Source organism: Anser cygnoides, chromosome 14 (genome assembly GCF_040182565.1).
Source record: "Anser cygnoides isolate HZ-2024a breed goose chromosome 14, Taihu_goose_T2T_genome, whole genome shotgun sequence".
NCBI lineage: Eukaryota > Metazoa > Chordata > Aves > Anseriformes > Anatidae > Anser > Anser cygnoides.
The window spans coordinates 21,197,006-21,265,917 of NC_089886.1; the positions used below are offsets into that span (position 1 = coordinate 21,197,006).

Genomic DNA, 68,912 nt, shown 5'->3' on the forward strand with positions numbered 1-68,912 from the left:
CTGCTGTGCTTTGCCTTGCCTCAAACTGCTTTCTTTACTTTGCTCTACGTTTCCTGGCACTGCTGGGACTTTCCTTGTACGAGTTTGCACTGCTTTGCTTTGCCTTGCTCTGCTTTGCCTCCACTGGCCATGTTTTCTTTTGCTTTTTCAGGCCACGCTTTCCTTTGTCTTGCTTCGCTTCGCTTTGTATTCCTGGCACCTCTAGGTTTTACTTTCTCTGCTCTGCTTTGCCTTGCCTCCAACTGCTTTCGTTACTTTGCTCTACCTTTCCTGGCCCTGCTGGGACTTTCCTTGTACGAGTTTGCACTGCTTTGCTTTGCCTTGCTCTGCTTTGCCTTTCCTGGCCGTGCTTTTTCCGGCCACGCTTTCCTTTGTTTTGCTTTGCTTTTTATTCCAGGCACCTCTTGGTTTTACTTTCTCTGCTCTGCTCTGTTTTTCCTACCCCTGCTGTGCTTTGCTTTGCCTCCTCAAACTGCTTTCTTTCTTTTGCTCTACATTTCCTGGCCCTGCTTTGCTTTTCCTTGTGCTACTTTCCTTTGCTTTGCTCTGCCTTGCACCGCTTTGCCTTTCCTGGACACGCTTTTCTTTGCTTTTCCTGGCCCTGCTTTGCTTGGTCTTTTTTTTTGCGTTTTTTTGTTTTGTTTGTTTGTTTGTTTGTTTGTTTTATTTTAATATAGATACATTTTCATTGCATTGCTTTGTTTTATTTTTGGACCTTTTTGCTTTGGTCTTCCTGGCCGCGCTTTGCTTTTCCTGGCCATGCTTTTTCAGGCCATGCTTTCCTTTGTCTTGCTTCGCTTCGCTTTGTATTCCTGGCACCTCTTGGTTCTACTTTCTCTGCTCTGCTTTGCCTCGCCTCAAACTGCTTTCGTTACTTTGCTCTACGTTTCCTGGCCCTGCTGGGACTTTCCTTGTACGAGTTTGCACTGCTTTGCTTTGCCTTGCTCTGCTTTGCCTTTCCTGGCCATGCTTTTTCAGGCCATGCTTTCCTTTGTTTTCCTTTGCTTCGTATTCCTGCCACGGCTTTGCTTTACCTTCTCTGCTCTGCTTTGCTTTTCCTACCCCTGCTGTGCTTTGTCTCACCTCAAACTGCTTTCTTTACTTTGCTCTACGTTTCCTGGCCCTGCTGGGACTTTCCTTGTACGAGTTTGCACTGCTTCGCTTTGCCTTGCTCTGCGTTGCCTTTCCGGGCCATGCTTTTTCAGGCCATGCTTTCCTTTGTTTTGCTTTGCTTTGTATTCCTGGCACTGCTTTGCTTTTCCTTCTCTACGTTGCTTTCTTTTCCTACCCCTGCTGTGCTTTGCCTTGCCTCCTCAAACTGCTTTCTTTTGCTTTGCTCTGCCTTGCACTGCTTTGCCTTTCCTGGACACGCTTTACTTTGCTTTTCCTGGCCCTGCTTTGCTTGGTCTTTTTTTTGCTTCGTATTCTTGGCACCTCTTGGTTTTACCTTCTCTGCTCTGCTTTGCTTTTCCTGCCCCTGCTGTGCTTTGCCTTGCCTCAAACTGCTTTCTTTACTTTGCTCTACGTTTCCTGGCACTGCTGGGACTTTCCTTGTACGAGTTTGCACTGCTTTGCTTTGCCTTGCTCTGCTTTGCCTCCACTGGCCATGTTTTCTTTTGCTTTTTCAGGCCACGCTTTCCTTTGTCTTGCTTCGCTTCGCTTTGTATTCCTGGCACCTCTTGGTTTTACCTTCTCTGCTCTGCTTTGCCTTGCCTCCAACTGCTTTCGTTACTTTGCTCTACCTTTCCTGGCCCTGCTGGGACTTTCCTTGTACGAGTTTGCACTGCTTTGCTTTGCCTTGCTCTGCTTTGCCTTTCCTGGCCGTGCTTTTTCCGGCCACGCTTTCCTTTGTTTTGCTTTGCTTTTTATTCCAGGCACCTCTTGGTTTTACTTTCTCTGCTCTGCTCTGTTTTTCCTACCCCTGCTGTGCTTTGCTTTGCCTCCTCAAACTGCTTTCTTTCTTTTGCTCTACATTTCCTGGCCCTGCTTTGCTTTTCCTTGTGCTACTTTCCTTTGCTTTGCTCTGCCTTGCACCGCTTTGCCTTTCCTGGACACGCTTTTCTTTGCTTTTCCTGGCCCTGCTTTGCTTGGTCTTTTTTTTTGCGTTTTTTTGTTTTGTTTGTTTGTTTGTTTGTTTGTTTTATTTTAATATAGATACATTTTCATTGCATTGCTTTGTTTTATTTTTGGACCTTTTTGCTTTGGTCTTCCTGGCCGCGCTTTGCTTTTCCTGGCCATGCTTTTTCAGGCCATGCTTTCCTTTGTCTTGCTTCGCTTCGCTTTGTATTCCTGGCACCTCTTGGTTCTACTTTCTCTGCTCTGCTTTGCCTCGCCTCAAACTGCTTTCGTTACTTTGCTCTACGTTTCCTGGCCCTGCTGGGACTTTCCTTGTACGAGTTTGCACTGCTTTGCTTTGCCTTGCTCTGCTTTGCCTTTCCTGGCCATGCTTTTTCAGGCCATGCTTTCCTTTGTTTTCCTTTGCTTCGTATTCCTGCCACGGCTTTGCTTTACCTTCTCTGCTCTGCTTTGCTTTTCCTACCCCTGCTGTGCTTTGTCTCACCTCAAACTGCTTTCTTTACTTTGCTCTACGTTTCCTGGCCCTGCTGGGACTTTCCTTGTACGAGTTTGCACTGCTTCGCTTTGCCTTGCTCTGCGTTGCCTTTCCGGGCCATGCTTTTTCAGGCCATGCTTTCCTTTGTTTTGCTTTGCTTTGTATTCCTGGCACTGCTTTGCTTTTCCTTCTCTACGTTGCTTTCTTTTCCTACCCCTGCTGTGCTTTGCCTTGCCTCCTCAAACTGCTTTCTTTTGCTTTGCTCTGCCTTGCACTGCTTTGCCTTTCCTGGACACGCTTTACTTTGCTTTTCCTGGCCATGCTTTGCTTGGTCTTTTTTTTGCTTCGTATTCTTGGCACCTCTTGGTTTTACCTTCTCTGCTCTGCTTTGCTTTTCCTGCCCCTGCTGTGCTTTGCCTTGCCTCAAACTGCTTTCTTTACTTTGCTCTACGTTTCCTGGCACTGCTGGGACTTTCCTTGTACGAGTTTGCACTGCTTTGCTTTGCCTTGCTCTGCTTTGCCTCCACTGGCCATGTTTTCTTTTGCTTTTTCAGGCCACGCTTTCCTTTGTCTTGCTTCGCTTCGCTTTGTATTCCTGGCACCTCTAGGTTTTACTTTCTCTGTTCTGCTTTGCCTTGCCTCCAACTGCTTTCGTTACTTTGCTCTACCTTTCCTGGCCCTGCTGGGACTTTCCTTGTACGAGTTTGCACTGCTTTGCTTTGCCTTGCTCTGCTTTGCCTTTCCTGGCCATGCTTTTTCAGGCCATGCTTTCCTTTGTCTTGCTTCGCTTTGTATTCCTGGCGCCTCTTGGTTTTACTTTCTCTGCTCTGCTTTTCCTACCCCTGCTGTGCTTTGCCTCGCCTCAAACTGCTTTCTTTACTTTGCTCTACGTTTCCTGGCACTGCTGAGACTTTCCTTGTACCAGTTTGCACTGCTTTGCTTTGCCTTGCTCTGGGTTGCCTTTCCGGGCCATGCTTTTTCAGGCCACGCTTTCCTTTGTTTTGCTTCGCTTTGTATTCCTGCCACGGCTTTGCTTTACCTTCTCTGCTCTGCTTTGCTTTTCCTACGCCTGCTGTGCTTTGCCTTGCCTCCTCAAACTGCTTTCTTTCTTTTGCTCTACATTTCCTGGTACTGCTTTGCTTTTCCTTGTGCTACTTTCCTTTGCTTTGCTCTGCCTTGCACTGCTTTGCCTTTCCTGGACACGCTTTACTTTGCTTTTCCTGGCCCTGCTTTGCTTGGTCTTTTTTTTGCTTCGTATTCTTGGCACCTCTTGGTTTTACCTTCTCTGCTCTGCTTTGCTTTTCCTGCCCCTGCTGTGCTTTGCCTTGCCTCAAACTGCTTTCTTTACTTTGCTCTACGTTTCCTGGCACTGCTGGGACTTTCCTTGTACGAGTTTGCATGGCTTTGCTTTGCCTTGCTCTGCTTTGCCTCCACTGGCCATGTTTTCTTTTGCTTTTTCAGGCCACGCTTTCCTTTGTCTTGCTTCGCTTCGCTTTGTATTCCTGGCACCTCTAGGTTTTACTTTCTCTGTTCTGCTTTGCCTTGCCTCCAACTGCTTTCGTTACTTTGCTCTACCTTTCCTGGCCCTGCTGGGACTTTCCTTGTACGAGTTTGCACTGCTTTGCTTTGCCTTGCTCTGCTTTGCCTTTCCTGGCCGTGCTTTTTCCGGCCACGCTTTCCTTTGTTTTGCTTTGCTTTGTATTCCTGGCGCCTCTTGGTTTTACTTTCTCTGCTCTGCTCTGTTTTTCCTACCCCTGCTGTGCTTTGCTTTGCCTCCTCAAACTGCTTTCTTTCTTTTGCTCTACATTTCCTGGCCCTGCTTTGCTTTTCCTTGTGCTACTTTCCTTTGCTTTGCTCTGCCTTGCACCGCTTTGCTTTTCCTGGACACGCTTTTCTTTGCTTTTCCTGGCCCTGCTTTGCTTGGTCTTTTTTTTTGCGTTTTTTTGTTTTGTTTGTTTGTTTGTTTGTTTGTTTTATTTTAATATAGATACATTTTCATTGCATTGCTTTGTTTTATTTTTGGACCTTTTTGCTTTGGTCTTCCTGGCCGCGCTTTGCTTTTCCTGGCCATGCTTTTTCAGGCCATGCTTTCCTTTGTCTTGCTTCGCTTCGCTTTGTATTCCTGGCACCTCTTGGTTCTACTTTCTCTGCTCTGCTTTGCCTCGCCTCAAACTGCTTTCGTTACTTTGCTCTACCTTTCCTGGCCCTGCTGGGACTTTCCTTGTACGAGTTTGCACTGCTTTGCTTTGCCTTGCTCTGCTTTGCCTTTCCTGGCCATGCTTTTTCAGGCCATGCTTTCCTTTGTTTTCCTTTGCTTCGTATTCCTGCCACGGCTTTGCTTTACCTTCTCTGCTCTGCTTTGCTTTTCCTACCCCTGCTGTGCTTTGTCTCACCTCAAACTGCTTTCTTTACTTTGCTCTACGTTTCCTGGCCCTGCTGGGACTTTCCTTGTACGAGTTTGCACTGCTTTGCTTTGCCTTGCTCTGCTTTGCCTCCACTGGCCATGTTTTCTTTTGCTTTTTCAGGCCACGCTTTCCTTTGTCTTGCTTCGCTTCGCTTTATATTCCTGGCACCTCTAGGTTTTACTTTCTCTGTTCTGCTTTGCCTTGCCTCCAACTGCTTTCGTTACTTTGCTCTACCTTTCCTGGCCCTGCTGGGACTTTCCTTGTACGAGTTTGCACTGCTTTGCTTTGCCTTGCTCTGCTTTGCCTTTCCTGGCCATGCTTTTTCAGGCCATGCTTTCCTTTGTCTTGCTTCGCTTTGTATTCCTGGCGCCTCTTGGTTTTACTTTCTCTGCTTTGCTTTTCCTACCCCTGCTGTGCTTTGCCTCGCCTCAAACTGCTTTCTTTACTTTGCTCTACGTTTCCTGGCACTGCTGAGACTTTCCTTGTACCAGTTTGCACTGCTTTGCTTTGCCTTGCTCTGGGTTGCCTTTCCGGGCCATGCTTTTTCAGGCCACGCTTTCCTTTGTTTTGCTTCGCTTTGTATTCCTGCCACGGCTTTGCTTTACCTTCTCTGCTCTGCTTTGCTTTTCCTACGCCTGCTGTGCTTTGCCTTGCCTCCTCAAACTGCTTTCTTTCTTTTGCTCTACATTTCCTGGTACTGCTTTGCTTTTCCTTGTGCTACTTTCCTTTGCTTTGCTCTGCCTTGCACTGCTTTGCCTTTCCTGGACACGCTTTACTTTGCTTTTCCTGGCCCTGCTTTGCTTGGTCTTTTTTTTGCTTCGTATTCTTGGCACCTCTTGGTTTTACCTTCTCTGCTCTGCTTTGCTTTTCCTGCCCCTGCTGTGCTTTGCCTTGCCTCAAACTGCTTTCTTTACTTTGCTCTAGGTTTCCTGGCACTGCTGGGACTTTCCTTGTACGAGTTTGCACGGCTTTGCTTTGCCTTGCTCTGCTTTGCCTCCACTGGCCATGTTTTCTTTTGCTTTTTCAGGCCACGCTTTCCTTTGTCTTGCTTCGCTTCGCTTTGTATTCCTGGCACCTCTAGGTTTTACTTTCTCTGTTCTGCTTTGCCTTGCCTCCAACTGCTTTCGTTACTTTGCTCTACCTTTCCTGGCCCTGCTGGGACTTTCCTTGTACGAGTTTGCACTGCTTTGCTTTGCCTTGCTCTGCTTTGCCTTTCCTGGCCGTGCTTTTTCCGGCCACGCTTTCCTTTGTTTTGCTTTGCTTTTTATTCCAGGCACCTCTTGGTTTTACTTTCTCTGCTCTGCTCTGTTTTTCCTACCCCTGCTGTGCTTTGCTTTGCCTCCTCAAACTGCTTTCTTTCTTTTGCTCTACATTTCCTGGCCCTGCTTTGCTTTTCCTTGTGCTACTTTCCTTTGCTTTGCTCTGCCTTGCACCGCTTTGCTTTTCCTGGACACGCTTTTCTTTGCTTTTCCTGGCCCTGCTTTGCTTGGTCTTTTTTTTTGCGTTTTTTTGTTTTGTTTGTTTGTTTGTTTGTTTGTTTTATTTTAATATAGATACATTTTCATTGCATTGCTTTGTTTTATTTTTGGACCTTTTTGCTTTGGTCTTCCTGGCCGCGCTTTGCTTTTCCTGGCCATGCTTTTTCAGGCCATGCTTTCCTTTGTCTTGCTTCGCTTCGCTTTGTATTCCTGGCACCTCTTGGTTCTACTTTCTCTGCTCTGCTTTGCCTCGCCTCAAACTGCTTTCGTTACTTTGCTCTACGTTTCCTGGCCCTGCTGGGACTTTCCTTGTACGAGTTTGCACTGCTTTGCTTTGCCTTGCTCTGCTTTGCCTTTCCTGGCCATGCTTTTTCAGGCCATGCTTTCCTTTGTTTTCCTTTGCTTCGTATTCCTGCCACGGCTTTGCTTTACCTTCTCTGCTCTGCTTTGCTTTTCCTACCCCTGCTGTGCTTTGTCTCACCTCAAACTGCTTTCTTTACTTTGCTCTACGTTTCCTGGCCCTGCTGGGACTTTCCTTGTACGAGTTTGCACTGCTTTGCTTTGCCTTGCTCTGCTTTGCCTCCACTGGCCATGTTTTCTTTTGCTTTTTCAGGCCACGCTTTCCTTTGTCTTGCTTCGCTTCGCTTTGTATTCCTGGCACCTCTAGGTTTTACTTTCTCTGTTCTGCTTTGCCTTGCCTCCAACTGCTTTCGTTACTTTGCTCTACCTTTCCTGGCCCTGCTGGGACTTTCCTTGTACGAGTTTGCACTGCTTTGCTTTGCCTTGCTCTGCTTTGCCTTTCCTGGCCATGCTTTTTCAGGCCATGCTTTCCTTTGTCTTGCTTCGCTTTGTATTCCTGGCGCCTCTTGGTTTTACTTTCTCTGCTCTGCTTTTCCTACCCCTGCTGTGCTTTGCCTCGCCTCAAACTGCTTTCTTTACTTTGCTCTACGTTTCCTGGCACTGCTGAGACTTTCCTTGTACCAGTTTGCACTGCTTTGCTTTGCCTTGCTCTGGGTTGCCTTTCCGGGCCATGCTTTTTCAGGCCACGCTTTCCTTTGTTTTGCTTCGCTTTGTATTCCTGCCACGGCTTTGCTTTACCTTCTCTGCTCTGCTTTGCTTTTCCTACGCCTGCTGTGCTTTGCCTTGCCTCCTCAAACTGCTTTCTTTCTTTTGCTCTACATTTCCTGGTACTGCTTTGCTTTTCCTTGTGCTACTTTCCTTTGCTTTGCTCTGCCTTGCACTGCTTTGCCTTTCCTGGACACGCTTTACTTTGCTTTTCCTGGCCCTGCTTTGCTTGGTCTTTTTTTTGCTTCGTATTCTTGGCACCTCTTGGTTTTACCTTCTCTGCTCTGCTTTGCTTTTCCTGCCCCTGCTGTGCTTTGCCTTGCCTCAAACTGCTTTCTTTACTTTGCTCTACGTTTCCTGGCACTGCTGGGACTTTCCTTGTACGAGTTTGCACGGCTTTGCTTTGCCTTGCTCTGCTTTGCCTCCACTGGCCATGTTTTCTTTTGCTTTTTCAGGCCACGCTTTCCTTTGTCTTGCTTCGCTTCGCTTTGTATTCCTGGCACCTCTAGGTTTTACTTTCTCTGTTCTGCTTTGCCTTGCCTCCAACTGCTTTCGTTACTTTGCTCTACCTTTCCTGGCCCTGCTGGGACTTTCCTTGTACGAGTTTGCACTGCTTTGCTTTGCCTTGCTCTGCTTTGCCTTTCCTGGCCGTGCTTTTTCCGGCCACGCTTTCCTTTGTTTTGCTTTGCTTTTTATTCCAGGCACCTCTTGGTTTTACTTTCTCTGCTCTGCTCTGTTTTTCCTACCCCTGCTGTGCTTTGCTTTGCCTCCTCAAACTGCTTTCTTTCTTTTGCTCTACATTTCCTGGCCCTGCTTTGCTTTTCCTTGTGCTACTTTCCTTTGCTTTTCTCTGCCTTGCACCGCTTTGCTTTTCCTGGACACGCTTTTCTTTGCTTTTCCTGGCCCTGCTTTGCTTGGTCTTTTTTTTTGCGTTTTTTTGTTTTGTTTGTTTGTTTGTTTGTTTGTTTTATTTTAATATAGATACATTTTCATTGCATTGCTTTGTTTTATTTTTGGACCTTTTTGCTTTGGTCTTCCTGGCCGCGCTTTGCTTTTCCTGGCCATGCTTTTTCAGGCCATGCTTTCCTTTGTCTTGCTTCGCTTCGCTTTGTATTCCTGGCACCTCTTGGTTCTACTTTCTCTGCTCTGCTTTGCCTCGCCTCAAACTGCTTTCGTTACTTTGCTCTACCTTTCCTGGCCCTGCTGGGACTTTCCTTGTACGAGTTTGCACTGCTTCGCTTTGCCTTGCTCTGCGTTGCCTTTCCGGGCCATGCTTTTTCAGGCCATGCTTTCCTTTGTTTTGCTTTGCTTTGTATTCCTGGCACTGCTTTGCTTTTCCTTCTCTACGTTGCTTTCTTTTCCTACCCCTGCTGTGCTTTGCCTTGCCTCCTCAAACTGCTTTCTTTTGCTTTGCTCTGCCTTGCACTGCTTTGCCTTTCCTGGACACGCTTTACTTTGCTTTTCCTGGCCCTGCTTTGCTTGGTCTTTTTTTTGCTTCGTATTCTTGGCACCTCTTGGTTTTACCTTCTCTGCTCTGCTTTGCTTTTCCTGCCCCTGCTGTGCTTTGCCTTGCCTCAAACTGCTTTCTTTACTTTGCTCTACGTTTCCTGGCACTGCTGGGACTTTCCTTGTACGAGTTTGCACTGCTTTGCTTTGCCTTGCTCTGCTTTGCCTCCACTGGCCATGTTTTCTTTTGCTTTTTCAGGCCACGCTTTCCTTTGTCTTGCTTCGCTTCGCTTTGTATTCCTGGCACCTCTAGGTTTTACTTTCTCTGTTCTGCTTTGCCTTGCCTCCAACTGCTTTCGTTACTTTGCTCTACCTTTCCTGGCCCTGCTGGGACTTTCCTTGTACGAGTTTGCACTGCTTTGCTTTGCCTTGCTCTGCTTTGCCTTTCCTGGCCATGCTTTTTCAGGCCATGCTTTCCTTTGTCTTGCTTCGCTTTGTATTCCTGGCGCCTCTTGGTTTTACTTTCTCTGCTCTGCTTTTCCTACCCCTGCTGTGCTTTGCCTCGCCTCAAACTGCTTTCTTTACTTTGCTCTACGTTTCCTGGCACTGCTGAGACTTTCCTTGTACCAGTTTGCACTGCTTTGCTTTGCCTTGCTCTGGGTTGCCTTTCCGGGCCATGCTTTTTCAGGCCACGCTTTCCTTTGTTTTGCTTCGCTTTGTATTCCTGCCACGGCTTTGCTTTACCTTCTCTGCTCTGCTTTGCTTTTCCTACGCCTGCTGTGCTTTGCCTTGCCTCCTCAAACTGCTTTCTTTCTTTTGCTCTACATTTCCTGGCCCTGCTTTGCTTTTCCTTGTGCTACTTTCCTTTGCTTTGCTCTGCCTTGCACTGCTTTGCCTTTCCTGGACACGCTTTACTTTGCTTTTCCTGGCCCTGCTTTGCTTGGTCTTTTTTTTGCTTCGTATTCTTGGCACCTCTTGGTTTTACCTTCTCTGCTCTGCTTTGCTTTTCCTGCCCCTGCTGTGCTTTGCCTTGCCTCAAACTGCTTTCTTTACTTTGCTCTACGTTTCCTGGCACTGCTGGGACTTTCCTTGTACGAGTTTGCACGGCTTTGCTTTGCCTTGCTCTGCTTTGCCTCCACTGGCCATGTTTTCTTTTGCTTTTTCAGGCCACGCTTTCCTTTGTCTTGCTTCGCTTCGCTTTGTATTCCTGGCACCTCTAGGTTTTACTTTCTCTGTTCTGCTTTGCCTTGCCTCCAACTGCTTTCGTTACTTTGCTCTACCTTTCCTGGCCCTGCTGGGACTTTCCTTGTACGAGTTTGCACTGCTTTGCTTTGCCTTGCTCTGCTTTGCCTTTCCTGGCCGTGCTTTTTCCGGCCACGCTTTCCTTTGTTTTGCTTTGCTTTTTATTCCAGGCACCTCTTGGTTTTACTTTCTCTGCTCTGCTCTGTTTTTCCTACCCCTGCTGTGCTTTGCTTTGCCTCCTCAAACTGCTTTCTTTCTTTTGCTCTACATTTCCTGGCCCTGCTTTGCTTTTCCTTGTGCTACTTTCCTTTGCTTTGCTCTGCCTTGCACCGCTTTGCCTTTCCTGGACACGCTTTTCTTTGCTTTTCCTGGCCCTGCTTTGCTTGGTCTTTTTTTTTGCGTTTTTTTGTTTTGTTTGTTTGTTTGTTTGTTTGTTTTATTTTAATATAGATACATTTTCATTGCATTGCTTTGTTTTATTTTTGGACCTTTTTGCTTTGGTCTTCCTGGCCGCGCTTTGCTTTTCCTGGCCATGCTTTTTCAGGCCATGCTTTCCTTTGTCTTGCTTCGCTTCGCTTTGTATTCCTGGCACCTCTTGGTTCTACTTTCTCTGCTCTGCTTTGCCTCGCCTCAAACTGCTTTCGTTACTTTGCTCTACGTTTCCTGGCCCTGCTGGGACTTTCCTTGTACGAGTTTGCACTGCTTTGCTTTGCCTTGCTCTGCTTTGCCTTTCCTGGCCATGCTTTTTCAGGCCATGCTTTCCTTTGTTTTCCTTTGCTTCGTGTTCCTGCCACGGCTTTGCTTTACCTTCTCTGCTCTGCTTTGCTTTTCCTACCCCTGCTGTGCTTTGTCTCACCTCAAACTGCTTTCTTTACTTTGTTCTACGTTTCCTGGCCCTGCTGGGACTTTCCTTGTTCGAGTTTGCACTGCTTCGCTTTGCCTTGCTCTGCGTTGCCTTTCCGGGCCATGCTTTTTCAGGCCATGCTTTCCTTTGTTTTGCTTTGCTTTGTATTCCTGGCACTGCTTTGCTTTTCCTTCTCTACGTTGCTTTCTTTTCCTACCCCTGCTGTGCTTTGCCTTGCCTCCTCAAACTGCTTTCTTTTGCTTTGCTCTGCCTTGCACTGCTTTGCCTTTCCTGGACACGCTTTACTTTGCTTTTCCTGGCCCTGCTTTGCTTGGTCTTTTTTTTGCTTCGTATTCTTGGCACCTCTTGGTTTTACCTTCTCTGCTCTGCTTTGCTTTTCCTGCCCCTGCTGTGCTTTGCCTTGCCTCAAACTGCTTTCTTTACTTTGCTCTACGTTTCCTGGCACTGCTGGGACTTTCCTTGTACGAGTTTGCACTGCTTTGCTTTGCCTTGCTCTGCTTTGCCTCCACTGGCCATGTTTTCTTTTGCTTTTTCAGGCCACGCTTTCCTTTGTCTTGCTTCGCTTCGCTTTGTATTCCTGGCACCTCTAGGTTTTACTTTCTCTGTTCTGCTTTGCCTTGCCTCCAACTGCTTTCGTTACTTTGCTCTACCTTTCCTGGCCCTGCTGGGACTTTCCTTGTACGAGTTTGCACTGCTTTGCTTTGCCTTGCTCTGCTTTGCCTTTCCTGGCCATGCTTTTTCAGGCCATGCTTTCCTTTGTCTTGCTTCGCTTTGTATTCCTGGCGCCTCTTGGTTTTACTTTCTCTGCTCTGCTTTTCCTACCCCTGCTGTGCTTTGCCTCGCCTCAAACTGCTTTCTTTACTTTGCTCTACGTTTCCTGGCACTGCTGAGACTTTCCTTGTACCAGTTTGCACTGCTTTGCTTTGCCTTGCTCTGGGTTGCCTTTCCGGGCCATGCTTTTTCAGGCCACGCTTTCCTTTGTTTTGCTTCGCTTTGTATTCCTGCCACGGCTTTGCTTTACCTTCTCTGCTCTGCTTTGCTTTTCCTACGCCTGCTGTGCTTTGCCTTGCCTCCTCAAACTGCTTTCTTTCTTTTGCTCTACATTTCCTGGCCCTGCTTTGCTTTTCCTTGTGCTACTTTCCTTTGCTTTGCTCTGCCTTGCACTGCTTTGCCTTTCCTGGACACGCTTTACTTTGCTTTTCCTGGCCCTGCTTTGCTTGGTCTTTTTTTTGCTTCGTATTCTTGGCACCTCTTGGTTTTACCTTCTCTGCTCTGCTTTGCTTTTCCTGCCCCTGCTGTGCTTTGCCTTGCCTCAAACTGCTTTCTTTACTTTGCTCTACGTTTCCTGGCACTGCTGGGTCTTTCCTTGTACGAGTTTGCACTGCTTTGCTTTGCCTTGCTCTGCTTTGCCTCCACTGGCCATGTTTTCTTTTGCTTTTTCAGGCCACGCTTTCCTTTGTCTTGCTTCGCTTCGCTTTGTATTCCTGGCACCTCTAGGTTTTACTTTCTCTGTTCTGCTTTGCCTTGCCTCCAACTGCTTTCGTTACTTTGCTCTACCTTTCCTGGCCCTGCTGGGACTTTCCTTGTACGAGTTTGCACTGCTTTGCTTTGCCTTGCTCTGCTTTGCCTTTCCTGGCCGTGCTTTTTCCGGCCACGCTTTCCTTTGTTTTGCTTTGCTTTTTATTCCAGGCACCTCTTGGTTTTACTTTCTCTGCTCTGCTCTGTTTTTCCTACCCCTGCTGTGCTTTGCTTTGCCTCCTCAAACTGCTTTCTTTCTTTTGCTCTACATTTCCTGGCCCTGCTTTGCTTTTCCTTGTGCTACTTTCCTTTGCTTTGCTCTGCCTTGCACCGCTTTGCCTTTCCTGGACACGCTTTTCTTTGCTTTTCCTGGCCCTGCTTTGCTTGGTCTTTTTTTTTGCGTTTTTTTGTTTTGTTTGTTTGTTTGTTTGTTTGTTTTATTTTAATATAGATACATTTTCATTGCATTGCTTTGTTTTATTTTTGGACCTTTTTGCTTTGGTCTTCCTGGCCGCGCTTTGCTTTTCCTGGCCATGCTTTTTCAGGCCATGCTTTCCTTTGTCTTGCTTCGCTTCGCTTTGTATTCCTGGCACCTCTTGGTTCTACTTTCTCTGCTCTGCTTTGCCTCGCCTCAAACTGCTTTCGTTACTTTGCTCTACGTTTCCTGGCCCTGCTGGGACTTTCCTTGTACGAGTTTGCACTGCTTTGCTTTGCCTTGCTCTGCTTTGCCTTTCCTGGCCATGCTTTTTCAGGCCGTGCTTTCCTTTGTTTTCCTTTGCTTCGTATTCCTGCCACGGCTTTGCTTTACCTTCTCTGCTCTGCTTTGCTTTTCCTACCCCTGCTGTGCTTTGTCTCACCTCAAACTGCTTTCTTTACTTTGCTCTACGTTTCCTGGCCCTGCTGGGACTTTCCTTGTACGAGTTTGCACTGCTTCGCTTTGCCTTGCTCTGCGTTGCCTTTCCGGGCCATGCTTTTTCAGGCCATGCTTTCCTTTGTTTTGCTTTGCTTTGTATTCCTGGCACTGCTTTGCTTTTCCTTCTCTAAGTTGCTTTCTTTTCCTACCCCTGCTGTGCTTTGCCTTGCCTCCTCAAACTGCTTTCTTTCTTTTGCTCTACATTTCCTGGCACTGCTTTGCTTTTCCTTGTGCTACTTTCCTTTGCTTTGCTCTGCCTTGCACTGCTTTGCCTTTCCTGGACACGCTTTACTTTGCTTTTCCTGGCCCTGCTTTGCTTGTTGGTTTTTTTTGCCTTTTATTTTATTTTTTTTTTTTTACTTTAGATACATATTCATTGCATTGCTTTGTTTTATTTTTGGACCTTTTGGCTTTGGTTTTCCTCGCCGCGCTTTGCTTTTCCTGGCCATGCTTTTTCAGGCCACGCTTTCCTTTGTTTTCCTTTGTTTCGTATACTTGCCACGGCTTTGCTTTACCTTCTCTGCTCTGCTTTGCTTTTCCTACCCCTGCTGTGCTTTGTCTTGCCTCCTCAAACTGCTTTCTTTACTTTGCTTTATGTTTCCTGGCACTGCTGGGACTTTCCTTGTACAAGTTTGCACTGCTTCGCTTTGCCTTGCTCTGCGTTGCCTTTCCTGGCCATGCTTTTTCAGGCCACGCTTTCCTTTGTCTTGCTTCGCTTTGTATTCCTGGCACCTCTTGGTTTTACTTTCTCTGCTCTGCTTGTCCTACCCCTGCTCTGCTTTGCCTTGCCTCAAACTGCTTTCGTTACTTTGCTCTACGTTTCCTGGCCCTGCTGGGACTTTCCTTGTACAAGTTTGCACTGCTTTGCTTTGCCTTGCACTGCTTTGCCTCCACTGGCCATGTTTTCTTTTGCTTTTTCAGGCCACGCTTTCCTTTGTCTTGCTTCGCTTTTTTTTCCTGCCACAGCTTTGCTTTACCTTCTCTGCTGTGCTTTGCTTTTCCTACTCCTGCTGTGCTTTGCCTCGCCTCAAACTGCTTTCTTTACTCTGCTCTACGTTTCCTGGCACTGCTGGGACTTTCCTTGTACCAGTTTGCACTGCTTTGCTTTGCCTTGCTCTGCTTTCCTCTTCATTTCTCTGCTCTCCTGTGCTGCGCTAGGCTTCCTTTGCAGACTGTCCCGACGATTTTGCCGATGAGGCTATCGGTATATTTCGGAACGCATAAACCCTCAGACACACAGCTGGGCCTCCCCGCAGCCCGGACACTGTCCCCTCGCAACTCGAGGGTGGGGGCAGCAGGCCCGGCCACCCGACATGGTCAGTTCTGTGGCCCCAGCTGTGTGGCCTGCCGCTAGGCGGGCCCCACTGCTATTTGTCTGGGGACGGCGTTGGGTGAGGTTTTCAACGACGGTAAGTAACTACATGATTCCCACAACTACATTGGATGGAAGCCAAAAATAAATAAATAAATAAATAAATAAATAAATAAAGATAAAACCAGGTAAAGCAAGACATGGTTCTTGCCCGCTGTCACGGCGGACTATGAGGTGTCAGGGAGGCCGGGGAGCGGGCGAGCAGGGTACAGCCACCGTCCGAGTCTGGCCGCCAGCTCTACCCGGCATGAGGGCCTTGCGGTCTTTGCCCCGCAGACACTGGGAACCGGCAGGAGGGCTGGCCGCCAGCTCCTTACATTTGCTTCGCTTCTCTTTGTTTTTCCTTGCTCTGCTTTGCTTTGCTCTGCTCTGCTCTTCCGGGCACACTTTTGGTTTTCCTTCTCTACTTTCCTCTGCTGTTCCTGCCCCTGCTGTGCTTTGCCTCAGATTGCTTTGCTTTGCTTTGTTTGCTTTGTCTTTCCAGGCAATGCTTTGCTTTTCCTCGTGCTACTTCGCTTTGCTTTGCTTTGCTTTGCCTTGCTCTGCTTTGCCTCCACTGGCCATGTTTTCTTTTGCTTTTTCAGGCCATGCTTTCCTTTGTTTTGCTTTGCTTTGTATTCCTGCCACGGCTTTGCTTTACCTTCTCTGCTCTGCTTTGCTTTTCCTACCCCTGCTGTGCTTTGCCTTGCCTCAAACTGCTTTCGTTACTTTGCTCTACGTTTCCTGGCACTGCTGGGACTTTCCTTGTTCGAGTTTGCACTGCTTTGCTTTGCCTTGCTCTGCGTTGCCTTTCCTGGCCGTGCTTTTTCCGGCCACGCTTTCCTTTGTTTTGCTTTGCTTTTTATTCCAGGCACCTCTTGGTTTTACTTTCTCTGCTCTGCTCTGTTTTTCCTACCCCTGCTGTGCTTTGCCTTGCCTCCTCAAACTGCTTTCTTTCTTTTGCTCTATATTTCCTGGCACTGCTGGGACTTTCCTTGTACAAGTTTGCACTGCTTTGCTTTGCCTTGCTCTGCTTTGCCTCCACTGGCCATGTTTTCTTTTGCTTTTTCAGGCCACGCTTTCCTTTGTCTTGCTTCGCTTCGCTTTGTATTCCTGGCACCTCTAGGTTTCACTTTCTCTGCTCTGCTTTGCCTTGCCTCCAACTGCTTTCGTTACTTTGCTCTACCTTTCCTGGCCCTGCTGGGACTTTCCTTGTACGAGTTTGCACTGCTTTGCTTTGCCTTGCTCTGCTTTGCCTTTCCTGGCCGTGCTTTTTCCGGCCACGCTTTCCTTTGTTTTGCTTTGCTTTTTATTCCAGGCACCTCTTGGTTTTACTTTCTCTGCTCTGCTCTGTTTTTCCTACCCCTGCTGTGCTTTGCCTTGCCTCCTCAAACTGCTTTCTTTCTTTTGCTCTACATTTCCTGGCCCTGCTTTGCTTTTCCTTGTGCTACTTTCCTTTGCTTTGCTCTGCCTTGCACCGCTTTGCCTTTCCTGGACATGCTTTTCTTTGCTTTTCCTGGCCCTGCTTTGCTTGGTCTTTTTTTTGCGTTTTTTTGTTTTGTTTGTTTGTTTGTTTGTTTGTTTTATTTTAATATAGATACATTTTCATTGCATTGCTTTGTTTTATTTTTGGACCTTTTTGCTTTGGTCTTCCTGGCCGCGCTTTGTTTTTCCTGGCCATGCTTTTTCAGGCCATGCTTTCCTTTGTCTTGCTTCGCTTCGCTTTGTATTCCTGGCACCTCTTGGTTTTACTTTCTCTGCTCTGCTTTGCCTCGCCTCAAACTGCTTTCGTTACTTTGCTCTACCTTTCCTGGCCCTGCTGGGACTTTCCTTGTACGAGTTTGCACTGCTTTGCTTTGCCTTGCTCTGCTTTGCCTTTTCTGGCCGTGCTTTTTCCGGCCACGCTTTCCTTTGTTTTGCTTTGCTTTTTATTCCAGGCACCTCTTGGTTTTACTTTCTCTGCTCTGCTCTGTTTTTCCTACCCCTGCTGTGCTTTGCTTTGCCTCCTCAAACTGCTTTCTTTCTTTTGCTCTACATTTCCTGGCCCTGCTTTGCTTTTCCTTGTGCTACTTTCCTTTGCTTTGCTCTGCCTTGCACTGCTTTGCCTTTCCTGGACACGCTTTTCTTTGCTTTTCCTGGCCCTGCTTTGCTTGGTCTTTTTTTTTGCGTTTTTTTGTTTTGTTTGTTTGTTTGTTTGTTTGTTTTATTTTAATATAGATACATTTTCATTGCATTGCTTTGTTTTATTTTTGGACCTTTTTGCTTTGGTCTTCCTGGCCGCGCTTTGCTTTTCCTGGCCATGCTTTTTCAGGCCATGCTTTCCTTTGTCTTGCTTCGCTTCGCTTTGTATTCCTGGCACCTCTTGGTTCTACTTTCCCTGCTCTGCTTTCCCTCGCCTCCAACTGCTTTCGTTACTTTGCTCTACGTTTCCTGGCCCTGCTGGGACTTTCCTTGTACGAGTTTGCACTGCTTTGCTTTGCCTTGCTCTGCTTTGCCTTTCCTGGCCATGCTTTTTCAGGCCATGCTTTCCTTTGTCTTGCTTCGCTTCGTATTCCTGCCACGGCTTTGCTTTACCTTCTCTGCTCTGCTTTGCTTTTCCTACCCCTGCTGTGCTTTGTCTCACCTCAAACTGCTTTCTTTACTTTGCTCTACGTTTCCTGGCCCTGCTGGGACTTTCCTTGTACGAGTTTGCACTGCTTCGCTTTGCCTTGCTCTGCGTTGCCTTTCCGGGCCATGCTTTTTCAGGCCATGCTTTCCTTTGTTTTGCTTTGCTTTGTATTCCTGGCACTGCTTTGCTTTTCCTTCTCTACGTTGCTTTCTTTTCCTACCCCTGCTGTGCTTTGCCTTGCCTCCTCAAACTGCTTTCTTTCTTTTGCTCTACATTTCCTGGCACTGCTTTGCTTTTCCTTGTGCTACTTTCCTTTGCTTTGCTCTGCCTTGCACTGCTTTGCCTTTCCTGGACACGCTTTACTTTGCTTTTCCTGGCCCTGCTTTGCTTGTTGGTTTTTTTTGCCTTTTATTTTATTTTATTTTTTTTACTTTAGATACATATTCATTGCATTGCTTTGTTTTATTTTTGGACCTTTTGGCTTTGGTTTTCCTCGCCGCGCTTTGCTTTTCCTGGCCATGCTTTTTCAGGCCACGCTTTCCTTTGTTTTCCTTTGTTTCGTATACTTGCCACGGCTTTGCTTTACCTTCTCTGCTCTGCTTTGCTTTTCCTACCCCTGCTGTGCTTTGTCTTGCCTCCTCAAACTGCTTTCTTTACTTTGCTCTATGTTTCCTGGCACTGCTGGGACTTTCCTTGTACAAGTTTGCACTGCTTCGCTTTGCCTTGCTCTGCGTTGCCTTTCCTGGCCATGCTTTTTCAGGCCACGCTTTCCTTTGTCTTGCTTCGCTTTGTATTCCTGGCACCTCTTGGTTTTACTTTCTCTGCTCTGCTTGTCCTACCCCTGCTCTGCTTTGCCTTGCCTCAAACTGCTTTCGTTACTTTGCTCTACGTTTCCTGGCCCTGCTGGGACTTTCCTTGTACAAGTTTGCACTGCTTTGCTTTGCCTTGCACTGCTTTGCCTCCACTGGCCATGTTTTCTTTTGCTTTTTCAGGCCACGCTTTCCTTTGTCTTGCTTCGCTTTGTTTTCCTGCCACAGCTTTGCTTTACCTTCTCTGCTGTGCTTTGCTTTTCCTACTCCTGCTGTGCTTTGCCTCGCCTCAAACTGCTTTCTTTACTCTGCTCTACGTTTCCTGGCACTGCTGGGACTTTCCTTGTACCAGTTTGCACTGCTTTGCTTTGCCTTGCTCTGCTTTCCTCTTCATTTCTCTGCTCTCCTGTGCTGCGCTAGGCTTCCTTTGCAGACTGTCCCGACGATTTTGCCGATGAGGCTATCGGTATATTTCGGAACGCATAAACCCTCAGACACACAGCTGGGCCTCCCCGCAGCCCGGACACTGTCCCCTCGCAACTCGAGGGTGGGGGCAGCAGGCCCGGCCACCCGACATGGTCAGTTGTGTGGCCCCAGCCGTGTGGCCTGCCGCTAGGCGGGCCCCACTGCTATTTGTCTGGGGACGGCGTTGGGTGAGGTTTTCAACGACGGTAAGTAACTACATGATTCCCACAACTACATTGGATGGAAGCCAACAATAAATAAATAAATAAATAAATAAATAAAGATAAAACCAGGTAAAGCAAGACATGGTTCTTGCCCGCTGTCACGGTGGACTATGAGGTGTCAGGGAGGCCGGGGAGCGGGCGAGCAGGGTACAGCCACCGTCCGAGTCTGGCCGCCAGCTCTACCCAGCATGAGGGCCTTGCGGTCTTTGCCCCGCAGACACTGGGAACCGGCAGGAGGGCTGGCCGCCAGCTCCTTACATTTGCTTCGCTTCTCTTTGTTTTTCCTTGCTCTGCTTTGCTTTGCTCTGCTCTGCTCTTCCGGGCACACTTTTGGTTTTCCTTCTCTACTTTCCTCTGCTGTTCCTGCCCCTGCTGTGCTTTGCCTCAGATTGCTTTGCTTTGCTTTGTTTGCTTTGTCTTTCCTGGCAATGCTTTGCTTTTCCTCGTGCTACTTCGCTTTGCTTTGCTTTGCTTTGCCTTGCTCTGCTTTGCCTCCACTGGCCATGTTTTCTTTTGCTTTTTCAGGCCATGCTTTCCTTTGTTTTGCTTTGCTTTGTATTCCTGCCACGGCTTTGCTTTACCTTCTCTGCTCTGCTTTGCTTTTCCTACCCCTGCTGTGCTTTGCCTTGCCTCAAACTGCTTTCGTTACTTTGCTCTACGTTTCCTGGCACTGCTGGGACTTTCCTTGTTCGAGTTTGCACTGCTTTGCTTTGCCTTGCTCTGCGTTGCCTTTCCGGGCCATGCTTTTTCAGGCCATGCTTTCCTTTGTTTTCCTTTGCTTCGTATTCTTGGCACCTCTTGGTTTTACCTTCTCTGCTCTGCTTTGCTTTTCCTACCCCTGCTGTGCTTTGCCTTGCCTCAAACTGCTTTCTTTACTTTGCTCTACGTTTCCTGGCACTGCTGGGACTTTCCTTGTACGAGTTTGCACTGCTTTGCTTTGCCTTGCTCTGCTTTGCCTCCACTGGCCATGTTTTCTTTTGCTTTTTCAGGCCACGCTTTCCTTTGTCTTGCTTCGCTTCGCTTTGTATTCCTGGCACCTCTAGGTTTTACTTTCTCTGCTCTGCTTTGCCTTGCCTCCAACTGCTTTCGTTACTTTGCTCTACCTTTCCTGGCCCTGCTGGGACTTTCCTTGTACGAGTTTGCACTGCTTTGCTTTGCCTTGCTCTGCTTTGCCTTTCCTGGCCGTGCTTTTTCAGGCCACGCTTTCCTTTGTTTTGCTTTGCTTTTTATTCCAGGCACCTCTTGGTTTTACTTTCTCTGCTCTGCTCTGTTTCTCCTACCCCTGCTGTGCTTTGCCTTGCCTCCTCAGACTGCTTTCTTTCTTTTGCTCTACATTTCCTGGCCCTGCTTTGCTTTTCCTTGTGCTACTTTCCTTTGCTTTGCTCTGCCTTGCACCGCTTTGCCTTTCCTGGACATGCTTTTCTTTGCTTTTCCTGGCCCTGCTTTGCTTGGTCTTTTTTTTGCGTTTTTTTTTTTGTTTGTTTGTTTGTTTGTTTGTTTTATTTGAATATAGATACATTTTCATTGCATTGCTTTGTTTTATTTTTGGACCTTTTTGCTTTGGTCTTCCTGGCCGCGCTTTGCTTTTCCTGGCCATGCTTTTTCAGGCCATGCTTTCCTTTGTCTTGCTTCGCTTCGCTTTGTATTCCTGGCACCTCTTGGTTCTACTTTCTCTGCTCTGCTTTGCCTCGCCTCAAACTGCTTTCGTTACTTTGCTCTACGTTTCCTGGCCCTGCTGGGACTTTCCTTGTACCAGTTTGCACTGCTTTGCTTTGCCTTGCTCTGCTTTGCCTTTCCTGGCCATGCTTTTTCAGGCCATGCTTTCCTTTGTTTTCCTTTGCTTCGTATTCCTGCCACGGCTTTGCTTTACCTTCTCTGCTCTGCTTTGCTTTTCCTACCCCTGCTGTGCTTTGCCTTGCCTCAAACTGCTTTCTTTACTTTGCTCTACGTTTCCTGGCACTGCTGGGACTTTCCTTGTACGAGTTTGCACTGCTTCGCTTTGCCTTGCTCTGCGTTGCCTTTCCTGGCCATGCTTTTTCAGGCCATGCTTTCCTTTGTTTTGCTTTGCTTTGTATTCCTGGCACTGCTTTGCTTTTCCTTCTCTACGTTGCTTTCTTTTCCTACCCCTGCTGTGCTTTGCCTTGCCTCCTCAAACTGCTTTCTTTCTTTTGCTCTACATTTCCTGGCACTGCTTTGCTTTTCCTTGTGCTACTTTCCTTTGCTTTGCTCTGCCTTGCACTGCTTTGCCTTTCCTGGACACGCTTTACTTTGCTTTTCCTGGCCCTGCTTTGCTTGTTGGTTTTTTTTGCCTTTTATTTTATTTTATTTTATTTTATTTTTTTAATATAGATACATATTCATTGCATTGCTTTGTTTTATTTTTGGACCTTTTGGCTTTGGTTTTCCTGGCCGCGCTTTGCTTTTCCTGGCCATGCTTTTTCAGGCCACGCTTTCCTTTGTTTTCCTTTGCTTCGTATACTTGCCACGGCTTTGCTTTATCTTCTCTGCTCTGCTTTGCTTTTCCTACCCCTGCTGTGCTTTGTCTTGCCTCCTCAAACTGCTTTCTTTACTTTGCTCTATGTTTCCTGGCACTGCTGGGACTTTCCTTGTACAAGTTTGCACTGCTTCGCTTTGCCTTGCTCTGCGTTGCCTTTCCTGGCCATGCTTTTTCAGGCCACGCTTTCCTTTGTCTTGCTTCGCTTTGTATTCCTGGCACCTCTTGGTTTTACTTTCTCTGCTCTGCTTGTCCTACCCCTGCTCTGCTTTGCCTTGCCTCAAACTGCTTTCGTTACTTTGCTCTACGTTTCCTGGCCCTGCTGGGACTTTCCTTGTTCGAGTTTGCACTGCTTTGCTTTGCCTTGCTCTGCTTTGCCTTTCCTGGCCATGTTTTCTTTTGCTTTTTCAGGCCACGCTTTCCTTTGTCTTGCTTCGCTTCGCTTTGTATTCCTGGCACCTCTAGGCTTTACTTTCTCTGCTCTGCTTTGCCTTGCCTCCAACTGCTTTCGTTACTTTGCTCTACGTTTCCTGGCACTGCTGGGACTTTCCTTGTACGAGTTTGCACTGCTTTGCTTTGCCTTGCTCTGCGTTGCCTTTCCTGGCCATGTTTTTTCAGGCCATGCTTTCCTTTGTTTTGCTTCGCTTTGTATTCCTGCCACGGCTTTGCTTTACCTTCTCTGCTCTGCTTTGCTTTTCCTACCCCTGCTGTGCTTTGCCTCGCCTCAATTTCTTTCTTTCCTTTGCTCTACCTTTCCTGGCCCTGCTTTGTTTTTCCTTGTGCTACTTTCCTTTGCTTTGCTCTGCCTTGCACTGCTTTGCCTTTCCTGGACACGCTTTACTTTGCTTTTCCTGGCCCTGCTTTGCTTGGTCTTTTTTTTGCGTTTGTTTTTTTTGTTTGTTTGTTTGTTTGTTTTATTTTAATATAGATACATATTCATTGCATTGCTTTGTTTTATTTTTGGACCTTTTTGCTTTGGTCTTCCTGGCCGCGCTTTGCTTTTCCTGGCCATGCTTTTTCAGGCCATGCTTTCCTTTGTCTTGCTTCGCTTCGCTTTGTATTCCTGGCACCTCTTGGTTTTACTTTCTCTGCTCTGCTTTGCCTTGCCTCCAACTGCTTTCGTTACTTTGCTCTACCTTTCCTGGCCCTGCTGGGACTTTCCTTGTACGAGTTTGCACTGCTTTGCTTTGCCTTGCTCTGCGTTGCCTTTCCTGGCCATGCTTTTTCAGGCCATGCTTTCCTTTGTTTTCCTTTGCTTCATATTCCTGCCACGGCTTTCCTTTACCTTCTCTGCTCTGCTTTGCTTTTCCTACCCCTGCTGTGCTTTGCCTTGCCTCCAACTGCTTTCGTTACTTTGCTCTACCTTTCCTGGCACTGCTGGGACTTTCCTTGTACCAGTTTACACTGCTTTGCTTTGCCTTGCTCTGCTTTGCCTTTCCTGGCCATGCTTTTTCAGGCCATGCTTTCCTTTGTTTTCCTTTGCTTCGTATTCCTGGCGCCTCTTGGTTTTACCTTCTATGCTCTGCTTTGCTTTTCCTACCCCTGCTGTGCTTTGCCTTGCCTCCTCAAACCGCTTTCGTTACTTTGCTCTACCTTTCCTGGCACTGCTGGGACTTTCCTTGTACAAGTTTGCACTGCTTTGCTTTGCCTTGCTCGGCTTTCCTCTTCATTGCTCTGCTCTCCTGTGCTGCGCTAGGCTTCCTTTGCAGACCGTCCCGACGATTTTGCCGATGAGGCTATCGGTATATTTCGGAACGCAGAAACCCTCAGACACACAGCTGGGCCTCCCCGCAGCCCGGACACTGTCCCCTCGCAACTCGAGGGTGGGGGCAGCAGGCCCAGCCACCCGACACGGTCATTTCTGTGTCCCCAGCCGTGTGTCCTGCCGCTAGGCGGGCCCCACTGCTATTCGTCTGGGGACGGCGTTGGGTGAGGTTTTGAACGACGATCAGTAAATATGTGATTCCCACAACTACATTGGATGGAAGGCAACAATAAATAAATAAATAAATGCAGGGAAAAAAGAAAAAAGAAAAAAAAAAAAAAAGGTAAAGCAAGACATGGTTCTTGCCACTGGGTGAGGTTTTCAACGACGGTAAGTAACTACATGATTCCCACAACTACATTGGATGGAAGCCAACAATAAATAAATAAATAAATAAATAAATAAAGATAAAACCAGGTAAAGCAAGACATGGTTCTTGCCCGCTGTCACGGCGGACTATGAGGTGTCAGGGAGGCCGGGGAGCGGGCGAGCAGGGTACAGCCACCGTCCGAGTCTGGCCGCCAGCTCTACCCGGCATGAGGGCCTTGCGGTCTTTGCCCCGCAGACACTGGGAACCGGCAGGAGGGCTGGCCGCCAGCTCCTTACATTTGCTTCGCTTCTCTTTGTTTTTCCTTGCTCTGCTTTGCTTTGCTCTGCTCTGCTCTTCCGGGCACACTTTTGGTTTTCCTTCTCTACTTTCCTCTGCTGTTCCTGCCCCTGCTGTGCTTTGCTTTGCTTTGCCTCAGATTGCTTTGCTTTGCTTTGTTTGCTTTGTCTTTCCTGGCAATGCTTTGCTTTTCCTCGTGCTACTTCACTTTGCTTTGCTTTGCTTTGTCTTGCTCTGCTTTGCCTCCACTGGCCATGTTTTCTTTTGTTTTTCAGGCCACGCTTTCCTTTGTTTTGCTTTGCTTTGTATTCCTGCCACGGCTTTGCTTTACCTTCTCTGCTCTGCTTTGCTTTTCCTACCCCTGCTGTGCTTTGCCTTGCCTCAAACTGCTTTCTTTACTTTGCTCTACGTTTCCTGGCCCTGCTGGGACTTTGCTTGTACAAGTTTGCACTGCTTTGCTTTGCCTTGCACTGCTTTGCCTCCACTGGCCATGTTTTCTTTTGCTTTTTCAGGCCACGCTTTCCTTTGTCTTGCTTCGCTTCGCTTTGTATTCCTGGCACCTCTAGGCTTTACTTTCTCTGCTCTGCTTTGCCTTGCCTCCAACTGCTTTCTTTACTTTGCTCTACGTTTCCTGGCACTGCTGGGACTTTCCTTGTACGAGTTTGCACTGCTTTGCTTTGCCTTGCTCTGCTTTGCCTTTCCTGGCCGTGCTTTTTCCGGCCACGCTTTCCTTTGTTTTGCTTTGCTTTTTATTCCAGGCACCTCTTGGTTTTACTTTCTCTGCTCTGCTCTGTTTTTCCTACCCCTGCTGTGCTTTGCCTTGCCTCCTCAAACTGCTTTCTTTCTTTTGCTCTATATTTCCTGGCCCTGCTTTGCTTTTCCTTGTGCTACTTTCCTTTGCTTTGCTCTGCCTTGCACCGCTTTGCCTTTCCTGGACACGCTTTTCTTTTCTTTTCCTGGCCCTGCTTTGCTTGGTCTTTTTTTTGCGATTTTTTGTTTTGTTTGTTTGTTTGTTTGTTTGTTTTATTTTAATATAGATACATTTTCATTGCATTGCTTTGTTTTATTTTTGGACCTTTTTGCTTTGGTCTTCCTGGCCGCGCTTTGCTTTTCCTGGCCATGCTTTTTCAGGCCATGCTTTCCTTTGTCTTGCTTCGCTTCGCTTTGTATTCCTGGCACCTCTTGGTTTTACTTTCTCTGCTCTGCTTTGCCTCGCCTCAAACTGCTTTCGTTACTTTGCTCTACGTTTCCTGGCCCTGCTGGGACTTTCCTTGTACGAGTTTGCACTGCTTTGCTTTGCCTTGCTCTGCTTTGCCTTTCCTGGCCATGCTTTTTCAGGCCATGCTTTCCTTTGTTTTCCTTTGCTTCGTATTCCTGCCACGGCTTTGCTTTACCTTCTCTGCTCTGCTTTGCTTTTCCTACCCCTGCTGTGCTTTGCCTTGCCTCAAACTGCTTTCTTTACTTTGCTCTACGTTTCCTGGCACTGCTGGGACTTTCCTTGTACGAGTTTGCACTGCTTCGCTTTGCCTTGCTCTGCGTTGCCTTTCCGGGCCATGCTTTTTCAGGCCATGCTTTCCTTTGTTTTGCTTTGCTTTGTATTCCTGGCACGGCTTTGCTTTTCCTTCTCTACGTTGCTTTCTTTTCCTACCCCTGCTGTGCTTTGCCTTGCCTCCTCAAACTGCTTTCTTTCTTTTGCTCTACATTTCCTGGCACTGCTTTGCTTTTCCTTGTGCTACTTTCCTTTGCTTTGCTTTGCCTTGCACTGCTTTGCCTTTCCTGGACACGCTTTACTTTGCTTTTCCTGGCCCTGCTTTGCTTGTTGTTTTTTTTTGCCTTTTATTTTATTTTATTTTATTTTTTTAATATAGATACATATTCATTGCATTGCTTTGTTTTATTTTTGGACCATTTGGCTTTGGTTTTCCTGGCCGCGCTTTGCTTTTCCTGGCCATGCTTTTTCAGGCCACGCTTTCCTTTGTTTTCCTTTGCTTCGTATACTTGCCACGGCTTTGCTTTATCTTCTCTGCTCTGCTTTGCTTTTCCTACCCCTGCTGTGCTTTGTCTTGCCTCCTCAAACTGCTTTCTTTACTTTGCTCTATGTTTCCTGGCACTGCTGGGACTTTCCTTGTACAAGTTTGCACTGCTTCGCTTTGCCTTGCTCTGCGTTGCCTTTCCTGGCCATGCTTTTTCAGGCCACGCTTTCCTTTGTCTTGCTTCGCTTTGTATTCCTGGCACCTCTTGGTTTTACTTTCTCTGCTCTGCTTGTCCTACCCCTGCTCTGCTTTGCCTTGCCTCAAACTGCTTTCGTTACTTTGCTCTACGTTTCCTGGCCCTGCTGGGACTTTCCTTGTTCGAGTTTGCACTGCTTTGCTTTGCCTTGCTCTGCTTTGCCTTTCCTGGCCATGTTTTCTTTTGCTTTTTCAGGCCACGCTTTCCTTTGTCTTGCTTCGCTTCGCTTTGTATTCCTGGCACCTCTAGGCTTTACTTTCTCTGCTCTGCTTTGCCTTGCCTCCAACTGCTTTCGTTACTTTGCTCTACGTTTCCTGGCACTGCTGGGACTTTCCTTGTACGAGTTTGCACTGCTTTGCTTTGCCTTGCTCTGCGTTGCCTTTCCTGGCCATGTTTTTTCAGGCCATGCTTTCCTTTGTTTTGCTTCGCTTTGTATTCCTGCCACGGCTTTGCTTTACCTTCTCTGCTCTGCTTTGCTTTTCCTACCCCTGCTGTGCTTTGCCTTGCCTCAATTTCTTTCTTTCCTTTGCTCTACATTTCCTGGCCCTGCTTTGTTTTTCCTTGTGCTACTTTCCTTTGCTTTGCTCTGCCTTGCACTGCTTTGCCTTTCCTGGACACGCTTTACTTTGCTTTTCCTGGCCCTGCTTTGCTTGGTCTTTTTTTTGCGTTTGTTTTTTTTGTTTGTTTGTTTGTTTGTTTTATTTTAATATAGATACATATTCATTGCATTGCTTTGTTTTATTTTTGGACCTTTTTGCTTTGGTCTTCCTGGCCGCGCTTTGCTTTTCCTGGCCATGCTTTTTCAGGCCATGCTTTCCTTTGTCTTGCTTCGCTTCGCTTTGTATTCCTGGCACCTCTTGGTTTTACTTTCTCTGCTCTGCTTTGCCTTGCCTCCAACTGCTTTCGTTACTTTGCTCTACCTTTCCTGGCCCTGCTGGGACTTTCCTTGTACCAGTTTGCACTGCTTTGCTTTGCCTTGCTCTGCGTTGCCTTTCCTGGCCATGCTTTTTCAGGCCATGCTTTCCTTTGTTTTCCTTTGCTTCATATTCCTGCCACGGCTTTCCTTTACCTTCTCTGCTCTGCTTTGCTTTTCCTACCCCTGCTGTGCTTTGCCTTGCCTCCAACTGCTTTCGTTACTTTGCTCTACCTTTCCTGGCACTGCTGGGACTTTCCTTGTACCAGTTTACACTGCTTTGCTTTGCCTTGCTCTGCTTTGCCTTTCCTGGCCATGCTTTTTCAGGCCATGCTTTCCTTTGTTTTCCTTTGCTTCGTATTCCTGGCGCCTCTTGGTTTTACCTTCTATGCTCTGCTTTGCTTTTCCTACCCCTGCTGTGCTTTGCCTTGCCTCCTCAAACCGCTTTCGTTACTTTGCTCTACCTTTCCTGGCACTGCTGGGACTTTCCTTGTACAAGTTTGCACTGCTTTGCTTTGCCTTGCTCGGCTTTCCTCTTCATTGCTCTGCTCTCCTGTGCTGCGCTAGGCTTCCTTTGCAGACCGTCCCGACGATTTTGCCGATGAGGCTATCGGTATATTTCGGAACGCATAAACCCTCAGACACACAGCTGGGCCTCCCCGCAGCCCGGACACTGTCCCCTCGCAACTCGAGGGTGGGGGCAGCAGGCCCAGCCACCCGACACGGTCATTTCTGTGTCCCCAGCCGTGTGTCCTGCCGCTAGGCGGGCCCCACTGCTATTCGTCTGGGGACGGCGTTGGGTGAGGTTTTGAACGACGATCAGTAAATATGTGATTCCCACAACTACATTGGATGGAAGGCAACAATAAATAAATAAATAAATGCAGGGAAAAAAGAAAAAAGAAAAAAAAAAAAAAGGTAAAGCAAGACATGGTTCTTGCCACTGGGTGAGGTTTTCAACGACGGTAAGTAACTACATGATTCCCACAACTACATTGGATGGAAGCCAACAATAAATAAATAAATAAATAAATAAATAAAGATAAAACCAGGTAAAGCAAGACATGGTTCTTGCCCGCTGTCACGGCGGACTATGAGGTGTCAGGGAGGCCGGGGAGCGGGCGAGCAGGGTACAGCCACCGTCCGAGTCTGGCCGCCAGCTCTACCCGGCATGAGGGCCTTGCGGTCTTTGCCCCGCAGACACTGGGAACCGGCAGGAGGGCTGGCCGCCAGCTCCTTACATTTGCTTCGCTTCTCTTTGTTTTTCCTTGCTCTGCTTTGCTTTGCTCTGCTCTGCTCTTCCGGGCACACTTTTGGTTTTCCTTCTCTACTTTCCTCTGCTGTTCCTGCCCCTGCTGTGCTTTGCTTTGCTTTGCCTCAGATTGCTTTGCTTTGCTTTGTTTGCTTTGTCTTTCCTGGCAATGCTTTGCTTTTCCTCGTGCTACTTCACTTTGCTTTGCTTTGCTTTGTCTTGCTCTGCTTTGCCTCCACTGGCCATGTTTTCTTTCGTTTTTCAGGCCACGCTTTCCTTTGTTTTGCTTTGCTTTGTATTCCTGCCACGGCTTTGCTTTACCTTCTCTGCTCTGCTTTGCTTTTCCTACCCCTGCTGTGCTTTGCCTTGCCTCAAACTGCTTTCGTTACTTTGCTCTACGTTTCCTGGCCCTGCTGGGACTTTGCTTGTACCAGTTTGCACTGCTTTGCTTTGCCTTGCACTGCTTTGCCTCCACTGGCCATGTTTTCTTTTGCTTTTTCAGGCCACGCTTTCCTTTGTCTTGCTTCGCTTTGCTTTGTATTCCTGGCACCTCTAGGCTTTACTTTCTCTGCTCTGCTTTGCCTTGCCTCCAACTGCTTTCTTTACTTTGCTCTACGTTTCCTGGCACTGCTGGGACTTTCCTTGTACGAGTTTGCACTGCTTTGCTTTGCCTTGCTCTGCGTTGCCTTTCCTGGCCATGCTTTTTCAGGCCATGCTTTCCTTTGTTTTGCTTCGCTTTGTATTCCTGCCACGGCTTTGCTTTACCTTCTCTGCTCTGCTTTGCTTTTCCTACCCCTGCTGTGCTTTGCCTCGCCTCAATTTCTTTCTTTCCTTTGCTCTACATTTCCTGGCCCTGCTTTGTTTTTCCTTGTGCTACTTTCCTTTGCTTTGCTCTGCCTTGCACTGCTTTGCCTTTCCTGGACACGCTTTACTTTGCTTTTCCTGGCCCTGCTTTGCTTGGTCTTTTTTTTGCGTTTGTTTTTTTTGTTTGTTTGTTTGTTTGTTTTATTTTAATATAGATACATATTCATTGCATTGCTTTGTTTTATTTTTGGACCTTTTTGCTTTGGTCTTCCTGGCCGCGCTTTGCTTTTCCTGGCCATGCTTTTTCAGGCCATGCTTTCCTTTGTCTTGCTTCGCTTCGCTTTGTATTCCTGGCACCTCTTGGTTTTACTTTCTCTGCTCTGCTTTGCCTTGCCTCCAACTGCTTTCGTTACTTTGCTCTACGTTTCCTGGCACTGCTGGGTCTTTCCTTGTACGAGTTTGCACTGCTTTGCTTTGCCTTGCTCTGCGTTGCCTTTCCTGGCCATGCTTTTTCAGGCCATGCTTTCCTTTGTTTTGCTTTGCTTTGTATTCCTGCCACGGCTTTGCTTTACCTTCTCTGTTCTGCTTTGCTTTTCCTACGCCTGCTGTGCTTTGCCTTGCCTCAAACTGCTTTCGTTACTTTGCTCTACCTTTCCTGGCACTGCTGGGACTTTCCTTGTACCAGTTTACACTGCTTTGCTTTGCCTTGCTCTGCTTTGCCTTTCCTGGCCATGCTTTTTCAGGCCATGCTTTCCTTTGTTTTCCTTTGCTTCGTATTCCTGGCGCCTCTTGGTTTTACCTTCTATGCTCTGCTTTGCTTTTCCTACCCCTGCTGTGCTTTGCCTTGCCTCCTCAAACCGCTTTCGTTACTTTGCTCTACCTTTCCTGGCACTGCTGGGACTTTCCTTGTACAAGTTTGCACTGCTTTGCTTTGCCTTGCTCGGCTTTCCTCTTCATTGCTCTGCTCTCCTGTGCTGCGCTAGGCTTCCTTTGCAGACCGTCCCGACGATTTTGCCAATGAGGCGATCGGTATATTTAGGACCGCATAAACCCTCAGGCACACAGCTGGGCCTCCCCGCAGCCCGGACACTGTCCCCTCGCAACTCGAGGGTGGGGGCAGCAGGCCTGGCCACCCGACATTGTCAGTTCTGTGGCCACAGCCGTGTGGCCTGCCGCTAGGCGGTCCCCACAGTTACCCTTCCGGGGACGGTGTTGGGTGAGGTTTTCAACGACGATAAGTACAGTGGAAGAAAGGCAACAATAAATCAATCAATCAATCAATAAATAAGTAAATATAAACCCAGGTAAAGCAAGACATGGTTCTTGCCCACTGCCACGGCGGACTATGAGGTGTCAAGGAGGCCGGGGAGCGGGCGAGCAGGGTATAGCCACCGTCCGAGTCTGGCCGCCAGCTCTACCCGGCATGAGGGCCTTGCGGTCTTTGCCCCGCAGACACTGGGAACCGGCAGGAGGGCTGGCCGCCAGCTCCTTACATTTGCTTCGCTTCTCTTTGTTTTTCCTTGCTCTGCTTTGCTTTGCTCTGCTCTGCTCTTCCGGGCACACTTTTGGTTTTCCTTCTCTGCTTTCCTCTGCTGTTCCTGCCCCTGCTTTGCTTTGCTTTGCCTCAGATTGCTTTGCTTTGCTTTGTTTGCTTTGTCTTTCCTGGCAATGCTTTGCTTTTCCTCGTGCTACTTTGCTTTGCTTTGCTTTGCCTTGCTCTGCTTTGCCTCCACTGGCCATGTTTTCTTTTGCTTTTTCAGGCCACACTTTCTTTTGTCGTGCTTTGCTTCGCTTCCTATTCCTGGCACCTCTTGGTTTTACTGTCTCTGCTCTGCTTTGCCTTGCCTCCAACTGCTTTCTTTACTTTGCTCTACGTTTCCTGGCACTGCTGGGACTTTCCTTGTACAAGTTTACACTGCTTCGCTTTGCACTGCTTCGCTTTGCCTTGCTCTGCGTTGCCTTTCCTGACCATGCTTTTTCAGGCCGTGCTTTCCTTTGGTTTGCTTTGCTTTGTATTCCTGCCATGGCTTTGCTTTACTTTCTCTGCTCTGCTTTTCTTTGCTCTGCCTTGCACTGCTTTGCCTTTCCTGGACATGCTTTACTTTGCTTTTCCTGGCCCTGCTTTCCTTGGTTTTTTTTGTCCTTTTTTTTTTTTTTTTTTTATAGGTACATATTCATTGCATTGCTTTGTTTTATTTTTGGACCTTTTTTGCTTTGCTTTTCTGTCCGCGCTTTGCTTTTTGAATATCCCACGCAGGTGACTGGGTGCTCTGGGGAGATCTTTGGCTGCCTCAGCAAATTGCTTGTGCAGCACGGGGAGGTGCTTTTGCGTACCAAGGATGTGATGGGTGTACCAGAGTGATGCTTGGGGATCCTGGGTATCTACCTCTCCTACCCCAGGGACAAGTTAGGGTACTCCACAGAGGTCTCTGCATGCTTCACAGAGGTGCTTTTTGAACGACCGAGATGCTGAAAGAACTTGCTTGGGAGCTCTGGACGGATGTCAAAGTACCTTGGGATGTGCTTGGGTTCCCTGGGGAGATGTTTCAATAATGCTGCAGTGGGGTGCCTGAGTGCTGTGGGGAGATGCATGGGTTCTCCAGGAAGATGCTTGCGTTCTCGGGGGGTTATGCTTGTGTGCCTCAGGGAAATAGCCGTGTTCCTGGGGAAATGCTTTGCTGCTGCTGGGGAATCGTAGAATCATAGAATAGCCCGAGTTGGAAGGGACCCATAAGGATGATCAAGTCCAACCCCTGGCACCGCACAGGTCTACCCAAAATGCTTGGGTCCTTAAAAGGGTCATGTTTGGATGCCCTACAATGATGCTTGGGTGCTCCAGAGAGATGCCTGGCTGAGCCAGGCAGAACCTTGTGAGCTCAGGGTGATGTTGGGATCTCCTGGAAGGTGCTGGAATGCTCTTGGATGATGCCTCACAGGTAGAATGTAGTGCTTAGGTGTCCTGGGGAGATGCTTGTCTACTCCAACACAAGGCTTGTGTGCCCTGGGGAAAATCTCGGTGATTTCAAGAGGTGCTTATGTTCCTTGGCGAGAGGCTTGGGTGTCGTGGAGAGTGCTCCAGGAAGATGCTTGTATTCCCAAGGGAGACTGGTTCTTTCCCTAGGGAGGTTCATGTCTTCTCTAGGGAGGTGCCTGAATGCTCCTTGGACATGCTCGTGTACTCTGGGGAGCTGCTTGGGTACTCCTAGTACAATATGGTTGGGTGCTCTGGGGAGATGCTTGGGTGCTCCCAAGATGGGGAATGGTCTGGGGAATGTTTGGCTGCACCTTAGAGCACAAAAATCTATCCCCTAATCACACAAAGCTCTGCCCCAGGCACCCAAGCATCTCCCTGCAGCACAGAAGCACCTCCCTGCAATACCCAAGCACCTCATTGCACCTCACACAGGAACCTTCCCACCACAGTCCTACATCTGACTGGAGAACCCAAGCATCTCCCCAGGGCACCAAAACACCACCTGGGGCACACAAACATCCCACTGGACATGGGAAGCACCTCCCTTGGCACCCAAGAGCTTCTGAGGGCTGCACAAGTACCTACCAGGGTCATTCAAGTATGTCCCCGTGCTCATGCACGCACCCCCCCAGGGGACACAGATACCAAAGAGCAGGAACTAAGCATCTCCCCACAGCACTCCAGCATCTCCCTGGAGCCAAGCATCACACAAAAAGCACCCAACCATCTCCCTGGAGCACCCAAAATCCTCCCTGGAGAAACACAGCTTTACCCTGGATCAAACTAGCCTCTCCCTTGGGCACACAACCACATCTCCTAGGGTACACAAGCATCCCCAAATAGCACTCAAGCATTTCTCTGGAGCCACCAAGAAACAGCCAGGATCACCAATCCATCTTCCTGAGACATCCAAAAAAATCTCTGCATCACCCAGCTGTCTTCTTGGAGAAACCAAGCATCTCCCTGCACACCCAGGGAGTATCTGGACACAGCAGCTAAGAAGCCTGGGGAGCACCCAGATTCTTCTTGCCATAGCCAAGAACTTCCATCAAGCAAGAAAGCAGCTCCTGAGTCCCGCGGGCACCTTCTCAGGCACCCAGGCATCATCTCTGCACTGGGATGAGCACACAAGCATCTCCTCCCCACATTGGTTCCTGGACCATTCAGGCTCGCACTGCACTTCAGCCCCTGCTCCATCGCGCACTCACCTCCCTGTCCTGCCCTGCTCTGCCCTCTGCTGCCTGCTGCCAGGGGCTTCCATCCCGACTGGGGCCTGCCTGCAACCAGGGGCCTTTTATCCTGACTGGGCTGCCATGTCACGGCCCCACTGTGACGCCTGGATGACACAGCCACTGCTGCCCATTGTGACACCTGGGTGACACAGCCACCGCTGCCCTCCTGCCTACTGGGACACCACTCAGTATCTATTTCCTCGGACTCACAGGTTTGTCAGTGACAGTTAAATTTAAGATAATTTATCAGATTCACCCCCAGAAAAAAAATATTTCTGGCAACTTCCGTAAACCTCAACAAGATAACAAATGCCAAATCATTCTTGAAGTTTTAGTCTGAAGTGTTGGTGTTTATATTTCTTTGTGTTTTTCTTGTCAGTGTTTAGCATGCTTTTCCTTTCTTGTTCAAGTTTGAAGTTACACACATATGCTTTCCTCTTTCTCTAGCTTGGAAAGTTCTCTTCTAAAAAGATCTTCTATTTCTAGCTGCTTTCTCTACTCTTCTGTTAAGAATCCTCATGGTTCATGTCTTGTCCTTGTCTCTATGTTTGCTTGGTCAGCTCTGTGTCTCAGCACTTGTGCTTATTACCATAGAATTGTCAAATCCTTTAGGCTGGAAAAGAGCTCTGAGGTCATCAAGTCCAAGCGCTAACCCAGCCCTGCCAAGTCTACCACTAAACCACGTCCCCAAGCACCACATCTACACGTCTTTTGCAGAGCTGCAGGGACGGTGATTCAACTCCTTCCCTGGGCAGCCTCTTCCAAGGACTCACAATCCTTTCAAGGAAGAAATTTTTTCCTCATATCCACCCCATCCCTTCCTGGGTGAAACTTGAGGCCAATTCCTCTTCTCCTGTTGCTTGCTGCTTGGGAGAAAGACCAACCCCCACGCTGCTACAACCTCTAAGAGGGAGTTGTGGAGAACAATAAGGTCTTGTGGAGTAATTGCTTAAAGTGACTAGGAAAATTAAACTAACATTCACATTTTAAAGAAACTGTAGAGCATTGAGGAGGCTTTCAGGGTATGCTATAGCAGCATTACCTGAGTGTTCCCTAGGCTTCCACCCTTACATGTTACCGCACTGGGGGAACCTGGTGTGCTGACTGTAAGGAACAGCACGGAGCATGGATTAGCATGGATTATAACCGCTCTTGCAAGTGACCTTCTTTTAAGCACAACAGTTTAAATGATCAGGTTACAGAGAAAACCCTTTCACTGAAAAATAGATTCAATAAGGACTTGTGGCTTACCAGTTTCGTTTCAAAACCCAAGTTGTTGGGTTTGATGGAAAAATGGTTGGTTTGGATGGTAAAAAGGTCGTCCGTTTTGATGGTAGGTTTAGTCTGAGTATTGAAGGCTTCCATCAGTAAGCTCTGCATCTGAAAGACAAAGGGAAGAAATGTCATTCCCTGTTGTGATACTCAACATGGAACTGTCTGGCTCAGTGGTTTTCTTTCTAAAGAGAGAAGTCACAACCCTGCACATGGCTTGATCTGCTCTCTGACTACAGGGCTGAACTGACTGTTGAAGGCAGCTTCCAAAGCCCTCCCATTAAACTGACTGCATTTCAGTTCCGTGCTAAAATTGGTCAACTGTACAGAATATTAGGACAAAGCTACCTGCTTTGATAGCAAATGGTAGACCTTAGGTAAGTTACATTCATTTGAAGGTTTGACTGGACGGCATCCTTGTTTTACTAGTGATCTTGTGGTCAAGCTGACCAAATCCTAGCCACAGAACAGAAGCGTTCAGAAACTGGCTAGAGAGAGCACTTATTAGAGAGAGCAGGAATTTAACTGCTTTAACGCTGCTCTTTCTCTCACGTATCTGGAATTTCCTTAAATCACAAATTATCACTAGCTATCCTTGTTAATTTATTCAAAGTAACATGAGTCCAGGTGAAAGGCACACTCTAACAAGTGCTCAGTTGTTCCTAGTCTGCTCCTAGCTTACTTGAGAGGTTCAATACAGTTAAAAATAAATAAATAAATAAATAACCTGCTGAAGTAGCCTTTTTTCAGATTAGATTCCACCATTCAGAAAATCCTGCTTAAGAGACGTTTTTTCTTTTCTTTGAAAGACTGACCTTCCCCCACATGAAACTAATTAGTATCTTCAGGCTTGATGAAATACATGAATTTCTCAATTTACCAAAATTGCTTTGCACAGCCCTCCTATCCTGCTTATGTTTCAAGCAGCGTATCTAAGTGGGGTACTGTTGGGGTGCATCTCTTTCACTCATGTAGCCCAGTGATCCCAATGCCCTGGACTTGTGTAATGTGTGCAAGACATTTACTTTCTCCCTATACTTTTGACTGGTTTAGAAAAAGCGAGTTCGCCATCTGCTGGCCAGAGAATTCACCGAAGCCCAAAGAGCATTAGAGCAGACGCATTTTCTTCTGTGCTGTTCCTGATTTATCAGCTAGAAGAGACACTTACAGTTTAGTACAATCAGGATTCTTTTGACATTAGTAGCATAAAAAGTCTATTTTTGCAACACTGGTATTTGAAAGACCTCCGTTCAGTCCCTAATTTTGTTCTTGATAATGGGACAGATTGTATTAATGTTTGCAAGAATGTGTGAACAACCAGCCTCCCCTCCATGTCGTATTTTAAGATTAAAACTTGTGGTCGTCCCTGTCTCAAAATACAGACATGCTTTGCAACAATCGCACTCCCTCTTTAGCTTGAAGGAACTTGTCAGTGCTAGAATCTACTGACTATGGCAATTTACTTCATCATCCAAACCGGGCAGAATTTTTGAAAACCTCTTGCAAGATTTCACTTCTCCAAACATTATGTAGAAGACATTCAGCTGTAAAGCAAGAAGATGAAGTCCTTTGTTTCCTATGCCAGAATGACATTTTCAACACTGAACAGGATTGTCACCAACTGTTAACTGGTTGTTAAGTTGTGGCTAGGTATAAAATGTAGAAAATGTTTAAAAATAAAACTTGCCTATGGATAGTGAACTGTCTTCTTTGGGGATTACTTCAATTACCTGTAAGAGGAAAACAGATGATTTGGGGGGGTTGTTTGTTTTTAAGAACGGGTGCAGTCTTGCCAGTAATTTAGCTGGTATTTTTCAAAGTGACCACAAGTGAACAACAAGTAGAACAATTGCAGGGCTCCTCAGTTTACAGCATGAGGTCGCTTTTTCCAGGTGAAAAGCGGAGCCATAAGTGGCAGTACACTAAAGCCCTGGCACGTTGAGATCCAAGAGGAGAGCTGTTTGGCCCTCCTTTTCACTCCTGGGAACCACATACCTCAAAACCCACAGACTATGGGATATATCTCAGAGAAATCTTGGGAAAGGAGAGCATGAAGAGCATGTTTGTAAATTTATTTCTCCCTGGGCTTCTTCTGCTTCTCCAAGAAATACTTGTTTGAATATAACTTTGGCAGCAGTACTTATGCTGTTTTGCACCCACCACATTTAAAACTCCTACAAAAAACTGAAAAGTTAGACTGAAAAGCATCTCTTTCCGTTCTACTTTGTAAAGCTGCATGTTTTCCTCATGCAAAACAACAGGGGAATGGAAGCTAGAAAAGGAAATGCTGAATGTAAAACAAAACAGACCAAACCTCAGCCCTCCAGGACAAAAGCCGATAACTAAGTCCTTTCTAACATGCTGATTAGGTTTCAAGAGGATACCGCTTTAAATAAGCGTAATTGTGTGTCCATAGGCAGAAGCTGAATAATGACAGGATGAATATCTATACTTAATTTTTTGTTACTGTCTTCCTGTAGCACACAGGGACTTGTTACGTTTAGGGAAAATGCTAACCTAATGGAGGGTTTAAACCATAAGCTAGTTTGTTATACCAAAATGACTGAGAGAACAAAGCATAAAGTGTTTTCAGATTTCTAGTACACCTTGATTGCTATCCATTAAACTTAAGACAGGTTAAACAAAGCACAGGAAATAAGAGAACTCCTAGTCCCACAACTGGCAAATTGTGCGCACACTTTCCGTTCCTGAGAAAATAATACACAAACCTGAAAAATGCATTTAACTGAGAAATGAAGACATCCCCGTCCTATTGGAAGACTAAGGTGACAGCTCTTGGGCTCAGTGATTTTCGGATAAGCTCCAGTCTTCAACTTGCAGACACCAGTGACAGCTCCTTTTTTCGGATTGAAAGGGAAAATGTTTCAACAACACATTGAAAACATACTTAAGGGACAAGAAACAAAATCAAGACTGCAGTGAGAAGGAAAACAGAAAAACAATACTGGGAAAAAAAAAAAAAAGAGAAAAGAGAAAAGACCTTGGTCTTTGTATCGACCAACGAGATAAGCCTTACACATTTTTAAGTTTATTTTTGACGATTGATTGATGCGTTACCAGATATTAAGTACTAATCAAGAGCAAATATTAACACTAGTAAGAATAAATCCGATCCACCAGCCCTTATTCAAAATACATCAATTTCTAATTTGGAGATAACGTCTCTCTGACAAGGAAGTAGAAAAGCTGTAAATACCGATATAGTTTCCTCTCCCGATGTTCCATATACATACCGACGCTGTTCCTACACCTACACTCTGAGCATAAATTTATGTTGACATGAGTATCGGGTGTTATTTCTGTTTGCCTTGAGAGACTCTCCTCCTGTCCACTGAAAAGTAAACTCAAGATTCCAGATCAGTTAAAACAGTTGCTAGCCCCCCATTCAGAGTTCTGCAGCAGCAGTGTTCAGATTTTTCAGCAGTCTCTTTACAAAATGACCACTTATAAGTGTACAAAAACACTTATCACCTAGCTTCTCAGTAGGTACACGTTTGGCCTCTCTTAAGCAGAGAGTCAATCACAGCTTAAGATTTTATACAAGATCCCATTTTCAAGTTTGGGATTATTTCAGAAAATCTTTTTGCCTAGAAACAGTACTACTAGTAACACTTTAACTGGTTTGCCAGCACAACCTTTTACCCTGTTAGAAATGATGTTGACTTCTACCTTCATGTAGCATACATAGTGTCCTGTGCGACAGTTGATTCCATGATGCACCAGCACCGCATATAAGGCATAGAGGAGTGGTTCTCCACTTGATTGAGACATGTAGGCTCGGAGGTCCAAATATTCAGGATATTTTACCTCCTAAAGAGAGACCAAGAAGATAGAAAAATTATATCAGAGTACTTCGCAGACTAGCCAGAGAAAAACACTTCCAAAAAACAGAGACTGGAATTATATGAATATATCTCTTGATTCACTAAAAATAAGTCTTCCCATAAGCAACGTTTAATACTAGAAGTTGCAGACAACTGTTTCCTGATGAATTAGCCTTCTCAGAGGAAAGTTTATGCTTCTTGTCAAGCAGGAACTTTACTGATATTAAGAGAAAAGTGAAAAAAAGAGAAAATGAAAATAAAAGCAGACCATTTCTCTATATTCTTAAGGTATATTCTTAATATACCTTGTTGATCTTTCCACCTGTGAAATCTGCAAATCTTTTCAGTGATATTGTGAGAACGTTGGAAGAACGGTGTACGGTAAATCTCTTGGATGCAGGAACCATCTTTTTACACCTTAAAAACAAGCAGAGACAAGTGTTTGAAAGCATCTTCTTTTTCGCCCCCAAAACAAACTCCTTTTAATGTCTCACGCATGCTTATGCTATTTGAATGATATTTACTTGCATCATATGTTTGGTTTTTTCTTTTCATAAACCCATGCACTGCATGTCACGTTTGTTAATACAGAGAAGAAGGTAAGTTTTACCAACAACTCAGAGCACAGCGGGAACAGGAATCTCTCATGAAAGCGTATTACCAGGGAGTTATAAAATATAAACAAAAAATATTAAAAATGAGTTATATATAAGACTAATAACAGTTATCAGCAATGGAAAAAGTACTGTACATGTGCAAGGCCTTTCCTTTTAAGCTCACAAAAAGACAGAAAATTCTGGCTTTAAGTGTGACTGAACCGATCACACCTCAAAGAGCACATTAAGGAAAGACCATGCAATTCAGATGTGAGGTGCTATTACAGTTCTTTCTCTTCCTCAGACATCAGTTATAAGAATCCTGAATACGCTGCATGTTGCTTTCTAGGATCCGCAGGCCAAGACGAACCTGGGATTAAATTGCTTTAATAACCTATTGGACGCTCTTGATTCGACACCCTAATTTCCTTAGTATCCGACAACAAGAAGTGGATACTGCATTTTTCATTTAGAGGGGTCAGGCATGAATCCTACAGAACTGAGCCGGGCACTCTGTGCTTTTCTGAGGGGATGTTTGACTAACAGCTTGTTTTGCCAAACCATCTTATGCAAATGTTCAATTGTTTCTCACATACGTAGAAACATCTTACATATTGATCAGCACAGAGAGCGCCTGAACTCAATAGGCTTTCCCTGTGCACGGGTTAGGCTTAAGGGAGCTCATTTCAGGCATTAGTCCACATCGACAGGTTTCACAGTTCAAGAGCTGTGCAAGACGCTGTTTAGTGAGCCAGCACAGGCTGCTAACATTCATTACCACGGAGCCAGCTCACATTCCCTGACACTCAATCTAACTTTGTTTCACAGTGAACGCTGGGACCTGCAGGAACCTGCTGCTGCCTTCCACTCCAAATCATTCTCCATAGCTCCTTGCTTCAGCTCACCACTACTACGAAATGAAGCAACAACAACAACAACAACAAAGCTGCGTCTCCTTATTTCTAAATGAAGTTAAAGGATAACTTACGCTCTAAGTCATGTAATATATAAAACTAATATCTAGTATTAAGACATAATTAGTAATGATCTTACTCGCTACATTTATAGCAATTCTCTCCATCCAGCTCTTCAGGTTTCACAAATAGTTCTAGAGCTCTGGTAACAGATGAAACCGCCTAGAGGAGCGAGAAAGAAGAGCGTAAAGTCACTGTAAATTCAAAATTCCAGAGACGCACTAGGAGTTTATAAGAGAACCTGACTAATACATACTTAAGCGATCTACTATGAGCACTGTCAAGAAGGAGGCAGAAAGAGCATGCTCAGCGTTTACCTCACCTGGAAGTCATTCTACTTTGAAACAAATCATTTTCCAGTAACGCAGACAGCATCTATAGTGTGCTTTGTCATCAATACTGGCAACAAATCCAGCAGTCTAACAATTAGATGTATATTGAGGTAGAACAACAAAGAAGTGTGACAGTATTATACTTTGTGCAGCAATAAAATTCTTTCCCCTTAAACCCAATGCAGACGTGGAGACTATTTACAGGGGTTCCACAGAAGGACAAAGTCCAATCCACTTTCTAACCACCACCAAGCTCTTATATTTTAACATTGTACGTGGTTTGGTTTTTTAAGTTAAACAAGTTTAATTTAGAAAGTTATACATGTACTTAAACATCATGAATTATATTTACAAAACCTCCTACCTTTACATCCAAAGTGATATCAAGAAATGCCTCATACGTATCCGAAACTGCTTTGCAATTCAAGCACTTCACTGGAAGCAAAATATAAATGCTTAACAACACGTGAAGGAGACTAACTGTCCACATTCAAGTTGTCGATAGATACTACTTCAGACAAACTACAGACTGCTTTACTACCGACAAAAGACACAGATCAGTTCTAAGGACAGGAATATTTTTAAAAGTACCTCTTGATCTTAGAAATCCTCCAAATATTTGATGAATGGTGGTGGTAGCTTGAGAAGATCTGTCCAATCTGGAAATAAATTATAATCAGACCTCAGAAGATTTAAGGCACACAGTTAACTCTTCAAAGAGTTTTATGAAAACCAAGGATGACCTAGACTTTCAGTTTTGATAGTAAATAAAGGCCTAAAAGGTGCTAGAGAACGTATAAAAGTGAATTTGTTTATGCTTACTTGGTGCTTCCATTCAAGCACACTTCCTGCATAGCATCAACAGTATAGCGCAAGAACTCGTGTGCGTCTTCTTGACTGCCAAAACGGAAATGTTGTCCTATTCCTAAATAAGAAGATGATAGTATTTACCTCATTTAAAAATGAAGTAATTCTCCTGTTTCTAAAATCTCTCTTCTTTATAGTGTTAAAACCATTTATACACATCAAATAATTATTTGAAGATTACAAGATGCTGAAAAAGAAACACATCTGAAGCCACTTACGACTGAGATTATTGATAACACGTGTAGGCTCGATGGCATCAACAGTGCAACGCAGGGCCTGGTTAATGTGAGTCTCCATCGTGCACATCATGCAAAAATCTTGTTCACGACCTGAAGAGTGAAAGAAGAAAGCATCCCAGTCTAGCGAAACAGACATAACTACAAACAAACATATAAGTAACATTTAAACTATAGATACAATATCCACTCTCCTTGTCCCAACAGCCTCCTAACATTTCATTTCACACAACTTTATAGAATAAAAATATCCATTAAGCCTGTATTCAAGTGCATTTTGTGATGAGAAATCTAAAAGACTACTGCAAAGTCACGTTTGTAAAGGCTGACAGGAATGTGAACTCCACAGGTTGCAAAATGTATGAGGAAAGAATATTTGACGTTGATGATACAGCATTAAGAGAATGTGGGTTATTTTCAGCACAGTGCTGTCAGGTGAGCTTCATGATACAGAGCTACGAGTCCTTTGGCAGAAAGGAAAAATTACAGTAATGTATGTAATAGTACTTCTGCCCTCCTTTTTTCAACAGGATTCTTAACTGAAACGATTTCTATATACAGGAAGAAAACAGTTAAATTTCTAGGTATCGATACAAAGATACCAGCCTAAAAAGCATACAGGTTTAGTACAACATTTACTTTATAGTACAACATTTTATTTAGGACAAAATCAGTCTAGATTTTAATTCAGTCCCACAAAAAAATCTAGTCGTGTTCATAACAGCTCATATTGCTTTCTAGGTTTTTTTTTTCTTTTTTTTTTTAATTGGTTCAACAACAAACAGACCCTTTATTGTAGTGCATTATGGAACCTCGGCTGTGCAGACTAAAGACCTATGATGCCAACATCCTAAATTTTATTGCCTTTCTAGCAGCAGGAAGCCCAAATAGCCCAAATGCCAAATGTTCATTAAATGCATTACTGTCCAATGCACTTCATTATTCCCATGAAGCAAGAAAAGATCCTTTTAAAAAAACAAACAAACAAACAAACAAAAAAAACACATGGTGCATTAAACGCACTCCATATGCTATTCCGAGCCCGCTGCTAATACAATGCTCAAAGCCAGCTTCTACAGGTAAAATCAGGCAAGTAAGTTTGTCTCACAGAATCACTGCTGTTCTTTCACCTTCACAGCTATCCAACAGATTTAAAATACTGTTAGAAAGTACTCACATGACTGGCTGTGCTCAAGAGAAAGCATGTAATTGGCAAGTGGGGGGGTGTAGGTCAAACACTGTAGAGTAGCATTAAGAAAACACGTGTTGCCAAGATTGTACAGGCCAACTCCAACACTTTGTGTTTCTTGCCAATCCATACGTATCTTCTCAGGTGGAAAAAGAATCCTTTGTGGCGGAGCAATTCCATCATTAACAACTGCAAGAAAGTTATATTTAAAAAGAGATTTTGTTTGTTTGTTTCTAAGAAAGGTATTAAGTATATATAGGTATAGTAAATATATAAAGTATATATAGGCATAGTAAAAATACTATTCTGCGGGAGCACCTAGAGGAACTAGCTACAATCCAAAACAGAAAAACTTATTGCAGACACCTTTAATACCGCCATATTCAAATTGGCTGGTCAACACAACGTTTTGGGAAAAAAAAGTTTAGTCAACCATTTTAATTTTTTCCTTATTATATGCTTTTTTCCTTATTATAACTTCAACCACAAACTTAGACTTGAAATTATATGGTAATAAATGCAAGGACAATGTAAAAACAAATAACTAGGAATGACGGTACCCCTACAAATATCAGATCTTTTCCTGAGCAATCTTAGCATTCAAAAACCTGTGAATAATGGAACCTGTGAATAGCAACAATCAAACACTTTTCTTTGCAAAACAGAAAAGATATGGATGAATCTGTGCATTACAAAATGCTCCCCATATTTCTCTGTCGACTGTAAATATATCAAAATTAATTTCTGTAACGTCAGTCACTTCAGTTGCCTTAGGAGAATCGCTTTGGAAGTCTTTATTCACAGTAGTCCCGTTCTCTATCAGTGCAACAAGTAAGAACTGCACTTTCTACTTTTGTTTTGAAGAAAACAGAGGCAGGATAAAGCGCACACTTACTTAGATCTCTTTGGGCAAAAGGCTTAGATTTTTCAGAGGATCTACAATAAATAGCACCTCCACATCCTTGGGCCACAGAGACTTGGCTTGAATCTTCTGCAGGTGGTATCCGGCCCCAGTTTGCGGTGCGTGACATCGGTTTTTTAGTACTCGGTTTCTTGGATTTGCCAGACCGCCTTGAAGATGGCTTTTTAGACTTTGAAGATTTGGGCTTGTTAACTATGGTCATTGTTCTCATCTGCGGCAGAGACAAATGTTCTGGCTGACGTAAGAATACCAAGAAGCATTCCAAGAAGAAAAGAGTAGTACAAGTCCTGTCACTTAATCTCAAAGAAACGGCCTTTAAGAACTAAATTGCTGGTATGAATGATTTAAAAGGAATCCCCAAACTAAACACACAAAGGAAAAATTTCCATCAAAACTCTATCAGTATTACTTTTAGCTTCTGCAGAACTAGTGGCTGATGCCATTTCTTTCACTTTCGTAGGATTTTAATCCATTACAACTCTGGAGTCTTTTTAATATAAAAATGCAAATGACATTCTCTGAGGGGAATCAGTTATTTATTGCATTTTTGGAGCTTTGCAATTATCTATTAATTATTACCTATTATCTAATAGATAATGGTTGCGATTTATATATAATTGTTGCTCACGCTAGTAATGGAGCACTATTACTTTACTGCCTGCGCTTTTCTGCTTCGTGTGCACAAAGGTACCTGCATTTCGCTGCTACTTTACTTCTGTCTTTCCAGGGCTCACCCTCTACCTCACTGTCTACTGCACCAGTCATGATGGCTTTGTTGTGATTCTATAATGAGCCTAGCTTTTGAATACACTTTTTCTGGGCGTCACTTTGTGATAGCAAGTTAATTTGTGAGGGCTTATCACCTATGACCTGCTTCTCAGTAGGTACACGTTTGGCCTCTGTTAAGCAGAGAGTCAATCACAGCTTAAGATTTTGTCCAAGATGCCATTCACGAAACTGAGTTTAACCTTGACAGAACTGAGTTTAACCTTTAAACCTGAAGCTCCGTTAAAGAATAAAGCAGCACCCAAGCCAGGAAATAGAAGTTAATCGTCACTTTACCCTGAAACGCACGTAAAGCCAGTGAGCTATTCTGTGCTGGCAGGATTGCTGCCGGGATGGCCGACGAGGCGGCGGGCACAGGGGGCCACAGGTCCTGCTCCCCGGGGCCACAGGTCCTGTCACAGGGGGCTGCCGGGGGTCTCCAGGCGCCGGGAACAGCGGCAACAGCGGGGACAGAGGGGACAGCAGCGACAGCAGCCGCCACCTCAGCCGAGGCCGTCTCCACAACTGCCACAACGGCCTCGGAACGCCGCCCAACTCGGAGCTCCAGCGTGACGCCTTTTCAACCTGGCCGCGGTGCTCACGGCTAAAAGCAGAGCGTTTCCTCCGGCGTGTCTTTACTGTCGGTGCCGGACCGGCCCTCACCCCGAGCTCTCCCTGCTGGGAGGGCTTTGCGGTTGGGGTTTCCCTCCCGCCGCCGCCGCGGGCAGGCCCCGCGCGCAAGCTGTCCGCGCTGGGGAGCGGCATGTCGCCCGCGGCGAGAGCCAGAGGGTGCGACACGAAAAAGCCCCGACACGAAAAAGCCCCGACGTGCGGGCGAGGCGGCGGGGAGACAGCTCTGAGGGAGCGGCCGCTTCGCCCCGCCGTCCTCCTCCCCTCCCGGGCCGCCCCGCCGAGACCCGTGCGCCTCAGGTGCTGCCCTGAGAGGGCGCTCAGGCACTGGGACAGCTGCCCAGGGCAATGGTCATGGCACCAAGCCTGACGGGGGTCCAGAAGTGTTTGAACAATGCTCTCAGACATAGGCTCTGCTTTTGGGGTGGTCCTGTGTGGAGCCAGGAGTTGGACTCGCTCATTATTGTGAGCCCTTTCCACCTTGGGATGTTCTCTGATTCTAGGTCAGCAATCCATTATCTGATGAGAGGTGTGGAGTCATTCGAAGGGAAGAGAGACCAAAACACTTCTGGTTTCCAGAAGCGGGTATTTGGTAACCAAACCGATGATTCCTTTTCTTCTAGAGCAAGTAGCAGCAGGGATCCGCTTTACAATAGGCTGGCAACAAGGAAACAAAGAATTGCAAACAAGACGTAGGACTTGAGCAGCAGCTTGTATACATGCATCAACTTATAAATGAGCACACAGCTGAGCGATAATGCAAAAATTGGACAAACTAAGTGAAGACGTTAACTGTAAATTTTATAGGTACACACTTTACTATGACGTAAGAACTGGGCAAGACCTTTCAGGGAAAAGAGTTGTTGGCATGTAATTTGAAGTAAGCTTCAAATCCCAGAGGATGATTTTGTTGGAACTTTATTCAGCTGAAAACGTGGAAGCCTTGTTTCTGCTTGTGTTAGTTACAGCTCCAGTTTACTTTGGTTGGGAGGGAAGGCATTCCAGGCTAACGTGCTGTACCTGTTCCTTCAGCTCATTGTCCATAAACGGAGGAGCAAATGAAATTCTTTGAATCTCCATTAAACGCAGCACTACAAAGTGGAGTAGAGGGCGATCTAGCACTTAATTTTTCTGTAAGCAGAAAACCCAACAGAATCTCCACAACAGTTTTCAAATCTTGTCCTGCAGTAAATGACCAGCTGAGTGAAGCTTGCATTTAGAGTATGTGCTCCTACATTAGATGGAAATAGCTTTTCCTCTTCAGAAGTGCAACTGAGTGGTGAACTGGCAGCTACGTAGGGAACTAGTTGTGCCAAAGGGTTTGTGTTGAACGCACAGAAAAATATGCAGGTCCCAACAGTAAAGGATTGTCTGTAGGCATCACACTGAGTACAGATGTTATCCGCAGGTTCGTGCCCAGTGCACCGCGCCAATTATTCACCCAGAGTTGGAATGCACACCAAGGTCTTTTAATTACATAATTAATTACAGAACTCTGCAGAGTCAGGTACTTGGCTATCTTTCGCGAAGCAAGCACACCTCTGACTCGAATCACTGTCATTCATACACAGGAAATTTGTGAAAACTCTCTCTTTGGCTCCTTTTGATTGGTTATTACAGCTCACCTAACTTATCTCTACTGAGCTTGCGCATTACAGAGGAACACCGGGGGGGAGGGGGTACAGGAGGAGGGGGACACACACCGAATCCCACATTAGCAAGGATTAGCATTTTGACAGGTGTGATTTCTAATGTGTTAACCCTTAATGACCCTTAATGAGCAAAAGGTTACTATAGGTCAGTCTGGAGCTGGTTTTCTCCTTCTTGTTTTTTCCCTTTTATCCCTTCTCTTCCTTGCTTCTCCTTGTGGAGTAATTGCCTTAAATGACTAGGCATTATAAGCACCCCTCCATCCCAAAAGCTACCCGCCTCCAAGGTGCAACCACCCCTCACTGAGCACATCCTCTGAATTTCTCGGAGCCTGTACCTTTAAACGCAAGCGAGGTAATTTCTACCAATCACAACCAAGATACGCATGACTGGAGTCACTCAAGCTCCACCTAAAAGATAGAAAATAATATCAATTGGCTTAAGAGAAAGGGAATGTTGGGGGAGATACTGTCACGAAGGATACCTTCTGACATCAGTCGACAGGCTGAGCCTCTCATCCCCCCCCCCCCCCCCCCCCCGCCCACTGGGATGCTGCGAGGTAAGATCTGAACGCTTGGTTATACCAGGCGTCTCCACGGAAACTTAGAAATCTCTAGCGTCTTTATGCTTTTTAACGTCTTAATACCTAGGCCGTGTACCTGTGCATTTCATGCATGCTAGCTTGCTTTTGCAGACAGTGAATTTATCACTGGCAATCCAAAGGACCTGTGTATCTGTTGCCGTAATAAACTGCACTTAATTGCATTGTTCCTGGCCGTGACAGTTCTCCTTGAACGCGACTAGAGCGAGGGCGTGCTGCGTTGGTGGTGGATCCGTGGCCGTGATAGTTCAGTACCCTGAAGCCGACCGCACCCGTAACGGTCAATCGGCTACACCCCTTAATGCGACACTACTAAAGGAAGAAGATGACAGGGCTTGCACGCATCGCATTAGGCTTTGCATGTGAAAACACCCCCAAATAATTTCACATGCATTTAACGTTTTTAAAGGGAAAAAACCAGGAAGGTGTAGTCCTTCTGTAAGCTACAGCTCTTGATAGTTAAGGCATCAGCATTCATTCCTTTGCTTGACAACAAACTATGAACATACAGAAGAGTTAAATATTTTCATTGCATTCTTAAAGGCGATTTTTCAGACTTGTGCTTCAGTTGTTGGAGTTGAAGAAATCGGTAGACGCCCTTACTTTTACGTTAAGACCAAAATCTTTATCTAAGATTGTGTTATCTAACACAACTATACTCCCACCCCCACATGCTTTTTGGAACTTCTGAAAGATCTTTCTGCAGTCCCACTCTGATGGTCTTTCAGTAACATACAAACTGCCGTGGCAGATTCTGTTACGGTGCTTTTCTATTGACAGTGTGCATAACACTCAAGGTAAAGCCCCTCATTTTGCAGTGGGGACATAAAGTGTTTCTTTGGACGCTGCTGCTTCTGTTAGTACTCATTTTTTCAGAAACTTGTTGAACCTGAGCTGTGCCTACCGCACCAACGAATGCTTTCATGACACAGTATTTTGTCAAAGCAGTTTTGCTTCTTGGAGCTACAGAAGCAGCTCTGGCTACATGATAGGGAACTGTGCTGCACTGGCAAAAACAGACTTACTTACAGACTTAACACCACTTGCTAACTTGATCTATTTCAAATCTCATTTTAACTTTAAAGAGCAATCAGTTTTGCGGTTCCTGTCTTACTAAGTTGCCTTGTTTTGCATGGAAGGTCAGCCTGTGAATGTTTTGCTTTATTGCATGCTTCAAAAAAAGGCTGAGAGGAAGAGACTGGAGGAACCTTTTCTATTCTATAGACTTTCCCCCACGAATGTGGAATTGCAGGCTACTTGGATGAATGTTCGAATGTAAGGGAGCAAGCCTCAGCCAAAGGAGGTAGAATCCTTGCTTAAGAGGAAGTATCAGTGTGGGGACATCTTTGCTTAATGGGAGCCATTTAAACTCTTCATAGAAACTCAATAAGCTCTACATCTTATATTTGGAAAGCAGTATGGTTACGCAGCTGCTAACCTAATGACTTGAGTCTTCTGCTCTGCAACTTCAGATTTTGTTTTCAAGCAGTGCATACATCAGTTTAGGCTTTGGACAAGGAGATTTGTAATGCAAATAGTGATAAACCAGAATCAGTGCTACTGACGAGCGTAATGGTGAAATGCAGCAAATCAAGTGTTCCTGGAGAACTGTGAGATTACAAAACCAATAAGCCATGAAGCACTTTTTTTTTTTTTTTTTAATCAATTCTTATATGCTGAAATAACACCTTCAAGAAAATCTGTTTATCCAGCCAGGCGACGGTGTCTACCTGTAAGCACAAAGGAAATGCCTTGAGAGTTCGTTTGCTGTATTTGAAGTTCTTATACCCTGCAGAAATAATTATTTAGAGTAACATGTAACTGAGGAGATCGTAGCAGGAAGTATATTATTTCTAGCATTAAATTGCTGCCCCGTTGCCAGTGCAATCTAGGGAGAGAACTGTATATAATAGTTAAACTCCCCTGGACTGACTTACATTATAAAATATTCTGACAAAGTAAGCTCTAAATCACTTGACATTTTGAAGAGTTTTAAACGGGTACAAAACCGAAGCTTTATAAACCAAGCAGCATTTATAATGCTTCATATATAAAAACAATGCCTATTTTTAAGATTTGTTACATATCTATGTAGATACGCTTGCTGGAAAAGCCAGGTCTGTTGTAGACCAAATGCTGCAGATTAAGACTTGTGGCTTACCAGTTTCATTTCTGTATTTTCTTGGAAAAAGTTTTGAGTTAGAGTTTAAATATAAAATGTAAATACTGTACAGATATATATTGAAATAAGTATTTCTTGGTGTACACAGGTGATATGCATGACAAATACTCTGTATCGATCATTGTTAAAAACGTAATGTTCTGTGTAAATCCACTGCGTATTAATCTTTTCATTTATCATCAAGAGCTGTTACTTAAGCCTGGACATTCTCAAAAACAAAGTGTGAAACTATATACCATTGTGTAGCTCCTCCTTTATCAAGAGTGCATGCAAGATAATTGCTCCTTTTTTCCCTTTCCAGAGGATGATTCGATTTTATAGCATGGATTATAACCGCTCTTGCAAGTGACCTTCTTTTAAGCACAACAGTTTAAATGATCAGGTTACAGAGAAAACCCTTTCACTGCAAAATAGATTCAATAAAGACTTGTGGCTTACCAGTTTCATTTCAAAACCCAAGTTGTTGGGTTTGATGGAAAAATGGTTGGTTTGGACGGTAAAAAGGTCGTCGGTTTTGATGGTAGGTTTAGTCTGAGTATTGAAGGCTTCCATCAGTAAGCTCTGCATCTGAAAGACAAAGGGAAGAAATGTCATTCCCTGTTGTGATACTCAACATGGAACTGTCTGGCTCAGTGGTTTTCTTTCTAAAGAGAGAAGTCACAACCCTGCACATGGCTTGATCTGCTCTCTGACTACAGGGCTGAACTGACTGTTGAAGGCAGCTTCCAAAGCCCTCCCATTAAACTGACTGCATTTCAGTTCCGTGCTAAAATTGGTCAACTGTACAGAATATTAGGACAAAGCTACCTGCTTTGATAGCAAACGGTAGACCTTAGGTAAGTTACATTCATTTGAAGGTTTGACTGGACGGCATCCTTGTTTTACTAGTGATCTTGTGGTCAAGCGGACCAAATCCTAGCCACAGAACAGAAGCGTTCAGAAACTGGCTAGAGAGAGCACTTAGGAATGCAGGAATTTAACTGCTTTAACGCTGCTCTTTCTCTCACGTATCTGGATTTTCCTTAAATCACAAATTATCACCAGCTATCCTTGTTAATTTATTCAAAGTAACATGAGTCCAGGTGAAAAGGCACACTCTAACAAGTCCTCAGTTGTTCCTAGTCTGCTCCTAGCTTACTTGAGAGGTTCAATACAGTTAAAAATAAATAAATAAATAAATAACCTGCTGAAGTAGCCTGAAGTAGTGGAAAACTCGGAAAATGTCCCAAGCCCTACACACCCTCCAGTTGTAATCAATGCTGCAGATGATGATGAAGATGATGATGGTGAGCATGGTTTGGTTCTTGGAAGGAATTTGTGCTGTAAATGATTGTGTAAGTCTTTGGTTCTTGGAAGGAATTTGTGCTGTAAATCAATGTATAAATCACAGATGACCTGAGGTCTGACTAGCGATAGGGCAGGCAGTCTGGTCAGGTCACTGGTGGCTTTGTCTGGCAGTCAGTGGACAGAACCTGAAATGTTGGAGGAAAGCTTAGAACCACTCTTGGCTTTAGTTGGTCTGTTGTGTAAAGCTCTATGTGAAACTAGGAAGGAAATTCCTTTTTTTTTGTCTGAAGAGTAATATGTTGTGTAGTAGTTAAAGCTGCAGAGAGAATCTAGAGTCCTAGATGTTTTGTCCTAGGGTAGTCTACTTACGAGTTCATCAGGTCAGTGTAGCTGTATTAAAAAAAAAAAAAAAAAAAAAAAAAAAGCTTTTTTATAGGAACCATGGACTGAAGTGTCATTGCATGAGCTACATAACCACGAACAATCTGGCCTATGCATAACTGAATAGATTTTTCCCCTTCAGACCAGCTTTCTGCGGAAGGAGAAGAAACTAAAACTCCCGTCCAGCAACCAGCTGAGGAAGGCCAAAATGGATTACGGATGATTTCCACTCGGAAAGCCAGTGCTACTACTGCTAAGCAAGGTATTCCAGCACCTGTAGTAGGATAAATCGGAAGGAGAACTTGACAATTAACTCAAAAGCAATGTGGCGTAAAAACACAACAGAATGTAGGGGTGCTGAATGGACTCGGTTATTTCCATGATCTCATTTCTCCCTGATACCATCATGTGCCCATTGGGTCAGAAAGTTGAACTCCTTTTCTTTCCTTTTGGAGAACAAAACAGGGTCACAGCATGGAGTTTAAATGGCTGCACGTGCAGCCTGGCAACCACTGTTGAAAGCCATATCTAACGATAGAGGGATCTAATATCACGTAAATGGATTAAAATTAAAACTACAGTTTTTACCCTGAAGGGTGAAAGGAGGGGCAAAATGCCATTGATTCTATGGTTGTTTCACTTGTGAGGAGTGTTGACAGGCTTTATTCTAAATACTTCTGAAAGTTCCTGAGCACTAAGAAGCCTGAGGATCTGTGGTCCTCAGTGAGTGCCTCTAAGCCTTAGTCTCATTAACTGTTTTCTGTTTTCAGAGGACGGTCTGAATTTTGGAATAAAAACACTTGAAGAAATCAAATTGCAGAAAATGAAGGAAAAAACTAAGAGACACGGTGGTGAGTTAATATTCCCTACTTTCTTACCCTCTTCACCTTCATCCTGTGTGATGATTTTTCTTTCAAAAAAAAATTCTTCCAGTAATACCGGGTAGCTGGCTATGCTTTGGTGAATCCAACTATTTGCCAAAGAAGTGAAATTTGATTGGCTTCAGAATGGCAGGTGATGGTGGCTGGGAGCTGCTTGAGGGATAGACTTCCATGTTTAGCTGGGGGCATCGAGCAACCTGATTCTCAGCCAGCTGGTATTCTAGATGGGAATTCCAAGGGCAACCAGAGGCAAATTAGTCACCTCTCTTATTTGCATGCTCTGGTCACTGTATGTTTGACAGTAATGAATAATTACAGTTTTTTGTTCTTCGTGATAGTTTTTTCTGTTTGGTAAACTTCCTTATGTTTTGCTTGCTCTGAGCAGAAGGTCCTTCAAGATCTTCTCTTCCTCCCGTCGATTCTATGATTTTTCCTGCTCCGGAAAAGGAAAATGTCCGGACAGTGGTGAGAACTGTGACACTGTCTACAGAGGAAGGTAATAATTAATGCTTTTGTTTTGATTTCATTACTCCTAAACTGGAAGGTTAAGCAAGAAGGAAGGCAATTCACCCCTGTTAGCCTCCTGGTGCTGCCGCCTTCTGTTCAAAACATGCTTTTATGCTGAAAGTCCCTGGTTGTACTGGAAAGCTTTGGTGCTCAGGTTAAGTGCAGTAGCAGGAGAAAGAAAAAAATGTGTCAGTATGCAAATAGGGGGATAACTGAAAAACAGGAGAGTAACGAGAAGAAAGAGCTCTAGAGGACAGTGCTATGTAAGAAGCAATTTCTGAAGCTTTAAAGAGGCTGACAGTGGCACGTGTGGACAGTAGTGCGATAGGAGTCTGTGTATAAATTATATTGTTTAGAGTTGTGCAAATTCCTTTGAAAGGGAAAGAAGTGAAGAAGTACTTTTACTCATAGACATTCACCTTAGAAAGGAATATTTCTCAGCATTTGTACCTAATAATATTCTGCTTGCTTATGCAGCTCTGTTCTGCACAAAGTATAGCTGTCAAGCAGACTCAGATTCATTCTCGACTACATTCAGCTGGAATTTGAGGCAAACACTGAGACTATGGATACTTTTTCTAAGTTAATTATAGTTGTAATATGAGTTTGTGTGGTTTAGCTGTCAAAACAGTGTCTTGCTGGGTTTTTTTGGACATGGGCTAACAGTATACTATTTCTATTGGCTACTGGTCTCTATGAAATAGAAAAATTTTACTTTTGTTTTAGGGGAGGAACCTGTGGTTCGACTAGATCTTGCTGAGAAACAAGGAAAACGGAAAGCCTCCGTGGGTAAGAACTTTTTATGAGCTGTTATTTAGGTGCCGCCTTCTCTATATGACTGCATCGAAGAGTATTTTTGACGTGTGAGAGGAAAATGCGTTGCAGTGGAGATCTGTGTTGACTGCAGAAATGGCAAAAAAAACCATTTAGCAGCTGAAAGGCAATTTTATGAAAATATGCTTGAAAAATAGAAGCTTGTGGTTGACTGTTCTCAAATCTTCCTGCAAAGAAATGTTCTTAAAATATTCCTTGTTTTCTCTGTCTGAAGCTGATGTAAGCGCCCTTCCCGTGAAGCGCAGCCTTGCTGAAAGGCTGGGGAAGAAGGTGGAGGTTCCGGGAAATGCTGACAAAGCACCAAAGAGAGGTACAGCTACTAAACAGGCATCTGGATGTGATTCACGGGTTTTGTATTTAGGCTCTCTGTTTGTCCTTTTCCTGCGATGTTTCTTTTTGCATGTTGGCTGAGGTCTTAATCACCGGGATTCAAAGTTACCTTTCCTGCCTTGTTTTCGAATGTGAACACAAAGTTGACGTTTATGCAGCCTCCCTAATTTGGTCTTTTTCTGTTTTGCAGTTCAAGTTCCCAAGTCTGTGAAGGAGAGACTAGGATTACCTTCTCAACGGACTAGTACTGCGAAAGGTAACAACTGGCTATTAAATATACTTTCTCCTTCTTCCTTTCCGTGAACTTAGACCGTTTTCATACAGCCCTAAAAAGGAATTCAAATGAAAACAAAGAACTGGTTCCTCTTGCTCGAGTGCTGAAGCTCTTCTGACAGCCACTATCAGAAATCTGCCTCTAGGTGTGTGTTTATTTTCCGCTTGTGCCTTGTCAAGGTTTTAAGCTGCTTCTGTGAACCATCATATACAATTAGAATAGAGCCACTGCCGGGAGCAGGAATTTGAAATGCAGTCTGAAAAAGTAATCAAGTAAACTAGCATTTCTGTGTAGCAACTCTCTCTGGATAGGGCTGGTCTTCAAAATACAACAAGTGGCTCAGAGGAGGAGGAGAATGTTAGGCTATTGTCCTAAGATGGGTTATTGGGAACGCTCAGGCTTAGTTTTCCTTAGTACTGTGACAAATTTTGGAGACTTAAACTATTGTTGGACTCTCTTTAAATGCTGGTGCTTCTCATTTCTTGATGATGACAGGGAAGGCTGCTAAGCCAAAGGGAGAGATCCATGTGAAAACACTGGAGGAAATCCATCGTGAGAGAGCTCTTCGAGAAAGTCAAGCCAAAGCCCAGGCTGAATGGCATGGTAAAACCAAAGATCCCAGCGCAGGGGCAAAAATTGAGGGTGAGCCCAAGAAGCAGAGCGTGCTCACTCTTTCCGGGCCCAGCAAAGTGCAGTCGAAGGAGCCGGCAGGTAAAGCCAAGCCAGAAGGAGAAGTGCGTGTTAAAACCCTGGAAGAAATAAAGCGCGAGAAAGCTCTGCGGATGCAGCAGAGTGGAGGAAATGTGCCAGCTCCCCCAGCACAACCTGGACCTGCCCCAGCCGGGCAGAAATCGTTATGGAACACAAAGCTATCAGGTAATAAGATGCTTTAATACCTGCCCCGGTGAGGTGCTTCCCATATTGAGCAAGTTCCATTTGCTCAGGATCTGCTTTGCTTTTTCCTTCAATGCGGAGGATAAAAGAGTTTAAGGCTACAAAGTTCAAAGGCAAAGAAGGGCCAGAACGTGCAACCATGTCTGTTTTCGTTAATTACGTGATGGTATTCTGTATTTCCCACTAGAAAATTAACACATTGAGGGGCTTTTTAGTCTAATTTTGGTATTCTGTTTTTTTCTGCCATCTGTTTATGGTATGAAGTCCTCCCTGTGTTGAGTTCAAGTTCACCTTCCTCTTTGGCATGTGTTGCTTAGCTTGACACGTGTATGCGTTTGTAAAGCATGCATCAGCATCTTAATGTGGGGGGCCAGTTTCTGTCAAAAATGACAGAGGATCAAAGGCCTCGTTGTTAACATTATATCAACTTTGTAAAATGAGATTGTGTGAGGGAGATAAGGAGGGCTTAAAGGCTGCATGCACTGCACATTGTAGCCTTTCTCTCTGTCTCACGGGACACGAGGAAATAAACACACAAAGAAAACAAGTACCCAGCTTTCTTTCGTTTCTTCTCCTGCCAGCCAGACGTTAGGTCAGGAATGGGAGACTAGAATATGACTCTACAAATTTGGATTTTGTAGAACAACTTAATAAATTTTGTGGGACATCACTGCAGGGGAGAGGAAGCTGGTACAACAGTTGCATACACTCTCTTGTCTTACTATACCTGCTGCTTTTCCTTTCCTAGAGGGAGCAAGACTTTAAATACAAAAGCTGTCAACGTTTGTGAATCTTACTAGACTTCATACAACGTCTTAGAGTATTGCTTGCACTTGGGATCGCTCTGTGTCTGAGTTTCCCTCGTCCTGGATTATGATTTACTGTAGCCATTCACTTTCTTTGTTCCTTTGTATGGATTGTTGGTAGACGGAGTTTACTATGTGGAAGATATTGCTGAGAATCCAGGCAATGGCAGTGTAATTCTGCTGGCCAAATACAGTTAACTGTGTAGAAGGGCCGTGGAAATGAGGAAGAGAACGTGGATTTTTCATGAGGCAGAGCAAGACTGTATCAGTTCTCTCTTCCTTTTACTCTAGCCAACTTTAACATGTTTGCGAAGCCTTGGGATGGGAAAGTCGCTTCCCCCAAGAAGAAGGCACTGAAACGTAAGGCACCTGGCAGTTTTCCCTCTGCTGTAGCAGCTGTGAAACCACGGACTGCCTCCGACGCTGACACAATGGGACCTCCAGCCAAAAAAGCAGCTATGGTAAGGACAGGGGCTAATGCAGAAATGGATCCCTTGTAAAATTTATACCCTCCTCTAGGAGAAAAGATGGAAAACTCAAATGTTCTACAGGCCTTCTGTTTCCTTTTAAATCCGGTAGCTGCCTACAGAATTCTTGTAGTACCCTTCCATATTTATTAGATTAATGGCACTATTTACTTAGTCCTCTGTGATTCTGTGATTTCTCTGGTGTGGAGGATTTTGTCCATTAATGCTGTGTTCTTAAAAGACACAAGATCATTAGTAACCTCCAAGTGAATATTAACTTTCTTCAGGAGCACCTTGGTTTTGTATTTTGGCTAAGGCTCCGCAATGCCAGAGGAGAAGCAGCATGGAGGAAAAAGCTAGTAAGGAATCTTTTACCCATGAGTCCTAAACACTGTTTTGCTGCTTTCTAGGCTGTTCCAGCCACACTGGAGCACGTCCCAGCCACCAGACTTGAAGAAAATCCCCAAAACAGGTGATGACCACAACTTGTTCTTTTTCTCAATCGGTGTATATCCCCAGTGAAACATAAGTTCTGTCACAGGTGGGGAAAAAAGGAGGGTTCTGAGATAATTAAAGCCCAAATCCATCAGAGGAATAAGTCACGTGAAATGACTTTCTAGCAGCTAGAAGGAATGCTTAATTAGACTTACTTTCTTTAAATGCTGCAAGTCGGTACAGCTTTCCAGTGACTTCTTGCTCTGTCTGAATACCTAAATGAGGATGAGGTGAAGTTCTTCTACTTCCTCGTGAGGTGATAAATGATGAGTAGTGTCCTCTGCCTTTTGGTCCTCAAGAATGCCACCCGAACAAACATACAAGGTGACAAGAGTGCAGGGAGAGCAGAGGGAAGTGATGGCTGCAGATCAGCTTCCTGTAGTGGGGAGCAAACTCTGCTGAGTGTGCCGTGGGAAAAATGACTAACTTAGTAAACAGATATTTGCAGATGGAGACTTCTTAACATTTTTACAGGAAAATTAAGCAAGGTGGCAAAGTGCCTCTTGCTACAAAAATTGAACCATCTCTGCTAGACTCCGGGTGCTCTGGCTTCACAGAGAAACCCCCAAACTGAAAAATGTACCTGCTAATATATTGGGCTCTAAATGTAGCCCTGGGTTAATTGAATAACAATCCCTGGGTAAGATTGAAGTGCAGGAGGGGTTGGCTACGGTTTTAAGAGCCGGTTTGCAGAAAAGGGATTTCCCGTTAAGAAATGGCATATACTGATTGTTCTCTTCCTTGCTCTGCCAAGACCTCAAGCACATCTTGGAAGCCAGGCAGAATCCGTGGAGCCAATGGAGTTCTCAAGCTCGACTTCAGCTTCTTCCCAGCTAGAAGAAGCAAGGACACGCCGGCTGAGTTCCACAGGCAACACGCCCGTATCTGTAGACGAGGATTTAGAGATGCTACTTTGGGAACTCTCAGACGGCATACTGGAAGCCGAGCTCGACTTGGACCCAGGGAAGGATGAGGATGACCTCCTCCTTGAGCTTTCCAAGATGATTGATGATTGAACTGCATAGTCCTATGGTATATTAAAAAAAAAAAAAAAAAAAAGAAAACAACTCTTCTTCTTGTTGGATACCCCGAGGTGATCCTTTTTCTAACTGAGGCTTTGCAATGAGACTTAAAGCACAGTTGGAACTGGTAGAAATTGGCAGGATCTGCACTCAGTTGTCCTAAGTTTTCCTGCTGGTCAGAGTTAAGGTCTTGTGCATGGTTCCGTAACTATAGGTGGCTACCTTTGATATCAAGAGGACAAAGCACTTGTTTCTTTTGGCACAGAAAGATGTCCATCGGCACGCTGTGGTGGCTGTGAATTGACGTAGTGATGGAACGATGCTCTGAAGGCTTAAACGGAAAGCTTCTTCCTTCCGCCCCCCCTTGGCACAGCTCGATGTTGGGCACATTGTGAAGCCTGAGTGTTCTGATTTCTCGGACAGCTGATACCCAAATCCCGGAGTTACTATGTCAACTCTTGACTTTTATTTGTGTATGCCATTGTTTTGACTGTAATCTTTTCAGATGATGAAGCTGTAGGGGCGGGAGGGAGCAAAATAATTATTCTAGCATTGTGGACCAAACATGCTGCCAGGAGTGGTGGTGGTGGGGTCAGCCCACCCGGCCTTACTTTCAATTATCAGGGATGATAAAATGGTGTGAAAAGCAGCAGCTCTGCGATACGGCTACGCTACCCCCACTCCCTTCTCTTGTGCTGTACCAAAGTTCCCCCAAGCTTTGGTTGGTGCTTTTTGCTGGTGACAGTAGGACTCCAGGGCGAGTAGTCGGGACTCTCCTGCAGTAACTGGGTCAATTAAGGGTTGGTTTAAGTGCCTCCTGGTTTTTAAAATTGCTCCCCTGAGCTGCTGGCTCTGCTGCCTGCTACAGCAAATGTTCGGGTGCCATCAGCGTCGCACTTGGGCGTGGGCACTGACCCTGCGGAGGAGAGCTGAGACTCGCGTGTATTGTGTACCCTGCCGCCAGTGATCGTTTTCCCCTAGCAGATCTATTTTGAATCATTTCCCTAAATTTTAGAGGAACTTTAGGCTCTTTGTGCTATGATTTGTGAAGCTGTAGGGGCCCTCAGGCATTTGCTGCTGGCAGAGGAAAACCGCTTGTCGAATTTGTTGTAAATACTTTCTGTTTGGACAACAACGCCTGTGTGTGTGTGTGTGTGTGTGTGTGTGTGTGTGTGTGTGCACGCGTGCATGCTTTGACGACCCCCTGCGACGCCCCAGCTCCGCGAGGGAAGCTTTGAAGCGGCTCTGGGAAAACCTCTGCGGAAGAAACCGCTGCTAGTGACTTGCGGAAAAGGGACTCCACAATCAGTGAGATTGTAAAGCAGGTATGTTTATTCAGCGCTGGGCAGCACGGGAGGTCGTGGGCATGAAGATTGATGACTCTTCCTCGTCACCGCTAGTTGACCTCTTGTCTTTGCACAGACTCAGTTGCTCCTTGGCTCTTGTCCATCTGCAGGACCAGTTTCTCCCAGTTTCTTAAGACAGGCTCACTCTCTTATTAGGAGACTGACCTTGGTAAGGGGCCCAGGGCTTCTTGCTTTAGTTAATTGGCACAATGCACCATAGTTAGCAAAGACACTAAGTAGCATCCTAGTTTAACGCTGTCAGCGCTCTATCTCTACTTGATAAGATTCTCCTAACTCCCTCTCTCACTGGAGCCCACGCAGCCCTCCGTCCTGCCGAAGGACTTCACGGGGACTTCTGCCGGCTCCGGGTGCCCGCACACAGACAGAAATGGCTTTGAGAGAAAACAATCAGGAGGAGGAGAGCTCAGAGACTGCGGCCGGCTTCGGCCACCTTCCCCTCGCTTTCCCTCTCCGTGTTCAAACCGAGCACTGTTCTGCCGTCAACCTTTGCTGCCTCTGCCCGCGGCGCCGGGCTTTCGCGGGTGCCATTGCTCCTCTACATATTTTATCCTTCCTTTTGTAAGGAATGGTCCAGCAATTCGTGTCACTAAGGGATTTGAAGGGTTACCATCGAGGCCCGGGTCTAGGTGATAAGAGAACAAAGGGGTTTTTAGGGAAAAGTGCTGACTACTGCAGGGGATGTTGCTAGAGTTTCTGAAATCCGGCGCAGAGGCTCCCAAACGAGGAGGAAGGGGGAGCTGAAGGACAATTGAAGGACAAAAGCCTGAGAGGAAGACAACCAGCATTCAGCCCGAGCAAGCCCCGAGAGACCACCAGAGACTGGTACGCAGGCGCCCCTGGGAGGGGTTTCGGATTCCGGAAACCAATTCTAATAACCCTGCCTCTTCTCGAAGTAGTAATGAATATGTATTAGCCTGGGAGCATCAAAACCAGCCGCCTTACGTAACAGGCGTGCGTCCTGGGGGAGCAGAGACTCCCGGCGCACCCAGCGCTGCTTGCTTGCCTCTATTCGTTTAATAAATTGTAAACTTTGATTGTAATCCTATTTGGATTTATAACAGCCATTTATAACACTTTTTATATTTGTATTTTATTTAAGGCTGTCTTGCCCCCCTCCCCCCCCAGCCTCGCTGCTCGCCAATAAAGCTGGCGCAGGGGCTAAGGGATTTGAAGGGCCTGCTTGTACACCTAAGGGATTTGAGGGCCTGCTTGTACACCTTTGGGGACTGCCTCTTTTGGGGGGGGGGGGGGTTGTTAGGAGCTGCTTGTATACTTTTTTAGGCATTCCTCTGAGAGGGGGTTGGGAGCTTCGTGTTACTGGGGGGGGAGGGCCTCCCTCGAGGTGGAAGCGGGGGGGGGTTGGAGCGTTTCTACACTGTAGGGGCCTGCCTGTACACTTTTGGGGCCTGCCTTGGAGGGGTTGGGAACTGCTTGTACACCTTTGGGGCCTGCGTCTGCGCGGGGCGGGGGGGGTTAGGGGGTTGGAGCTGGTTTTAACCTTTCGGGCTTGCATCTGGAGGGGCTTGGGGCCTGCCTTTGGGGGGGTGGTTGTGAGCTGCTTGTATACTGTAGGGGCCTGCTTGTACACCTTTGGGGCCTGCGTCTGGGGGGGGGTGGGAGCTGCTTGTACACTGTTAGAGCCTGCCTTGGGGGAGGGGTTGGGGCATGTGCCTTGGGGGCATGGGGTTGGGAGCTGCTTCTACGCTGTAGGGGTCTGGGTCTTGGGGGGTTGGGGCTGTTTGTACACCTTTGGGGCGTGCCTCTGGGGAGGATGGGGAGTTGCTTGTACACCTTTGGGGCCTGTGTCTGGGGGGGGGTTGGGGCCTGTGCCGGGGGGGTTGGGAGCTGCTTGTACGCTCTAGGGTCCTCTGGCAGGCTTTGGGGCCTCCCTTTGAGGGGGGCAGTTGGGAGCTGGTTGTACACCTTTGGGGCCTGAGTCTGGGGTGTGGGGGCTGGGGCTGAGGCCTGGGGCCTGGGGCATGCATCTGGGTGGTGGTGGGGGGGGGTCCAGTTCATGGGGGGGGGTGGGTTGGGAGCTGCTTGTGGACAGTTGGGGTCTGCATCCGGGTGTGGCTGGGGCCTGCTTGTAGACTTCTGCAGCCTGTGTCTGGTGTTTGGGGGCTTTTCTGTAGTGTTTGGGGATTGCATTTTGGCTTTGGGATGTGTCTAGAGCTTCTGGGGCCTAGCTGTAGTGCTTGGGGCCTGCGTCTGGGGCTTTTCTGTAGCATTTTGGTAGCGTGTTTGTGATTTGGGGTCTGTATCCAGGGTTTTGCCTTTTTTGTAGTTTTCAGCTTTGTGTCTGTTTCTTTGTTGGTTGCCTGGGGTTTGGGGTTTGGATCATTAGTCAGTGTCATTAGCGTCGGGGGGTTGATATGAAGGGTTAGGGTTGTGGTTAGAGTTGTTACGGTTAAAGAGAATAAGGATTTTAGGGTAAGGGGATCAAGGTTGTGGGAATAAAAATGTTTTTGCACAGAGTTACATCGTTTAGAGGGAAGGAGGGTGGTATTGATATATGCTTGCAGTGATAAGAAAGCTTAACAGACAACCTTGTAAAATGCAGACAACCAGAATCCTTAGAGCAATTGGGTGGAAATCACGGTGTAAGAAACATTACCACCTCAAAGAGGAAAACAGTCAAGAAAAAAATAAAATTGACTAGTAACAGGCCAGCAGCTGTGTATTTTCTGTGAAGCACTGGATAGATCGTGAACATGGATTACTCAGTCAATGGGGAAACTGGGGAGGGTCCTGGTCACCGAGAGGAAAAAAAAAATTATATAAACTGTGTTATGGAACTAGTAGGTGGCTTGTGGGACGCCTGCCATTGCAATCGTGAATAAAAATGCTACCTCACTGAGATACTTGCCTGAGCCTATGGTATTGGTTACAGAGTGTTTCTAATAAGGTGTTAGGGTTTTAAGGTTTCAGGGCTAAGGCACTAGGGTTGGGTTTCAGGGTTAGGGTTTCCAGGGTTTAGGGTTAGGATTTTAAGGTTGTTAGGGTTGGAGTTATAAGGGTTAGGGTTTGGGGGTTAGTGTGTTAAGGTTTTAAAGTATTTTGTGGTTTTAGTGTTGATAGGGTTTTTAGGGTTAGGGTCTTAGGGTTTTAGTTATGGTCAGGTATTTAGGGTTAGGGTTTTAAGGTCTTTTTTTTTTTTTTTTTAAGGTTAGGGTCTCCAGCGTTAGGGCTTTGAGAATCTTTACGTTTTGGGTTAGGGTTTAGAGGGTCTTAATTTTTAGGGTTAGGGCTTTTAGGCGTAGGTCTAGTGTGGTAAATTTTATCGGGTTAGGACTGTAAGGGTTTTTAGGGTTAGGGTTTCTAGGGTTTTTTGGGGTAGGGGTTAGGGTTAGATCCGTGGGAGCCGTAGTGTTAGGGGTCAGGGTTCTTAGGGGTAAGGCCCAATATTAGGGTGGAAGGCCAAACTAAGGGGGGAGCCCCCCCCAAAACTGAAGGGTCGAAGCCCCAATTTAGGGGAAGAAACGTCAAAATTGTGGGGTCCCCCAAAATAGGGCGGAAGAGCTCTTAATATTGGGGGAAACCCAAAAAAGGAGGGTGGGGGACTCTAAAATTGGGGGGACCCCCCCAAATTGGTTGTGTCCCCCCCAAAATCGGTTGTGTCCCCCCCAAATTAGGGGAGGAACCCCCAAAATTGGGTGGGCGAACACCCAAATTGGGGGGAAGAAGACTTAAATGGAAGTGTGAAATTCCAGAATTGAATGTGGACCCCCCAGAACAGTCTTCAGGGGTTTAGTGTGGTAAGTTTTATCGGGTTAGGGCTGTAAGGGTTTTTAGGGTTAGGGTTTCTAGGGTTTGTTGGGGTAGGGGTTAGGGTTAGATCCGTGGTTGCCATAGGGTTAGGGGTCAAGGTTCTTAGGGGTTAGGCCTAATATTAGGGCAGAAGGCCAAAATAAGAGGGGAGGAGCCCACCCAAAATTGAAGGGTTGAAGCCCAAAGTTAGGGGAAGGAACGTCAAAATTGTGGGGTCCCCCAAAATTGAGCGGAAGAGCTCTTAATATTGGGGGAAACCCAAAAAAGGAGGGTGGGGGACTCTAAAATTGGTTGTGTCCCCCCCAAAATTGGTTGTGTCCCCCCCAAAATTGGTTGTGTCCCCCCCAATTAGGGGAGGAACCCCCAAAACTGGGTGGGCGAACCCCCATATTGGGGGGGAAGAACACTTAAATGGAAGTGTGAAATTCCAGAATTGAATGTGGACCCCCCAGAACAGTCTTCAGGGGTTTAGTGTGGTAAATTTTATCGGGTTAGGGCTGCAAGGGTTTTTAGGGTTAGGGTTTCTAGGGTTTGTTGGGGTAGGGGTTAGGGTTAGATCCGTGGTTGCCATAGGCTTAGGGGTCAAGGTTCTTAGGGGTTAGGCCTAATATTAGGGCGGAAGGCCAAAATAAGAGGGGGGGAGCCCCCCCCAAAATCGAAGGGTTGAAGCCCAAAGTTAGGGGAAGGAACGGCCAAATTGTGGGGTCCCCCAAAATTGGGCGGAAGAACTCTTTAATATTAGGGGGGAACCCAAAAAAGGAGGGTGGGGGACTCTACAATTGGGGGGGACCCCCAAAATTGGTCGGGTCCCCCCAAATTAGGGGAGGAACCCCCAAAATTGGGTGGGTGAACCCCCAAATTGGGGGGAAGAAGACTTAAATGGAAGTGTGAAATTCCAGAATTGAATGTGGACCCCCCCCAGACCTGGGGAGGAATCCCCAAACTTGGGGGGGACCCCCAAAATTGGGGTTAAAGCCCCAGATCCCGGGGAGCTAAGCCCCAAATTAAGGGAAGGAACCTCAAACATGTGGTGAGAACCCCAACATTGGGGGAAAGAACCTTAATATTAGGGTGGCAGGCCAAGAAAGGATGGTGGGGGCCTCCAAAATTGTGGGGGGCTTGGAATTGGGGGGAATCCCCAAAATGGAGGGGGAACCCCAAAAGGGGGGGGGGGGGGCGAAGCACCAAATTAGGGGAAGGAACCCCAAAATTGCGGGGAAGAACTCTGAAATGGAGAGCTGAAAACCCGAAATTGAGGGGAAACCCCCCAAAACGGCGGGAAAACCCTCCATAAACACGAAACCGGTAATGTAACAGAGCAAAAAATGGCGTCCTACGGCAAGGTGCGAGGCTCAATTTTCTGGGGAGTGCTGGGAAATGTAGTTCTTGGCCACCGGGTTTCCGGGAGTCCATATTGTTTTCCCAGAGCATGCCGGGAGATGTAGTTCTCGAACACTGGGCTTCCGGGAGGCCATGTTGGTTTCCCATCTTTGCTAGACTCCGGGTGCTCTGGCTTCACAGAGAAACCCCCAAACTGAAAAATGTACCTGCTAATATATTGGGCTCTAAATGTAGCCCTGGGTTAATTGAATAACAATCCCTGGGTAAGACTGAAGTGCAGGAGGGGTTGGCTACGGTTTTAAGAGCCGGTTTGCAGAAAAGGGATTTCCCGTTAAGAAATGGCGTATACTGATTGTTCTCTTCCTTGCTCTGCCAAGACCTGAAGCACATCTTGGAAGCCAGGCAGAATCCGTGGAGCCAATGGAGTTCTCAAGCTCGACTTCAGCTTCTTCCCAGCTAGAAGAAGCAAGGACACGCCGGCTGAGTTCCACAGGCAACGCGCCCGTATCTGTAGACGAGGATTTAGAGATGCTACTTTGGGAACTCTCAGACGGCATACTGGAAGCCGAGCTCGACTTGGACCCAGGGAAGGATGAGGATGACCTCCTCCTTGAGCTTTCCAAGATGATTGATGATTGAACTGCATAGTCCTATGGTATATTAAAAAAAAAAAAAAAAAGAAAAAAAAGAAAACAACTCTTCTTCTTGTTGGATACCCTGAGGTGATCCTTTTTCTAACTGAGGCTTTGTAATGAGACTTAAAGCACAGTTGGAACTGGTAGAAATTGGCAGGATCTGCACTCAGTTGTCCTAAGTTTTCCTGCTGGTCAGAGTTAAGGTCTTGTGCATGGTTCCGTAACTACAGGTGGCTACCTTTGATATCAAGAGGACAAAGCACTTGTTTCTTTTGGCACAGAAAGATGTCCATCGGCACGCTGTGGTGGCTGTGAATTGACGTAGTGATGGAGCGATGCTCTGAAGGCTTAAACGGAAAGCTTCTTCCTTCCGCCCCCCTTGGCACAGCTCGATGTTGGGCACATTGTGAAGCCTGGGTGTTCTGATTTCTCGGACAGTTGATACCCAAATCCCGGAGTTACTATGTCAACTCTTGACTTTTATTTGTGTATGCCATTGTTTTGACTGTAATCTTTTCAGATGATGAAGCTGTAGGGGCGGGAGGGAGCAAAATAATTATTCTAGCGTTGTGGACCAAACATGCTGCCAGGAGTGGTGGTGGTGGGGTCAGCCCACCCGGCCTTACTTTCAATTATCAGGGATGATAAAATGGTGTGAAAAGCAGCAGCTCTGCGATACGGCTACGCTACCCCCACTCCCTTCTCTTGTGCTGTACCAAAGTTCCCCCAAGCTTTGGTTGGTGCTTTTTGCTGGTGACAGTAGGACTCCAGGGCGAGTAGTCGGGACTCTCCTGCAGTAACTGGGTCAATTAAGGGTTGGTTTAAGTGCCTCCTGGTTTTTAAAATTGCTCCCCTGAGCTGCTGGCTCTGCTGCCTGCTACAGCAAATGTTCGGGTGCCGTCAGCGTCGCACTTGGGCGTGGGCACTGACCCTGCGGAGGAGAGCTGAGACTCGCGTGTATTGTGTACCCTGCCGCCAGTGATCGTTTTCCCCTAGCAGATCTATTTTGAATCATTTCCCTAAATTTTAGAGGAACTTTAGGCTCTTTGTGCTATGATTTGTGAAGCTGTAGGGGCCCTCAGGCATTTGCTGCTGGCAGAGGAAAACCGCTTGTCGAATTTGTTGTAAATACTTTCTGTTTGGACAACAACGCCTGTGTGTGTGTGTGTGTGTGTGTGTGTGTGTGTGTGTGTGTGTGTGTGCGTGCTTTGACGACCCCCTGCGACGCCCCAGCTCCGCGAGGGAAGCTTTGAAGCGGCTCTGGGAAAACCTCTGCGGAAGAAACCGCTGCTAGTGACTTGCGGAAAAGGGACTCCACAATCAGTGAGATTGTAAAGTAGGTATGTTTATTCAGCGCTGGGCAGCACGGGAGGTCGTGGGCATGAAGATTGATGACTCTTCCTCGTCACCGCTAGTTGACCTCTTGTCTTTGCACAGACTCAGTTGCTCCTTGGCTCTTGTCCATCTGCAGGACCAGTTTCTCCCAGTTTCTTAAGACAGGCTCACTCTCTTATTAGGAGACTGACCTTGGTAAGGGGCCCAAGGCTTCTTGCTTTAGTTAATTGGCACAATGCACCATAGTTAGCAAAGACACTAAGTAGCATCCTAGTTTAACGCTGTCAGCGCTCTATCTCTACTTGATAAGATTCTCCTAACTCCCTCTCTCACTGGAGCCCACGCAGCCCTCCGTCCTGCCGAAGGACTTCACGGGGACTTCTGCCGGCTCCGGGTGCCCGCACACAGACAGAAATGGCTTTGAGAGAAAACAATCAGGAGGAGGAGAGCTCAGAGACTGCGGCCGGCTTCGGCCACCTTCCCCTCGCTTTCCCTCTCCGTGTTCAAACCGAGCACTGTTCTGCCGTCAACCTTCGCTGCCTCTGCCCGCGGCGCCGGGCTTTCGCGGGTGCCATTGCTCCTCTACATATTTTATCCTTCCTTTTGTAAGGAATGGTCCAGCAATTCGTGTCACTAAGGGATTTGAAGGGTTACCATCGAGGCCCGGGTCTAGGTGATAAGAGAACAAAGGGGTTTTTAGGGAAAAGTGCTGACTACTGCAGGGGATGTTGCTAGAGTTTCTGAAATCCGGCGCAGAGGCTCCCAAACGAGGAGGAAGGGGGAGCTGAAGGACAATTGAAGGACAAAAGCCTGAGAGGAAGACAACCAGCATTCAGCCCGAGCAAGCCCCGAGAGACCACCAGAGACTGGTACGCAGGCGCCCCTGGGAGGGGTTTCGGATTCCGGAAACCAATTCTAATAACCCTGCCTCTTCTCGAAGTAGTAATGAATATGTATTAGCCTGGGAGCATCAAAACCAGCCGCCTTACGTAACAGGCGTGCGTCCTGGGGGAGCAGAGACTCCCGGCGCACCCAGCGCTGCTTGCTTGCCTCTATTCGTTTAATAAATTGTAAACTTTGATTGTAATCCTATTTGGATTTATAACAGCCATTTATAACACTTTTTATATTTGTATTTTATTTAAGGCTGTCTTGCCCCCCTCCCCCCCCAGCCTCGCTGCTCGCCAATAAAGCTGGCGCAGGGGCTAAGGGATTTGAAGGGCCTGCTTGTACACCTAAGGGATTTGAGGGCCTGCTTGTACACCTTTGGGGACTGCCTCTTTTGGGGGGGGGGGGGGGGGGTGTTAGGAGCTGCTTGTATACTTTTTTAGGCATTCCTCTGAGAGGGGGTTGGGAGCTTCGTGTATACTGGGGGGGGAGGGCCTCCCTCGAGGTGGAAGCGGGGGGGGTTGGAGCGTTTCTACACTGTAGGGGCCTGCCTGTACACTTTTGGGGCCTGCCTTGGAGGGGTTGGGAACTGCTTGTACACCTTTGGGGCCTGCGTCTGCGCGGGGCGGGGGGGGTTAGGGGGTTGGAGCTGGTTTTAACCTTTCGGGCTTGCATCTGGAGGGGCTTGGGGCCTGCCTTTGGGGGGGTGGTTGTGAGCTGCTTGTATACTGTAGGGGCCTGCTTGTACACCTTTGGGGCCTGCGTCTGGGGGGGGGTGGGAGCTGCTTGTACACTGTTAGGGCCTGCCTTGGGGGAGGGGTTGGGGCATGTGCCTTGGGGGCATGGGGTTGGGAGCTGCTTCTACGCTGTAGGGGTCTGGGTCTTGGGGGGTTGGGGCTGTTTGTACACCTTTGGGGCGTGCCTCTGGGGAGGATGGGGAGTTGCTTGTACACCTTTGGGGCCTGTGTCTGGGGGGGGGTTGGGGCCTGTGCCGGGGGGGTTGGGAGCTGCTTGTACGCTCTAGGGTCCTCTGGCAGGCTTTGGGGCCTCCCTTTGAGGGGGGCAGTTGGGAGCTGGTTGTACACCTTTGGGGCCTGAGTCTGGGGTGTGGGGGCTGGGGCTGAGGCCTGGGGCCTGGGGCATGCATCTGGGTGGTGGTGGGGGGGGGTCCAGTTCATGGGGGGGGGTGGGTTGGGAGCTGCTTGTGGACAGTTGGGGTCTGCATCCGGGTGTGGCTGGGGCCTGCTTGTAGACTTCTGCAGCCTGTGTCTGGTGTTTGGGGGCTTTTCTGTAGTGTTTGGGGATTGCATTTTGGCTTTGGGATGTGTCTAGAGCTTCTGGGGCCTAGCTGTAGTGCTTGGGGCCTGCGTCTGGGGCTTTTCTGTAGCATTTTGGTAGCGTGTTTGTGATTTGGGGTCTGTATCCAGGGTTTTGCCTTTTTTGTAGTTTTCAGCTTTGTGTCTGTTTCTTTGTTGGTTGCCTGGGGTTTGGGGTTTGGATCATTAGTCAGTGTCATTAGCGTCGGGGGGTTGATATGAAGGGTTAGGGTTGTGGTTAGAGTTGTTACGGTTAAAGAGAATAAGGATTTTAGGGTAAGGGGATCAAGGTTGTGGGAATAAAAATGTTTTTGCACAGAGTTACATCGTTTAGAGGGAAGGAGGGTGGTATTGATATATGCTTGCAGTGATAAGAAAGCTTAACAGACAACCTTGTAAAATGCAGACAACCAGAATCCTTAGAGCAATTGGGTGGAAATCACGGTGTAAGAAACATTACCACCTCAAAGAGGAAAACAGTCAAGAAAAAAATAAAATTGACTAGTAACAGGCCAGCAGCTGTGTATTTTCTGTGAAGCACTGGATAGATTGTGAACATGGATTACCCAGTCAATGGGGAAACTGGGGAGGGTCCTGGTCACCGAGAGGAAAAAAAAATTATATAAACTGTGTTATGGAACTAGTAGGTGGCTTGTGGGACGCCTGCCATTGCAATCGTGAATAAAAATGCTACCTCACTGAGATACTTGCCTGAGCCTATGGTATTGGTTACAGAGTGTTTCTAATAAGGTGTTAGGGTTTTAAGGTTTCAGGGCTAAGGCACTAGGGTTGGGTTTCAGGGTTAGGGTTTCC

General features: G+C 46.3%; 1 protein-coding gene and 2 long non-coding RNA genes across 6 annotated transcripts; 1 reads left to right on the plus strand and 2 right to left on the minus strand.

The window, feature by feature from the left end:
* Positions 1-28,900: 28,900 nt before the first annotated feature.
* Positions 28,901-34,592, minus strand: LOC136786374 (uncharacterized). Its single transcript, XR_010824880.1, has 2 exons — positions 34,462-34,592; positions 28,901-33,823 (listed from the first exon to the last, which is right to left on the minus strand). It is a non-coding gene; the product is annotated as an uncharacterized lncRNA (long non-coding RNA).
* Positions 34,593-37,274: 2,682 nt separating this feature from the next.
* Positions 37,275-44,988, minus strand: LOC136786373 (ubiquitin carboxyl-terminal hydrolase 42-like). Of its 4 annotated transcripts, none has more exons than XM_066977076.1 (9): positions 44,506-44,902; positions 43,417-43,654; positions 42,510-42,710; positions 41,052-41,425; positions 40,821-40,888; positions 40,594-40,664; positions 39,977-40,059; positions 38,633-38,744; positions 37,275-38,313 (listed from the first exon to the last, which is right to left on the minus strand). In XM_066977076.1, exons 4-9 carry the CDS (start codon positions 41,081-41,083, stop codon positions 38,074-38,076), a joined length of 606 nt encoding a protein of 201 aa, XP_066833177.1. In that variant the 5' UTR covers positions 41,084-41,425; positions 42,510-42,710; positions 43,417-43,654; positions 44,506-44,902; the 3' UTR covers positions 37,275-38,073. The 4 variants fall into 4 exon arrangements, with proteins under 4 accessions (XP_066833177.1, XP_066833178.1, XP_066833176.1 ...); XM_066977077.1 differs by lacking the exon at positions 44,506-44,902 and adding an exon at positions 44,135-44,495; XM_066977075.1 differs by lacking the exons at positions 37,275-38,313; positions 38,633-38,744; positions 39,977-40,059; positions 40,594-40,664; positions 40,821-40,888 and having other exon boundaries at positions 41,259-41,425; positions 44,506-44,988.
* A 5,507-nt stretch (positions 44,989-50,495) lies between these two features.
* Positions 50,496-56,018, plus strand: LOC136786375 (uncharacterized). The gene is made up of 3 exons (XR_010824881.1): positions 50,496-50,557; positions 51,082-51,201; positions 51,710-56,018. It is a non-coding gene; the product is annotated as an uncharacterized lncRNA (long non-coding RNA).
* Positions 56,019-68,912: the final 12,894 nt, after the last annotated feature.

Bases quoted from the DNA above. Each gene is read 5' to 3' on its own strand.
- LOC136786373 (XM_066977074.1), bottom strand. From the start codon at position 44,973: ATGCCGCTCCCCAGCGCGGACAGCTTGCGCGCGGGGCCTGCCCGCGGC. The intron at 43,679-44,505 runs GTAAAGTGACGA...TTCTTACGTCAG, and splicing joins GGCTTTACGTGCGTTTCAGG to CCAGAACATTTGTCTCTGCC. The intron at 42,711-43,416 runs GTAAGTGTGCGC...ACTTTCTTGCAG, and splicing joins TTTTGCCCAAAGAGATCTAA to TTGTTAATGATGGAATTGCT.